At 41.9% G+C, this 72089-nt stretch overlaps 1 long non-coding RNA gene across 1 annotated transcript; it reads right to left on the reverse strand.

The window, feature by feature from the left end:
- Positions 1607–37530, reverse strand: LOC108638412. Its single transcript, XR_001919804.1, has 3 exons — positions 37199–37530; positions 9831–11251; positions 1607–3511 (listed from the first exon to the last, which is right to left on the reverse strand). It is a non-coding gene; the product is annotated as an uncharacterized LOC108638412 (long non-coding RNA).

A 72089-nucleotide genomic window follows, 5' to 3' on the forward strand; every position in this document is an offset into this window, starting at 1 on the left:
ACCACAACATTTATTGAGGAGCCATTGGTGTTTCTCATAGAACCAGGTCTCTGTGATCTGTTAGGGAACTTAAGAATGCGCTTTTGCTCTCTATTTGCCTCTCATCTTTGTTTTCTGGCCCCTACTTAATGTGAGTTTCACGAAAGCAAGAATTTTGTTTGCTCTTTTTCCTGCAGGTTCTCCTGTGCCTAGAACAGTACCTGGCATATAGTAGTTGCTCAGTCAGCACTTATTACCGTATTTTCCTGCAGAGCAGCTACCTATGTTCCTCAGAAGGCAGTCACCCCTCAGTACCCAAATTTTCATTTTTGAATTTCAGACTGAATATTCTGGATTGGTCAACTCTAGCCAGGGGATGGGATTTCCAAGCAAGCGTGATTGAGGCAGAGGTGCTTTTGCATGAAAGAGTCTCTTTAGAGTAAGGCAGACACCTTCATGTGTGTTTACAATTGGGCAGGTGGTTGTCAGATAGCCTGTTGGAAGTGGGGATGTGGTAATTTCCACGTGGGACTGTCTTTGGGTGAATAGCTTGTCAGAGAGGGGACTCCATCTACTCCCATTACATGAAACTTTCTTGCAGCTTTACTGATATTGTTGTCAGCTAGTCTCTCTTTGGCCATCTCCAAGGCCAAAGATGGCACTATTTTTCAAGAGTTGCTCACTCTGGTGTCTAAGATGGTAAAGAGTCTCTTGAAATGCAGGAGACCCGGGTTTGATCCCTGGGTTGGGAAGATCCCCTGGAGAAGGGAATGGCAACCCATTCCAGTATTCTTGCCTGGAGAATCCCATGCACAAAAGATCCTGACAGGCTATAGTCCATGGGGTCGCAAAGAGTCAGACACAACTGAGTAACTAATGCGCACCCAGTGATTAAGAAATCCACCCATACATCTGTCTGACTTCAGCCTCCATTGGTTCTGACTTTGCCTTTTGGGACTGAGAGAGAGCAAATTTCTTCTCCATATAGTAACCCTTAAAAAAGTTATCTGAAGAGAGTGATCATGTCACTTTGAAGTCTTTTCCTTGGAGTGATGAATACATGCTGTCTGTGCAGTCATTACATTTTGTCTAGGATTGCTTTTCTGTGGTTCCTGAAAATGATCAAATCAGTGACTCAATTGTGGATGGGAGACAGGCCCTCAGACATAGGACTGCATGATCTTGGTTCCCACCTGATAGATTTCATGTGTCTTTTCAGCTACCCTTACAGAGTTTTCATCATTGGCGGCATCTCCTCCTTCAAGGAACACATGTCACCTGCTAAGGGGAGATGGCTAAGGGAGCTGAAATTCATCAGCTGGTTAGTCTGGACCAGTGAAGATCTAACTGGTAACCTGGAGCTGTTCCCAATTGATATCTTTTACTAAATTTTTCAGCCCTTTATGTCTTCTTTTTTCAAGGCTAAATAGACACATTCTCCCTATCTCCTCCTTTCTGTCTCTTTCTCTCTTTTCATTTAACTGATATCATGTAACAAACATTTATAGAACGTCGACTACTGGGGAGTCTTCCCTGGTGGCTCAGATAGTAAAGAATCTGCCTGCAATGCAGGAGAGCGGGGTTCGATCCCTGGGTTGAGAAGATCCCCTGGAGAAAGGAATGGAAACCCACTCCAGTATTCTTGCTTGGGAAATCCCATGGACAGAGGAGCCTGGTGGGCTATAGTCCTTGGGGTCGCAAAAAACGGGACGCAATGGAGCAGTGAACACTAGCAACTACTGGTGAAGAACTGCACTGCTTGTTGGAATAATAGGTAAAGGATAAGACTTTCCTCACAGAATTCACACTGCAGCAAGAATGGTAGGCTGAGTAAATGCGTGATTTTAACCCAGGAGGAGTGCTGTGATACAGGTATAGATAAGGGCCGTTAGCAGCATGCTGCAGGAGGCTGGAAGGCATGTGAGGAGGGGGCTCTGGGAGCCGCCTGGCAAAGGCGGGGCCTGACAGGAGTCTCCAAGGAGGAGGAGTCCCCTGGATGAAGAAGGACGCCTGAGGGAGGAGGTGGTGGACCAGGCAGAGGTTTTGCCTTTGCAGAGCTGTGGACAAGTCAACATAGCGTTTCATTCAGAGCATGGCTGAAGCAAAGAATTATGAGCACCAGAGTAGCAAGACAAATCAAGTAGAACAGGCATGGACTGTAACAGTTGGCTATTGCTTCATGACAAACCACCTTAACACCCAATGACTTAAGATAGTAAACTTTAATGACTGCTCACGAGTCAACAGATCAGCTGGAAAGTTCTGCTGAAGTGGCCCAGGCCTGTCTGATCTCGACTGGGCTTGCTCATGAGTCAGTCGGGTGGCAGTCTTGGTCTTGGATGGCCTCACTTGCATGCTGGCAGTTTGCAGGCTGTCAGCTGGGTGTCCAGATGATGCGCTTCTCATCATACAACAGGCTAGCCGGAGCTTGTGCACACAGCGGTGGCAGAAAGTGGAAACACCCACAGCCACTTAAAACCTAGGTTTGGAATGGGCATGGCATCACTTCTACCCCATGTTATTAGCCAGAGCAAGTCACAAGACCACTTCATTCAAGGGACAGAGACACCTCTTGATGGGAGATGCAGCAAGGTCTTGTTGCAAAGAATGCAAATATACGAAGGGGTGAATAATTGCAACCATTTTTCTAGCACAAGTAACATAGATGATTAGGATTTCTCTTGAAAAAGATGGGGAAACATCAAAAAGATATATTATTATTAAACTTTTCTTATTAATATAGATTAGTTTAATAAGTAAATGTTATAAATTGTATTTCATATTTTATTATTGCATTTTTATTATATTGTATTTGTTATTTGTTTATTATATTAACATTTTTTAAAGTTAATTTTCATTTACACATGTAACATTAAAGCACATTCTGCCTTGAAAATGGGATGTCAGATAAGGCTAAAGTTTCCTGCCAACCGTGCCCTTGTGTGGTAGGATGGGACATTTCTCTGGACACCGCCCTCCGGGTCGCCCTCCAGGGTGCTGTGGACCATTCCCCTGCATCCTTTGCCTCTGGTTGTCTAGCCAATTAGGAAGCCACGTGAATGTCTTTGCCCCTAGAACACAGTCTCTACTTCTTCACAAGAATTTCGTAAGGAACCATGTCAACCGCCGCGTGACATCTAGATCCGCTGTGTCTGCAGCACTCCCTGCTGGTTCTTGGTCTAGCAAACCTGTCAGAAAACAGGCTGACGTAGGTCTAGCCCAGCGTGGCTCTCTGCGTGGCCTTCTGCCGCGCACTCATATCTCCTTTCGTGGCCCATTCTGGAAGGTGGCTCCAGTTCCACACTGAGGTGACTGGTGTGTTGTTTGGGCATCCGTGTCGAAGCACTGTTTGAAATTTGGGGTCTAGTGAGCCGCATTCTCATCGTTTCCTCCCTGGGTTCTCCCAGGTCACCGAGAGAAATTTCACCACAGCCCCCCTGCTGATCTGATTTAGACCCACCAGGTACTTAGGGGAGTTCCTCTCTCGGCTGGTCTTCAGTTGCCGCAGGTCAGTGTACTTCAGTCTTCCTGTCTGATGTGGGAAAAACATCAAGAGGGACAGGGAGAGACGGAGAGAAGAGGGGAAAGAAAGAAAGGAGGGAGGAAGGGGAAAGGAGGAGAATTAAGTGTGCATTCTGGTTCTGCCATCAGTTTTTTACGGCACCACATGCCCTATTTGACCAACTGCTAAAATTTTTGTGTTCATCCTGTTTAGCCTTTAATTAGATATAAAACTTTTTTTGAAATTTTTTTTTCTGAAAGGAAGAAGAAACTATGGTTCCACTTGGGGAGAAGAGCTGGGCCAAGCTTGTTGGGGGCTGTTTTTGTTTGGTGTTTCTCTCCATTGATTGAATTCTCTGGCATGCCAGAGAGACTCATCTAGAAAATGGAATTATGGAGCATGTTCCTGGTTTTCTTAATTTCTCTCTCTTTATTTAAAAGAGTGGAAACAACCACATTTTGTTGTTTTTACAACAGCAGCAAATATATATATTAATACATGGAGCACTTACCTTGTGACCAGCACTATGGTAATGTGTGTGCTCTATGTTTATTATCTTCTTTTTCCTACAACAACCTGCTCGGGGCGGAGAGGGGGGCTTCTTTTTTTAATTTTATATTGTAATATACTTGATTTGTGATAGTGTGTTAGTTTCAGGTGTACAGCAATATGATTTAGTTATACATAAAAATATATCTATTCTTTTCCAGACTCTTTCCTATTTAGGTTATTGCAGAGTATTGAATTCCCTGTACTATACAATATGTATGGGTTAATTATCTATTTTATATATAGTGGTATGTATATATTAATTCCAACCTACTAATTTATGACTCCCTTCTCCCTTTCTCCTTTGGTAGCCATAGTTTGTTTTCTAAGTCTGTTAGGCTGTTCCTGTTTTGTAAACAGCTCTCTCAGGCCAGTGAGGCTTAGTTTTCCTACTTTGACATAGGAATAATATCAAGCTCATTTGTATCATTTTTTTAGATTCCACATATAAGTGACATCATATGATATTTGTCTTTCTCTATCTGACTTATGTCACTACTTAATATGTCCACCCATGTTGCTGCAAATGGCAGTTTTTCATTCTTTTGAATGGCTATGCCAAAGCCTTTGACTGTGTGGATCACAATAAACTGTGGAAAATTCTGAAAGAGATGGGAATACCAGACCACCTGACCTGTCTCTTGAGAAATCTGTATGCAGGTCAGGAAGCAACAGTTAGAACTGGACATGGAACAACAGATTGGTGCCAAATAGGAAAAGAAGTATGTCAAGGCTGTATATTGTCACCCTGCTTATTTAACTTCTATGCAGAGTGAGAAATGCTGGACTGGAAGAAACACAAGCTGGAATCAAGATTGCCGGGAGAAATATCAATAACCTTATATATGCAGATGACACCACCCTTATGGCAGAAAGTGAAGAGAAACTAAAAAGCCTCTTGATGAAAGTGAAAGAGGAGAGTGAAAAAGTTGACTTAAAGCTCAACATTCAGAAAATGAAGATTGTGGCATCCAGTCCCATCACTTCATGGGGAATAGATGGGGAAACAGTGAAAACAGTGTCAGACTTTTTTTTTTTTTTGGCTCCAAAATCACTGCAGATGGTGATTGCAGCCATGAAATTAAAAGACACTTACTCCTTGGAAGGAAAGTTATGAGCAACCTAGATAGCATATTCAAAAGCAGAGGCATTTCTTTGCCGACTAAGGTCCGTCTAGTCAAGGCTATGGTTTTTCCAGTAGTCATGTATGGATGTGAGAGTTGGACTGTGAAGAAGGCTGAGCACTGAAGAATTGATGCTTTTGAACTGTGGTGTTGGAGAAGACTCTTGAGAGTCCCTTGGAAGGCAAGGAGATCCAACCAGTCCATTCTGAAGGAGATCAGCCCTGGGATTTCTTTGGAAGGAATGATGCTAAAGCTGAAACTCCAGTACTTTGGCCACCTCATGCGAAGAGTTGACTCATTGGAAAAGACTCTGATGCTGGGAGGGATTGGGGGCAGGAGGAGAAGGGGGCGACAGAGGATGAGATGGCTGGATGGCATCACGGACTCGATGGACGTGAGTCTGAGTGAACTCTAGGAGTTGGTGATAGACAGGGAGGCCTGGCATGTTGCGATTCATGGGGTCGCAAAGAGTCAGACACGACTGAGCTACTGAACTGAACTGAATAACTAGAAGAGTTGATTTCTTTGTCTCTTCTGGATGTTCACGTCTTGATGGGAGAACAGAATGTTGAGCAATCATTTATAGAAATTTCCCATGATATGCAATTTCAGCTGTCCAGATTTTAACATATAAAGCATCTCAACAGATGCTTTAACTTTTCCCTCTCTGTTATAGGGAGAGATCAGCCTCTTTCCTTATAAACTTCACATGCTCTATCTTACTTTTGCCAAGTTAACCACCCTAAAATACCAAAACCTTTATAACTTCAGTCCTCTCTTCCCTCTTGGAGAGAATTGAAAATTAAAAACCAGGGTCCAAGATGATAAGAATCTGTACAAGTGTATACTATTGTTATTGTCCATGCTTGCTATTTTTTTTTTAATATTATACCATGTTTGGGCATTTTGATTCATTCAACACATATTTATTGAGCATATATTGTTAGATGCTGGAGGTGCAAAAAAATGAATAAGAGTTTCTGCCATCAAAGAATTTACAGTCTAGTAGGGGCTTCCCTTGTAGCTCAGTTGGTAAAAATCTGCTGGCAATGCAGGAGACCTGGGTTTGATCCCTGAGTCAGGAAGATCCCCTGGAGAAGAAAATGGCAACCCACTCCAGTATTCTTGCCTGGAGAATCCCAGGAACAGAGGGGCCTGGCAGGCTACAGTCCATGGCGTCACAAGAGTCAGACATGACTTAGCGACTAAACCAGCCAACCAGGGGAGTATGGCAGGCACTCATGCTGTCCACTCAGTAGATGACCCCCATTCTTTCTTCTTAATGGAATCCCAGTTTTGTTCAGACGACAATATCTCTGGGCAGAGGGGATGATTGGTAATTTGTCTAGGAGTGAACATGTGAATGGAACTTGAGTGGAAGTCTACTGAGAATTTAGGGAAGAATTATCTTCCTGATGGAAGACACAAGCCAATCACCTACTTCCTTGCTTCTTATGGTCCTGTTTGCAGAAGACCATGGTGTGAGGAGCAGTGGCAACCATCTTGAAACTGAAGGAAAGAGCAGTCAAATCAGAGATGCATGTGGCGCAGTCACCCTGTGTTATAACATCATTGAACTGGTGATCCAGCTTTGGAACTGTGCATGTCCAGACTTAATTTTCTACAGGGTAATCAAGTTCCTTTCTTGTTTAAGCCATTATTAGTTGGACTTCCTCACTAAGACAAGGGAGAAAGCCATGCAAAGAAGTATTTGAAATACAGTTTAATATATGTGAGGGCTTCCCCGGTGACTCAGTGGTAAAGAATCCGCCTGCAGTGCAGGAGACACAGGTTCGATCCCCGGTTTGGGAAGATCTCTGGAGGAGGGCATGGCCACCCACTCTAGAATTCTTGCCTGGAGAATCCCACGGACAGAAAAGCCAGTTGGGTACAGTACATGGATGGGGTCACAAAGTGTTGGCTACAACTGAAACGACTGAGCATGCATGCATAATATATGTGATGATTGAGTTATATGTGGGAAGGTAGTATACTTAGAGGTATACAAAGAGAAATATTAGCTGTCCCTGACCCTAAGAATCACAGTCTAGGAGAAGCGTCATCAATGCATATTTATAGTGCATGCGATATATGCAATGCTGGAAATATCCGTGGAAGAGTGTAAGCATACCAAAGAGGAGAACCTGACTCAGGTGTCTGCAGTGTTTGCTCGTGACGAGAGTGAAATTATGTATTTCTGGCAGGAGCACTGCCGAGGTCACCTTGTGTTCTCAGCAAATCACATTGGTAGGTGCATAATGTCAATTTGTGCCATTACTGGCAATGGTAAGTTGGACTACGAGGATCAGGAGGTGTTTGCCAGGTTCTTCTCATTAAATTTACCATTTCCCTTTGTCATTAATAAGTATTTTGTAAGAAGATATTTTGAGACTCTGTAGATATATCATTATCAAACTTCTCAAACTTTCACTTACCAGTTTTAGCATCTATTGATGATTCTTACTGAACTGCTTTTTATAAGGCTGTTTGTGAAGTGATTTTTAAAACTCTATTCCTTTTATATTTATTTTGTGGCAATGTATAATAGAGATTAGTTTTCCCTTCTACTTCATTTACTCCAATTACTCATTAATTCATATCAGTATGAATTTATGGATTTCTATTTTATTCAGTAGATAATCTGTAAATATCATGTATTTTCATGCTCAAATTACCCTAGATTTGGCAGAGGGGGCCTCTTCAGACTTCCTTCTGTGCCTTATTCTCTGAGATTTTCTTATACAGTTTATTATACGAGAAGATATTCCATACTCATCTTGAAATTGAACTCATCTTGAACTCATCATGTCCCAGCCATGAAATCAGCCATTTCCTCAAGTGCCTCTGCTTTAGTGAAGAACGGTGTGGTATTTAGAAACTAAAATCTAGACAATAGGTGTATTCATTGCTACTGTGGGATCATTGCTTCTGGGCCTTCTCAGTGGACATAAGTAATAGATAATGTATGTACATGTACCTAGACTGTGTGGATCACAATAAACTGTGGAAAATTCTGAAAGAGATGGGAATACCAGACCACCTGACCTGCCTCTTGAGAAACCTATATGCAGGTCAGGAAGCGACAGTTAGAACTGGACATGGAACAACAGACTGGTTCCAAATAGGAAAAGAAGTACGTCAAGGCTGTATATTGTCACCCTGCTTATTTAACTTCTATGCAGAGTACATCATGAGAAACGCTGGACTGGAAGAAGCACAAGCTGGAATCAAGATTGCCGGGAGAAATATCAATAACCTCAGATATGCAGATGACACCACCCTTATGGCAGAAAGTGAAGAGAAACTAAAAAGCCTCTTGATGAAAGTGAAAGAGGAGAGTGAAAAAGTTGACTTAAAGCTCAACATTCAGAAAACTAAGATCATGGCATCTGGCCCCATCACTTCATGGGAAATAGATGTGGAAACAGTGTCAAACTTAATTTTGGGGGGCTCCAAAATCACTGCAGATGGCGATTGCAGCCATGAAATTAAAAGACGCTTACTCCTTAGAAGGAAAGTTATGAGCAACCTAGATAGCATATTCAAAAGCAGAGACATTACCTTGTCAACAAAGGTCCATCTAGTCAAGGCTATGGTTTTTCCAGTAGTCATGGATGGATGTGAGAGTTGGACTGTGAAGAAAGCTGAGTGCCAAAGAACTGATGCTTTTGAATTGTGGTGTTGGAGAAGACTCTTGAGAGTCCCTTGGATGGCAAGGAGATACAACCAGTCCATTCTAAAGGAGATCAGTCCTGGGTGTTCTTTGGCAGAAATGATGCTGAAGCTGAAACTCCAGTACTTTGGCCACCTCATGTGAAGAGTTGAGTCATTGGAAAAGACTCTGATGCTGGGAGGGATTGAGGGCAGGAGAAGGGGATGACCGAGGATGAGATGGCTGGAGGGCATCACCGACTTGATGGACGTGAGTCTGAGTGAACTCCAGGAGTTGGTGATGGACAGGGAGGCCTGGCGTGCTGCGATTCATGGGGTCGCAAAGAGTCGGACACGACTGAGCGATTGAACTGAACTGATAAATGTATAGAAGTAAAATATGTATCAGTAAAGATATAGGTATAAAATAAACCAGGAGGTCATACTGAAACCTCCAACTCTAATCTAGCACAACCTTCTCTGACCATGAGAAATCTGGTCCCTTTATCCTCATTATATTTACATTTTAATCCTATCATATACTAAGAGTAGTTTCATACTTAACCGAGCCACTCACCTGTGGCAAACAGTTCAATTAACTGGAATTCATATTTATTTACAGTTCTTATTATCTTTATTCTAAGGGTATATAATAAAGATACTGTGTTCAAAAATTGTTTAAGTTGGTTTTTCCCTCTCCTTTGGTAAGACTGTCATTGATTTAAAAATACAGGTAAGCTTGTTTTTGTTTGTATTTCATTTTTGGTTTTGTTTTCCTCATTCTTTTAAATTTTATCATTGTATACTTGATTTGAGTATAAAAATATAATTCCAAGAATGAAAACTTTTCAAAAATATTCAAAGAAGTGTCACTCCCTTATTTTTCGAGAGTTAATGGTAGGATCGAGTACTCATCCCATAGGACCTCCCTGATGGCTCAGATGGTAAAGAATCTGCCTGCAGTGCAGGAGACCTGGATTCAGTCGCTGAGTTGGGAAGATCTCCTGGAGAAGAGAATGGCTTACCATTCCAGTATTCTTGCCTGGAGAATTCCGTGGACAGAGGAGACTGGCAGGATACAGTCCTTGGGGTTGCAAAAAGTCGGACACGACTCATCCTATACAGGACATCGAAGGCTTCAAATGTTGAGCCAGGCCCTGAAGTCATGTCCAGAATCACAAGGCAGAGGACAGACTTCATGTGGGTTCTGAGTGTTTTTTTCAGCCACTCTTACTGAGGTGATAGTTTTCATCCAAGATGGGATGCAGGGATATATATATATTCAGCTCTATTAACTGCTGTATGTGGATTTGTGAACAGTGAGTAAACAGCCATGTTTGTCTTGTTATTTCTGCTTCTATCCTAATGGTTTATTTTACCCAAAATAATTCTACTTTGACCTGCTAGCTGAGCTAAAAGGTGTTTTAAACACAAACAAAATATTATTAGCCTTGGGAATAAAAGAGTCAATTCAAGCATAATTTATCAGGTTCCCAGGCATTTTGGAAATTCCCTTGTGGCTTCCAGTAAACTACCTATTGCCCATCAAGACTTTAGTAGGTTTTATCAGATGTGTTACCTTCAAAGGCCAGTCTCGCACTACAACATTTTGTAAGTTCCCAGATCGGAAGCCATCATTCCTGGGATACTTTATTGCCTTTCAGAAACCTGAAGGCAATACCAAATGTCAATTTCCTATGAGATAAACAGTCCCTTCCTCGAATTGTTTTCCCTTTTAACTTAATTCACCAAATTTCAATCCATTTTCTTTCCATTAAAAGATATGTGTTTTATGTTAACTTCTGTTTGGAAACCAGGGCTTGCTCCTCTGTTCCCTCAAATCCTTCTCTGGTTCAGCAAATCTGATCTGACCCTCAGTCCCCGCAGACTCTGCAGATCGTTAGAACAAGGTGCAAGGGGCACTGCAGGGTAGTTACCCTGCCGAGCACAGTCAGCATGTGCTGGCAAGCTGGGGATCTAGATACTACTAAGACCCGCTGAAGGTCCATTTAGGGAAGTCTGATTATTGACGGAGACCAGCCAGGGACAGAGACTAGAAATCCTCAGCCGCTGATTCTGCAGAGAGGCTTCTCTCTCCTGTAGAGGAGACTCTCACCAGCATGAACTCTCGTTGCTTCTTGCAAGGTGTGCCTTTCCCAGTCATGGCCCACGGGGCTGGAACTCAGTCAGCCCAGCAGTCTCAAACTGTACCCTGTGGTCCAGCAAATCAGCAGGGCCACAAATGATTTTCAGTTCAGCCTCACATCTTTCCACATTTTCCAGCTGGATGGACAACAAGCCCCGTGAGGTTAAACGATGCAACCCTGGGTTTCAGAGTGAGTCAGTTGCTCAGCTATGCTGTAAACCGTGGGCTCGCTCAGGCTTCCAGGACTTTTCCCTAACCAGCAGACCACAGGGTCCCTCTTCTGCAATCGGATCGGCTTGTCTGCAGAGAAATGGAATTAAGCTATTAGCAAGTGGTTTCTGACTCTTGCAGAAACACCAGCAACAATGGCCACTTCGACGTAACGTTTTAAGAGCGCTGTTTGTTTTGGCAGTGTTTCACTATATTACACATTCCTGCCACTTAATTGTCCTTGTAAAGATCAACAAAGACCTTCTGAAGCAGAGCTGGAAGCTGTAGAATTCAGCCAAGCAAGTGTTTATTAAAATGAGGAGGAAAGGGAGTTAGCTCTATATATTCAATTATACTCTGAAATGACACCATTTTCTCTACACCATCATCCATTTCCTGAACTTCTATATCTTGCCCCTACTGCCTTCAATTCTGAAAGTTCAAAAATATGTTCTAATTCTTGATCTTGTTATTATCAAACTGCTTCCTCTGACCTTCAATGCTATTTGGCGAGTTCAAAGCACATACAAGTCACAGCATCTAATATTTTTGTTCTTGCTCTTTTAAACATAATACAAGTCACATTATTATAATTATATTAATGATGATAGTGAACAAACACCTTATATATCTTAATGGACCTTGCTAAAGGGCTCTTATAAGCTGTGCAGAGTATGGACCTAAACATGATTCTCTCTCTCTCTCTCTCTCTCTCTCTCTCTCTCAGCAAAGGCAAGAAAAAGGAAAACACAGCTGTTGATACACACTTTTTCTTCATCTTCCATGTGTAGTTTCTGGCCAGAGACTCAGGGGCAGATAGCGATGGGTTTGGGGAATCAATTCCTGCCCTCAATGAGTTAACAACCCAACAGGATGGAGAGGTCATGCCAGTGTTAGAGATGGTTCAAATCTCTTAAATAGAGGCAGAAAAGTCACCCTGTGGCTTTCCTGGATCTTTGGAAATGTTGAAAATTAAGGACCAGTTTCTGAAGATCGCCTTTGGGTATTGAACCACACTTTATATTTCTGGAAACATGTCCACATATGCTCTCTCCTCTGTGTTCTATCAAGAAACTCCTGAACTGGGTAGGAAACTATTTAATGAAAATGGGCCTATATTTACTATTTAAAAAAATAATATAATAAAATTCTCTCTTTTCCTAAAAGAAGCAGCAAGAGGAAAATTTTAACAGTGTAACTGAGAGAAAAGGATGTGTTTCCTGTGGCTTCTGTAATAAACTGGGAGATGTAAAAGAACAGAAATTTGTTCTCTCACATTCTGGAGACTATAAACTTGAAATCAGTATCACTAGAAAACCGAGGTGTCAGCAGGGCTTTCCTTCCTTCAGAAGCTCTAGGGGAGACTCTTCCCTGCTTTCCCAGCTTCTGGAGATTGTTAGCATTCTTTGGCTTGTGACTGTATCGCTCTCGTCTTCGAGGCCTGCATCTTCAAATCTCCATCTGCTGACTTCACGTTGCCTTCTCCTCCCTCTGGGTGTCAAATCTGCCTCTGCTTCTCTCTTCAGGATACATGTGATTACATTCAAGGCCCACCCAAATGATCCAGGGCTTCCCTGGTGGCTCAAACAGTAAGGAAACTGGCTACAGGACAGAAGACTTGGGTTGGATCCCTGGGTCAGGAAGATCAGGAAATGGCAACCCACTCCAGTGTTCTTGCCTGGATAATCCCATGGACAAAGGAGCCTGGCAGGCTATACAGGATAACCTTCCCATCTGAAGATTCTTAATCATATCTACAAAGAGTTTGCCATATAAAATAATTTCCTCAAGTTCCAGGGGTTAGAACATGGATATCTTTTGAGGGACCATTTTTCAGTCTTCCACAGGAGGCTTAGAAAGTATTTTTTTTTTTCCATGAAAAAAGAGTTAAGAAGTAATTTATGAAGGATAATATGTCATAGAATGAACAAAACCTTTGAAAATGAGGGAGTAGATAAAGAGGAAATACAAGGAGAGTTATTATAAAATAGGAACTAAAATATTTAATTTGGCAATCTAGGGAGACCGATTTCATAGTCCAGTAGTTAAGAGCACAGATGTTGGAATTCGACTGCCTGGTTAGAATCTGGCTCCATCATTTACTGGCTGTGTGACCTGGAATAAGTTACTTAACTTGCCTCTGCCTCAATGCCTTCATCTATACAATGGTGATAATAGTACAGACTTCATAAGGTCGTGGTAAAATGATTAAAAGACTATGTAATTTAGAGCATTTGGAAATGTTTACCACTATTATTTTAAGAAAACCAGAAATCTGCAAGAGGAAGTATAAATTTAAAACAGAACAAAAAGGAGAAATGGATGGAAGATAAGAACAGAGAACTTTGAAAATAGTTGACCAAGAAGAAAGAGTAAAAAGAAATGCTGCATAAATGATGTAAGATGAAAGATATTTTTTAAAAAGTAAATTAAAAACATTTGCTACCACAAATTTGAGGGGGAAATAGAGTAAATATGTTGCATATCAGAAAAAAAGACCAAGACTATAATTGAGGACACCAGGAAAATTGCAGAAAGCAGGAAAGAATGTTCCAAGGCTAACAACTCTTCTTTCCTTTATATATTTATGTGGTTGGTAGTGTATTTTTCAGATCTTCTATGTCTTTGCTGATTTTTTGGTCTGTTGTTCCAGTAATTGCTGAAAGAGGATTGATAAAATATCTAAGGTTGTGGAATTTTCAATTTTTCCTTTTAATTCTATCTGTTCTTATCTCATGAATTCTGTGATTGTTTTTAGTTTCATATGCATTTATGATTGTTTACACCTTCCTCATGAATTGACCTGTTGTTATAATGAAACAGCCCACTTTATTTTTAATAATGCTTTTTGTCTTATGTATCAGTTTCCTGGGGTTAACTAAAAGTACCACAAATTGGGTGGGTTAAAACAGCAGAAATTACATGCTCAGTTCTGGATGCTAGAAGTCCAAGGTATCAGCCGGGCCATGCTCCCTCTGAAGGCTCCAGGCAAGAATGCCTCCTTTCCTCTTCCGGTTTCTTATGGTTGCCCGCACTCCTTGGGATTCTCTGGCCTGTAGATCTGTCAATCCAATCTCTGCCTCTGTCATTACGCAGTCTTTTTGACCCTGTCTTCATGTCTCTATGTCCAAATTTTCCTCTCCTTATAAGGACACTTCCCTGATAGCTCAGTTGGTAAAGAATCCACCTGCAATGCAAAAGACCTCAGTTCGATTCCTGGGTCAGGAAGATCCACTGGAGAAGGAATAGGCTACCCACTCCAGTATTCTTGCGCTTCCCTTGTGGCTCAGCTGGTAAAGAATCTGCCTGCAATTTGGCAGACCTGGGTTTGATCCCTGGGTTGGGAAGATCCCTTGGAGAAGGGAAGGGCTACCAACTCCAGTGTTCTGGCCTGGAGAATTCCATGGACTGTATAGTCCATGGGGTCACAAAGAGTCAGACACAACTGAGTGACTTTCACTTTTACAGGGATACTGGTCATTGGTTTAAGTGAAGGTGTTAGTCACTCAGTGGTGTCTGACTCTTTGTGATCCCATGGACTGTAGCCCACAAGGCTCCTCTGTCCATGGAATTCTCCAGCCAAAAATACCATTCCCTTCTCCAGGGGATCTTCCCAACCCAGGGATTGAACCCAGGTCTCCTGCAATACAGGCAGATTCTTTACCATCTGAGCCAACAGAGAAGCCCAGTAATGAGATTAGGGTCCATCCTAATCCACTGTGATCTCATCTCAACTTGATTATATAAGCAAAGACCCTATTTCCCAATAAGATCACATTCAGAGGCACCAGGGGTGGTTAGGACTTCAATATATCTTTTTGGGAAACAATTCAACCCACAACATTTTGGAATCTGTATTCACATAGCCACTGCAGTCTTCTTAGGCTTTCTATTTGCATAGTACGTATGTTTTTTCCCATTCATTTACTATAAGCCTTTTTATGTCTTCAGATTTAAAGTGTGTCTCTTATAGGCGGTAGTTCTTAACTTCTTTCTGACAATCTCTTTCTATTGATTAAATTGTTTAATCTGTTAATATTCAATGTGATTACTGATCTGTTTGGGTAGGCTAACCAAATGTTACCTTTTGCTTTTTGCCTGTCTTCTCTATATTTTATTGCCTTTAAAAATTATTTGAATGTTTCAAATTTATTTAGATTTTATTGGCTTTTTAGTTGTGGCTTATTTGCATTTTTTCTTAGTGGTTGACTATTAATCACTAGTCAACAATATATACTCTTTTTATAATTAACATGGTAACATAATAACATTTTGTGTAAAATATTGAAAACCTGCAAATATATAGAGCCATAGCCACCTCTGCTCTGTCCTTTTTCTTATAGTTATGTGTATTACATATACCTGTATTATAAATCCCACAAGTCAGTGTCATACTTTTTGCATTTAACAGATTTATTTTTTAAGTTGAGAGAAAAATACTCTCCATCCTTTTCTGAGGATCTAGATTTCCATCTAGAATCTTTTCCCTTCAGCTAAGGAACTTCCCTTAGCATTCTCACAGAGTAGAGCTGCCAGCAATGAATTCTTAGTTTTCTTTTATCTGAAATAGTTTTTATTTTGCCATTATCTTTGAAGAATATTTTTGCTGGATAAGATAGTCTGTGTTGATAGTTTTTTTTTTTTTTCTTACAGCACTTTAATGAAGTCTCATTCTCTTCTGGCCTCCGTGGTTTCTGATGAAAATTCATTTCTTAATTGGATTCTAATCCAATATGTAATGCATCATTTTTCTTTTGCTGCTTTCCAGTTTTGTCCTTCATTAGGACAATAGCTCAATAGCTTAACTGTGATGTATTTCAATGCTAGTATGTTTGTGTCTATCCTAATTGGTGTTGACAAGGCATGTTGAATCTAAGTTAAGTTTTTGTTTTTCAACAAATTTGGGAAACTTTTGACCATTAATCAAATATTATTTTCTGCCCTATTTATTCTCTCTTCTTCTTCTGAAACTACTGTATGTTAATCATTTGATATTATTTGAGAGACTCCTTGTTCATTTTTTCAGTCTTTTTTCTCCTTTGTTCATCTACATAGATAATATCATTGAGTTATTTCCAAGTTCGCTTATTCTTTTTCTACATCTCCATTTGGTTATTAAATTCATTCAGTAAGTTTAAAATTTTGGCTATTTTTTAGTTCTAGAATTTTCACTCTTTTATTGTTTAACTATCTCTGCTAGTTTTCCTGTGTTTTCATGCTTTGGGAGCATATTTTGCTTTTGTTTTATCAAGAATAGTTAAAATAGCTGCTTTAATATTCTTATCTGTTAGTTTCAACATCTGCTTCATCTCAGGGTCAGATGTAGTTCACTCTCTTTCCTCTTGAGAATGTGCTTCATTTTCTTGATTCTTTGTATGTCAAGTTATTTGTGAATGTATCACATAGTATGAAAATAAAGTTATGAAGTTTCTGGTTTCTATTCTTTTTCTCTAGTGTGTGTTGTTGCTTTACTTTAGCAGGCAATTTCCTTGACTAGGCTTGGACTGCAAATTATGTTTCTTTGGGCGGCAGCTCTAGTCTTGATTCAGATCATTTGCTGTAGCTGAGCTGCTTTATTCTTTTCTATGTGTACTTGGTTCAGAGGTCAGACTGAGATATGGCTAGACAGGATGCAGGGATCCTTTCCCAGGTTCCTTTCTCTTCCCTCCCAGGATTCCTATACTCACTTTAGTAACAGCTTCCCAGCTTCACTTTTCTGATTCTGCAAGCCAGGAAGACTGTGGCTTTTTCCATTAGTGCCCTCACCACTAGGCTGCCAGATGCCAAATGGACTGCATCAATCTTGGGCTAAAAGCTGCAGAAATGGGGAACTGACCTCTTGGCATTTCTTTCCTCTAAGCATTCACTCCCCACTATAGTCTTTCTGCTTCTGTTCCCTCTCCAGTGGCTTCAAGTAGTAGATTTTTTATTATATCCAGATTTTATCATTGTTTCTAGAGGGGAAAGGGCATCCTTTGGGAGGGACTTATTCCATCACTATCCAAAACTGGAAATCCATTTGATCTGTAGGATTGTTTCTAACAGTAAAGAGTTAAAAACAACTTGAATGCTCATCAACAGAGAAAGATTAAAGAAACTGTGGTCCATCATCCTTTGGAATACTATGCAACCATTGAAAAGAATGAAATTAACCTAACTACTAAAAAGGAGAGATTACCAGGAAATACCCTTAGGTTTAAAAGCAAGTTTTGGAACTATTCATAGAGTCTGTATAGTGGGGACTGTGTGGTATAGCCTCCTGGGTCCTCACTTCAGGATCAATGCACTTATTTCTCCAACCACTAGGAGCATTGGCTGTTGAAGGATCACAGTGGAGTTTCACTAAAGGAACTGCCTTTAGAGGAAAGGAGTCATGATTTCTTAAGTACATCCTCTCCTTAGGGGTAGCTGTCACTCAGTGACTGATTAATGCAAAGGTGCAGTGGCTCAGTCCCTTTACCTTAAAGGTTGACTCCGAAGGTGTGTCTGCAGTGCCCCCATGAGATTCGCTGAGACATCAGCTAGATTTGCATCATAGTTCACTTGTTCCTCTGCCAACCCCACTTCCTCACTCCCTTACAGGCCTTGTTCTATCAATTCATTCCCTGCCATTAAATCTCTTGCATGCAAGTCACCATCTTAGAGTCTAATTCTTGGGGACACTGATCTAAGGCAGCCTAATCGTTGCCAATGGTGCCTGCAGCCATGAAATTAGAAGACACTTGCTCCTCGGAAGAAAAACTGTGGCAAACATAGACAGCATATTAAAAAGGAGAGACATGACTTTGCCAGCAAAGGTCTGTATAGTAAATACTATGATTTTTCCAGTAGTCATGTACGGGTGTGAGTTGGACCATAAAGAAGGCCAAGCGCCGATGAATTGATGCTTTCAAACTGTGGTGCTGGAGAAGATTTTCCCTTGGACAACATAGAGATCAAACCAGTCAATCCTAAAGGAAGTCAACCCTGAATGTTTATTGGAAATACTGTTGCTGAAGCTGAAGCTGCAATATTTTGGCCACCTGATGCAAAGAACCAATTCATTGGAAAAGAACCTGATGGTGGGAAAGATTGAAAGCAGGAAGAGAAGGGGATGATAGAGGATGAGATGGTTGAATGGCATCACTGACTCAATGGACCTGAGTTTGAGAAAACTCTGGGAGATGGTGAAGTACAGGGAAGCCTGGCATACTGCACTCCATGGGTTCCCAGGCATACTGCAGTCCATGGGTTCATAGAGTCAGACATGACTGAATGACTGAACAACAACAAAACACAGTTCTATAAATTCATATATGTGTATAAAGGCAGAGGAAGCATTCTGGATTAATATATGTGAAAACAACAGTAATAGATACCTTTAAGGAAGTATCTGGGATATGGAGAGAGATAGCTCAATTCACATGTGTTGTTTAATTTCTTACAAATCATTATATTTATGTATATTTGTGGAATTAAAAACAAATAAAATCACAAAAGGGCTTCCCTAGTGGCTCAGATGTTGAAGAATACACCTGCAATTCAGGAGACCTGGATTTGATCCCTGGGACAGAGAGATCCCCTGGAGAAGGAAATGGCAACCCACTCTAGTATTCTTGCCTGGGAAGTCCCATGGACAGAGGAACCTGGTGGGCTACAGTCCATGGGGTCACAAAGAGTCTGACATAACTGAGTGACTAAGCACACACACTCATAATCACAAAAGCTAAAAATGACTCTCCATCTCTGTCTGCAGCCCAGATCCTTCAGAACCTGAGCTCTATGACTGTATACCCAGTTGCTGTTGTATGCCTCTACCTGGATATCCCTCAGAATCTTTACATTAAAGTCTCCCCCAAATAAACTCAGCATCTCCTCCCTCCACTGTTTGCCCAAATTTTCTCTCTCAGTAAGTGAGAACATCACCACTTACTTGGTTTCACCAACAGAGAGTATGGATGTCATTTTTGGCTTTTATTTCTACCTCACTGCTCCACTTCCCATTCATATTTAAGTTCTGCTGATTCCATCTCCTTAACATTCTCAGACCCTTCAGTTCATTCCATCTGTTACTATTATCTTATTCAGGTTATTATCCACTTTACCTGGATCATTGTTTTAGAATCCTGACTCTTCTCTTTGGCTCCAGTCTTGCTCCTCTTTAATCCATTCTCTGCATTCTGGCAAGGGCAATCTTTCTGAAACATTAAACTGTTCAAATTCAACAGGTAGGAGCCTGCATAGAATCCTTCATGGTCTTCCAGTTGCCATCTAACCGTGTTATGACCATTTCCACTTTGGGCCTGAGAGTCAGCCTGTACCCTGGAAAGAATAAAATGCCCCACCTCGAACTGGGAGACACAGAGAGCACCATTTGGGCTAACTGGTCATGTCCAGTTATAGCCTTTGTTTGTGATTCTACTAAACCCTGTGGATTACAGTATGTCCTTGGACTAACTGGAGAAAATTAAAAAAGGGGGCAGGAATGATGAGAGGGAGAGAAAAGATATATGGAGAAAAGTTAAAGGAATATCTATCTATCACCTATCTATCTGTCTATCTATCATCTGTCTATCTTTAGGTCATATCCTTAGATGGAGATAGAGACTGAGAACTCGCTTTGTCTTAAAGCAGAAAATTGACTATAGATAGAGAAAGGGTGAGGATGGTTAAAACAAAACTCTCAGTGTACTGAGGAGGCCAGTGACCCCTGGGATGTGAGATTCTTAATAAACCACATCTTGAAAATGCTGTTTGAAATTGCTTGAAAATGCTGTTGAAAAAACAGAAAATTTGGGTTTTTTGGGGGATGACATAATTGTAGCTAGACTTTAATTTTTTAAAATTTTCATTAAGGTTATTTCGATGTTTTCCATAAAATGATAATAATATGAACAGTTTAAGTTTCCTTTGTTTTATTGAAGTATAATTGATTTACAATGTGGTGTAAACTGCGTATACACAGTTTCTGGTGTACAGCAAAGTGATTCAATTATACATGTATATAATAGCTTGCATTTGCTAATCCCAGACTCCAAATCCATGTCTTCCCCTCTCCCCTCTGTCTTGGCAACAACAACTCTGTTCTTCATGTCTGTGAGTCTGCTTAAAAGAAGGTTTTTTCAAAGTGAAACTTCCAGCTCCTTTTTTTCATTATATTATTTATATTATAGAAAAATTTTGAATATATACAGAAGTGTAGAGAACAATATGTCAACCCTCACGGATGCACCACTGAGTCTCAATGATTAGTCTCTGTTTGCCTGTCTCCTTTGAGGCATCTCCCTCATGCTAGCTGTTAGGCTATTACCTCAGCTCCAGGCCCACCTTTTAAGTCCTCGTTAAGAATCTGGGACTCTTCAAACCTCATCTCGGCTTTACCAGTTGGCTCCCTGTTGGCCACAGTGTTGAGGTTGGAGGAGGAAGGGACTTGCCTCTTCCTGTTGGCTTCCTGTCAACACCACCGCTGTTTCCTGAGCAGTAGCCCCTTTCCAGACTGACAGTAGTATTTAGTTGCAGTTTCTCCAACATTCACACAACAAGCCTTGTTGCCCTCTTCAAAGGCGTCAGCCCCAGTTGCCAGAGTACTTGGAGATGGGGAGTGACTTTAGCACCCCTTCTTGAGCTCAGACACTAGAGATCCTCTCAGAGGTCTGTGTTCCAGCTGAGTAGGGACCTTTTGTCAAGCCTTTAGGTTGCCAGTGCAACCACTTCCCTTTATTCCCCAGCCGTAGGGCAGTAACTACTTCCTTCAATTGCTACTTTAGTGATATCTTAGGTTCTCTTTTTGCCTTCCAGTGACCTGGTTAATACTTCTTTCTGTTAAATTCTCTGTTAACAATATGTGGAATGGATTCTGTCTCCAAATAGGATCCTAACTGACCTACCCCTTCCTCCTTTATTTTAAAAGCAAATTCAGACATTATGCCATTTCATCTCTAAGTGTATGTCCAACTTGCATACATTAAAAAAAATTAGATAACCACCATGGCATTAACAAGCAAAGTTAACAGTAATTCCTAAATGGCATTTAATAATTAGTTTGCATGCAAATGTCTTTGATTTTCTCAGTGACCTCTGAGATCTTCATAAGCATTGTTCACAGATGGCCTTGGAATCCAGGGAGGGAACAGGATCAAGGGGCATGGAAGGTTGGGTACTGCTCCAGGTGGGAATTCCTAAAGAACAAGAAAACCCCTTTCAGTTTCATTTGTCTTAAGGCTATAACTGGGGTACAAAGGAGTCCTGGGAGAAGACAGGCAGTACTTTTATTGGGCTGTGCCAGGTCTTAGCTGTGGCATGCAGAACCTTTCGTTGAGGCATATGGGATCTAGTTCCCTGATCAGGGATTAAACCGGGTGGCCTGCATGGGGACCATGAAGTCTTAACCACTGGGCTACCAGGGAATACAGTCACTTTAAGGGCAGACAGGGTAGTGGAGGCCCTGGGGATCAAACAGCAGGGTTTGAGTATGTTGGCCAAAGCATTATCAATTGAAAGCCTTTGGCCACTGCTTCCTCACCACCATCCAGTACTGATTACATAAGTGAAGGAAGTATCTTTAGGTCACAACTTAACTAAGAAAGAAAAAAAAAAACTGCCAAGGGAGAGATCGGTCAGAGAAGACAGAGAACAGGGGCCTGCCTGGAGTTCAGCTGAATGCTTCAGTCAGTGCAGTCCACAGTGGGAGTCAGCTCCTGGCAGGGACTGCTTTCCTGGCTGTCCCCTGCATCCTGCCATAAATCTCCACCGCTTTCCCAGGAGAAGCACCACCATGGTCAAGTGGTGGTTTTCATAATGAAAGTTTCAGTGATTTATTTATCTTCCCAACATTCTCCAAACACGAGAAACTTAGTTGGTCAGTCATCCGTAGCCTTGAAGACCTCCTTACTCTGTGTTTAGAACATAAATGAAATTAATGACACAATAAAGATGCCAAAACTCTGGTCTCTGATAAAGGCAGGGGGAAAAGTAGTGAAAAACAACTGCACATTCTTATATTTCAGTTTCGAGGAGGAGGTCTCGTTAGTTTCGAGGGGACACACAGAAAGGAAACACTTTGGCCATTTTCTTAGGAACACTCTCTTGAGCCCCCAGGCCACTCTCATACCAGACTGGGAAAACTTGGTTTACAAAGAAGTTTTTGTTAATAATCAATGCTAATAATCAAACTGCAGTATGATATTTGCATATCACCATGTTCTCAGCAACTCAAATTAGCTGTCAAACAACTTGGTTAAAACAGCACTGAATATTTCTCTTGACCTTGAAATCCCAGGCTATCCCAGAATGTGTTTTCTTGGTTATTTTCCATGAACTTTGCAGGCACAGTAACTGTGCAAGCCAAGTAGTTGTGCAAGCCCCAGCTTTGGAAGATCAAGCTACATTGTGCTTCATCTCAACCACAGAATCCACCAGAAGAGCAGGAGAGAAAAAACAAAAATTCTACTTTTGCTCTGCTGCTCTCAGTGATAGGAACTGGTTAAGTCAAACTCCCTAGTATCTGAGTTTCCTCATCTGTAAAATGGAAGTGACTTGCCTTGTTTTCCTTCCAGGGTTGTCACAAGCATGAAATAGGAGAGTACTTTAAAAACTGTAGATGACTTATGTATCGGGGAGGTCATCTCCAAATTATTTAGCAATTCATGGAAGTCTTAAGATTGCTTCTGCTTAGGACGTTGAAAAATTCTTCAGCCTTGCCTTGTCACGATTTAGCCCAAGGAGAAATGAGATCATTAATTCCTTTTCCTCTCTGGGAAGAAAGTTGTGGAAGAGAGATATTAACTGGGAAGACTTTGTAAATTCTGGATCTCTTTTGGAAATTGTCACTAGTTACAGTAGCTGAAAAATCTTGTATTAGTCAGAAATCACTTACACACTTTACAAGTAAGCGCAATCCCTCAGCTTCATGCACCAATCACTGTCTGCTGAATTTAGTACCGTCTCAGCTGTCTGTGGGAGTACTTGGAGGCCCCGCAGAAGCCAGCCTGAGTCTGTCTGCTCTTTTCTCACTAGTCTATCTGTTCTTTAGCATCTTCACAGCCCAAAGCCCTGTTGAACATCATTGGAGCTGGTTTCTGCAGGCTCGCCCTTCAAACGTTCCTTCTCCCCACTTTGCTTCTCCATATTTAGCTCTCTTTGCAGAAAGAGTAGATTCATGCAAACTGATGTGTTTCACGACTTAACTGAGTCTGATTACTTGGACTGAATACAGATGATGCTCCAGAGCCTCTTCATGTGGCATGTGGCATCGGAAAGCCTGAGGATGAGGACTCAGTGTGTGGACTTTCAATTTGGTACCATTTGTTGTTACATTAAATCCATACTGTTTTTTAATTTTTATCTATTCATTTATTGGCTATATCTCACAGCTTGTAGGATCTTAATTCTCTTACTAGGGGTTGGACCCGGGCCACAAAAGTGAAAGCACCAAATCCTAACAATTAAACCACCAAGGAACTTCCTCCATACTTTTTTTTTTTTTTTTAAAGAAGAAAGACTTTTTCCAAAAAGTACATGCTTAAGTTAATTTCTTGATTTGGCTGAGTCAGCTCTTAGCTGCGGCACTCAGGATCTGTAATTGCGGTACACGGGCTTCTTCTCTAGCTGTGGCACTGGCTCTGTGGTTGTGGGGTGTGGGCTTAGTCGTCCCAAGGCACGTGAGATCTTACCTCCCGACCAGAGATTGAACCTGGGCCTCCTGCATGGGGAGTGTGCATCTTAGTCCCTGGATGAGCAGGGACATCCCTACACCTTCTTGCTTGAAGTCCCCTTCCAGTGTCTGTGGTACAGAACTCTCCTGGGTTTCCACCTACCCTTCTGTACCTCCGTTCCTCATCTCTTTTCAGTTGTTCTTTCCCTGCCCTTTTCTTAAATAATTCTGTTCCTCATATTTATGCCCAGGACCACTTGCTTTTCTCATCCTATATGCTTTTATAAAAAGATACTCCCAGTTGTGTTCATGTTTTCAGTTACCGTCTATTTGCTGTTGACTCCCAAATTTATATTTCCAGCTTATATCTCTCTTTTGAGTTTCAAACCTATATAGCCAACCCCCTACTAAAATAATGAGTCCCAAAGGCAAGGCATATTCAACACGCTTGGTAATGAATGCATCCAATTTTCTCCCAAAATGTATTCCTTCTCTGTGTTTTCATTATCTATGCAAGAATTCAATCAGAACCTTGATGTTTCAAAGGATTGTGCTTTTTATATGGTGGCTGGCTTCCAACAGGCAGGAAACAGAAGCTGCCAAGCCAGTTAAGGGTTATGTCTGTAGCTGGTCATAAGGTTCACACAGATTCAATAGAGTGGAGACATTGGCTACCTCATTATGAGGGAGTGTCAAGTTCATATTGCAAAAGACTATGTGGAGTGGGACGTATTATTGTGACCATCTTTGGAAAATGCAATTTGCAACTATGGCAAAATCAGAAATCAAACTCAGACTCGACAAACTGCAAAGCCAAAGCACTTAATCATGAAGTTACATTGCTTCACATGTTCAGAAGTTAGGTTGCTTCACTGAAAAATAACTGAAATAAAGAAATATTAGGACTCCTCAATCATTAGTTAATTATTCATTCATGTAGTCATCCAATATTGTTAACAACAAACTCAGGCCTTGTTTGGTTGCACACAGTATTGTATAGAGCAGACAAGTCACTGGTCCCCTGAAGCCTAGAGTCTATTCTTCCAACATTGCATAAGTAGTTTCATTTTAAATCAATGAATTCGAATCAGTTGTTTTTAAGGGGCAGGAACAATCCATTTTTGATCCTTATGCAATGTTGGAATGAAGCCCTACAGGGAACAAAGACCTACAAAGAGTTTAAAATGGGAGCTTGACCCAGTCAAAGTTTATAGCATTGTACAATGTTTAGACCTTTTGGTGTGGTGTGTATACAGGGGAGATTGTACATTTTAAATATTTACAGCTGATAAATATTTTTCAGTATATGACAGTACTTGACACATAGCAGCTTAAAGGAAAAAAATGCTTGAATTCAACATTCAAGTGAATTAATTACACATCCTGTCCCAGGATCAATCAGTGGTGCTGGCTACAGGACCAACATTTGGCAGGCCAATTGCCAAAACAAATCAGTTGGATCACTATGCAATCCAATTCCCTCCTTTAAGACAACTGGAACAATAACAATGAAATCAGATTGACTCTATGGAAATCTAATCAATTGCTCCACAATCAGATATAACGGCTCTCCAATCAAATTAATTTAATTTTATTTGGTTTAGTTAAGTGACATAGCCACAACATTCATGGGGTGCCTGTTCTCTCCTCATACACAGCTAATATCAGCATTTGAAGGGATCCTAAAGGCTCTGATTGTATGCTTTTCACGTGGGAAAAAAGTGGAGACAGCCCACAAAGTCACTAAATCAAGGTGGTGTGTCTCTCTGTAGTACTCGGTGTATCTTCAGATTTGGAGGGGGGTTATTTACAAATTTAAATGAATACAGATGCATCATGGAATATATATTACTCAAGATAGATCAGATTATGCTGTGATAACAAACAATTTCCAATCTTTGTGACTTAAAGCAAAGAAGCTTATTTTTCATTCACGGAACACATCCATGACAGTCAGCTGGGGCCTGTGTTTCATGTTTTCATTATAGGATCTCTGTAGAACTTTGCCTGTTGTCTTAGGAGAGGAAAAGACAACTATAGCAAATCGTGATTAGGTATTAACACAGTCATCTAGAGGGCTTTCCCTGTGGCTCAGTGGTAAAGAATCGGTCTGCAATGCAGGAGATGCTCAGGAGCTGTGGGTTCGATCCCTGGGTTGGGAAGATCCCCTGGAGAAGGGAAAGACAACCCACTCCATTATTCTTGCCTGGAGAATTCCATGGACGGAGGAGCCTGGCAAGCTACAGTCCATGGGGTCACAAAGAATCGGACATGAGTGAGAACCCCCTCCAACACACACACAGCCATCTGGAATGGCCCCTGTCATGCCCACACACACCTCACTGGCCAAAGGATGTTAGAGAGCCCCACTTATCTTCAAAGAGGGGCAGGGTAGTGCAATCCTACTATGTGTCCAGAAGAACTGGAAATGTTTTGTGAGCAGTATTAATATCTACCACAGAATGGGGTGCAAATTTCATGTACACTTCAGGATGAAACACAAGATTTTGAAGCAAGATTTTCTTGCAATCCATGTGCACCTACTCAAATGTTGATTGAATAGGGGAATCCTAGAGAATGATACATACATGCCTAAAGTTGTTAGTGAACCAGGCAAACCAAAAGCTGACAGGACCAGGGTTGTAACCAAGAGTTTATCCTCAAGGCAGTCAGGCTAGAAGGCAGGAGGGAAAGACTCAGGTCCGCCTCCCCAGAGGTGAGGGGTTTGATATGCTTATGGGATAAATGAGCCAGGAGGTCTTAGGCAAGAAAGCAGATTGGAGGTGAGGAAAAGGTGAACCATTGTTCTGCATGCCTTCATGGAATGCATGTTCAAAAATGGAGGTGCTCAGCGTGACCTGAAGGTGGAGTTTTTATCCCTTTGACATCAAAAGGTCACCCATCAACCACTGGTGCAATCCCAGCTTTGGAGTTGGTGGACACAACCAGTTTTGACCTGTTTGAACTGGGCAGGAGCTGACTTCAGTTTCTGAAAAACAACTTAAGCCCCTGCCCACTGCATACCCCTATTACTGTAGAGACCCATATGTGGAAGACTTTATCTATAGGGGTGGTTAAGATATCTGGTTATAGATTACCTAGGTTACATGAAGCTTGGAGGATATGCAATTAAAGAAAGAAGAAGGAAAAAAAAACCAACTTGCTCAATTAGCAAAGGTACGTTAAAATCAGAGGGGTTTTAAACTATAAGCAATGTGAAAAGACAGCCTTCAGAATGGGAGAAAATCATAGCAAATGAAGCAACTGGCAAAGAATTAATCTCAAAAATATACAAGCAATTCTTACAGCTCAATTCCAGAAAAATAAGCGACCCAATCAAAAAATGGGCCAAAAAACTAAATAGACATTTCCCCAAAGAAGACATACAGATGGCTAACAAACACATGAAAAGATGCTCAACATCACTCATTATCAGAGAAATGCGAATCAAGACCACATTGAGGTACAATCTCACGCCGGTCAGAATAGCTGCTATCCAAAAGTCTACAAGCAATAAATGCTGGAGAGGGTGTAGAGAAAAAGGAACCCTCTTACACTGTTGATGGGAATGCAAACTAGTATAGCCACTATGGAGAACAGCGTGGAGATTCCTTAAAAAAGTGGAAATACAACTGCCATATTACCCAGCAATCCCACTGCTGGGCATACACACCGAGGAAACCAGAACTGAAAGAAACACGTGCACCCCAATGTTCATTGCAGCACTGTTTATAATAGCCAGGATGTGGAAGCAAATGTCCATCAGCAGACAAATGGATAAGAAAGCTGTGGTACTTATACACAGTGGAGCATTACTCAGCCATTAAAAAGAATACATTTGAATCAGTTCTAATGAGGTGGATGAAACTGGAGTCTATTATACAGAGTGAAGTAAGCCAAAAATAAAAGCACCAATACAGTATACTAGTGCATATATATGGAATTTAGAAAGATGGTAATGATAACCCTATATGCGAGACAGCAAAAGAGACACAGATGTAAAGAACAGTCTGTTGGACTCTGTGGGAGAAGGTGAGGGTGGGATGATTTGAGAGAATAGCATTGAAACGTGTATATTATCATATGTGAAACAGACCACCAGTCCAGGTGCAGTGCATGAGACAGGGTGCTCAGGGGTGGTGCACTGGGATGACCCAGAGGGATGGGATAGGGAAGGGAGATGGGAGAGGCGTTCAGGATGGGGAACACATGTACACCCATGGCTGATCATGTCAATGTATGGCAAAAACCACTACAATATTGTAAAGTAATTAGCCTCCAATTAAAATAAATAAATTTTAAAAAATAAGAAAGCTAGAATACAGGGAAAAAAAGAGGGGTTTTTAATAAGCCATTCCCTTATCTGCTGTTCTGTAAGGTACACTCAAGGACTTCTATGAAGGCACAAGCTTCTATTAACCCTATGGGATACATTTCAAAGTGCTTCATTTTATCTTAAAATGTATAGATGCTCATTCAGTCCCTTACCTTTTAATGTCAGTGTAAATGGATATCTAGGAAAATGGGTTTCTTGACTGAGATTCCTTACAGTCTAATGTCCCTGAGTGCTTTCTCTATGTGAGAATCTAAAGCCATAGACTTTCTTGGGTTTCAAAATCACTGCAGATGATGACTGCAGCCATGAAATTAAAAGATGCTTGCTCCTTGGAAGAAAAGCAATGACAAACCTAGACAGCATATTAAAAACCAGAGACATTACTTTACTGAAAAGGTCCTTCTAATCAAATCTATATATGATTTTTCCAGTAGTCATGAATGGATGTGAGAGTTGGACCATAAAGAAAGCTCAGTGCTGAAGAATTGATGCTTTGAACTGTGGTGTTGGAGAAGACTCTTGAGAGTCCCTTGGACAGCAAGAAGATCAAACCAGTTATTCCTAAAGAAAATCAGTCCTGAATATTCATTGGAAGGACTGATACTGAAGCTGAAGCTCCAAAACTTTGGCCACCCGATGTGAAGGTCTGACTCATTGGAAAAGACCCTGATGCTGGGAAAGATTGAAGGCAGGAGGAGAAGGGGACAACAGAGGATGAGATGGTTGGATGGCATCACCAACTTGATAATTTTTAATTCAATTATGTACTTAGAGTAAGTACAAAAGGCACAAACATGTTTGGGAATGACACAACTCAAGTGGAGGGAACAGAAACGCAAAAGCATAGCAGAGAGCACACAGGCCACTAGTCTCAGGACATAAGTTTGGACAAGCTCTGCGAGTTGCTGATGGACAGGGAAGCCTGGCATGCTGCAGTCCATGGGGTCGCAAACAGTCAGACTTGACTGAGCCGCTGAATTGAACTGAATTGAAAGCCACAGGCAAAGGGATCTGAGTGAAAAGTCCTTCAGGATGTTTTACAATTCTTATACCATCTTCATTGTCTCTTCCACGCATTATTTGGAAGCAACTTTCAAATGAAACTTCTTGCATTTAAGAAAGCTGTGGTACATATACACAATGGAGTATTACTCAGCCGTTAAAAAGAATTCATTTGAATCAGTTCTGATGAGATGGATGAAACTGGAGCCGACTATACAGAGTGAAGTAAGCCAGAAAGAAAAACACCAATACAGTATACTAACACATATATATGGAATTTAGGAAGATGGCAATGACGACCCTGTATGCAAGACAGGGAAAGAGACACAGATGTGTATAATGGACTTTTGGACTCAGAGGGAGAGGGAGAGGGTGGGGTGATTTGGGAGAATGACATTCTAACATGTATACTATCATGTAAGAATTGAATCACCAGTCTATGTCTGATGCAGGATACAGCATGCTTGGAGCTGATGCATGGGGATGACCCAGAGAGATGTTATGGGGAGGGAGGTGGGAGGGGGGTTCATGTTTGGGAACGCATGCAAGAATTAAAGATTTTAAAATTAAAAAAAAAAATAACTTGCAAAAGCAAAAAAAAATAAATAAATAAAAATAAAAAATATTTCCAAAGCTTTTAACTTGCCTTTTCAGCATTAAAATAAAATGCTGAAATAGTGAAAATAAATTCACTGTTTATTTTTAAAAATTGACATATGATAGGACTCATCCTTGCATATCTACATCAGGATAGTTTTCATAGAAACAATAGCTTTACTTCTTTTTCCAGTTATATTCTATGCATTTACTTAATTTTTAATTCAATTATGTGCTTAGAATAAGTACAAAAGGCACAAACAGGTTTGGGAACGATACAACTCAAGTGGAGGGAACAGAAATGCATGCAAAAGCATAGCAGAGAGCACACAGGCCACTGCTGCTGCTGCTGCTAAGTCGCTTCAGTCGTGTCCGACTCTGGGCGACCCCAGAGACGGCAGCCCACCAGGCTCCCCCATCCCTGGGATTCTCCAGGCAAGAACACTGGAGTGGGTTGCCATTTCCTTCTCCAATGCATGAAAGTGAAAAGTGAAAGTGAAGTCGCTCAGTCGTGTCTGACTCTTAGTGACCCCATGGACTGCGGCCCACCAGGCTCCTCTGTCCATGGGATTTTCCAGGCAAGAGTGCTGGAGTGGGGTGCCGTTCTCAGGCATTCCTGAACAGCAGATAGCACATTTTCAATAACAAATGGAGGCTGCCTGATGATAATCTGATAACTGCTAAAAGAACTTGTATTAAACTTTGGGTGGAATAGTCCAACATCTTTATATCACAATTAGTGATCCTATAGTCCAGAGCCTGTAAACTACTTAAATCCATTTATTCACTTGTGAATTCATTTATTCACTGATACATTCATAGACAATAGAGGATAGTGGATAAGCAGACAGATTCTAGCACCAGACAACTGCCTGGATTTGAATTTCAGTTATGCTTTGTGACCTGTGGCAAGTCTCTTCACTTCTCTTTTTCTCAGTTTCCCCAGCTGTAAAGTGGGGAGAAGAGGACCTACCTCACAGGGTTGTTTTCAAGATTAAATGAAATAATGGATTTAAGTGCTGTTTAAATGTTAACTTATGATAAATGCATAGACTGGATGACTATTTGCTGAGTAGATGTTGTTTAGTCACTAAAGTAGTGTCTGACTCTTTTGCGGCCCCTTGGACTGTAGTTCTCCAGGCTTCTCTGTCCCTGGGATCTCCTGGCAAGAATACTGGAGTGGGTTGCCATTTCCTTCTCCAGGGGATCGTCATGACCCAGGGATCAAACACAAATGTCCTGCATTTGCAGATGAGTTCTTTACCACTGAGCCACTAGAGAAGCCCAGTGAGTAAATACCGTGTGTCAAGTTTTGGGTTAGTGACGGAAGAGAGAAAGGTGAGTGATAGCACAGTCATTTCTCTTGTAAGGTTACTAGTTCAATGTGAAGAGACCGATATCACATAAGGAAGTGCTGAAATAATTAGGTACGGTTAGTTACATTTTATGAAGAAGTACGGATGACTTCATAAGGAAGTCGTCTGGTGGTGCAGTGGGGAAGAATCAGCCTGCCAATGCAGGGGACACACATTAGATCCCTGGTCCAAGAAGATTTCATGTGCTGCTGAGCAGCTAAGCCCATGCGTCACGACTACTGACCCCACGCGGCCTGGAGCCGGAGCTCTGCAACAAGAGAAGCTCCAGCATCTCAACGAAGGGCAGCCCCCACCCACAACTAGAGAAAGCCTGAGCGCAGTAAAGACCTAGCGTAGGGTAGCCAAAAAATTAATTATTTTTTTAAAAAATAAATACATGAAATAAATACCAATATCCATCGATTATCTCTCATCATTTCTGTGCATCAGTTATGGAAGTATGGAATGAGCCTTTCCTCACCACATCTTCAAATATTAGTAGACTCTGGCACATACTAAGTTCAACAAAATATTTCTGGAATAAATAATGAATAAATAAATATAGGAATTATCCAAAAAACAATACTCATTCAGTGGATGAGGAAGTACTGAAACTAAAGGCATGTAATTTCTAGTGTTTCTAGTTCACTTAAGATGCCTTCTTTAAACAGATTTTCTAAGATTTAAACTTAGATAACTAGATTCAGAATTTTATTTTTTATATGATATCAGCACTATACTTATACATGTAGGAAAAATGCAAGTAGAGTATCACTATACATTTGAACCATTATTTTTATGTGCTTCAAAATGAATTTCTTTATTGGTAGAATTTTAACTTTCTGAACTGTAGGAGTCTTTTAACTAGCAAGGGACATTATTGAATGGTAAATGAATGCTAAAATGTAAAATGTTTTATTGCCCCCAAAACAACCAAGCAGACCCACCATTTAGCAGATCTCTGAGGCCTTCTGTAACTTTGAAAACAAACTCATGCAAGAACAGTTGGGTCCTGTAGAATTCATGGAGGAGAAGGGGAGGGATGCACCATTCTGGGGAGCTCAGTTTCAACAGAGAGTTTACTCCCTACTGGGGCTTCCCTGGTAGCTCAGCTGGCAAAGAATCCACCTCCTGTGCAGGAGAACCTGGTTTGATTCCTGGGTCGGGAAGATACCCTGGAGAAGGGAAAGGCTACCCACTCCAGTATTCTGGCCTGGAGAATTCCAAGGACTGCATAGTCCATGGGGTCGCAAAGAGTCGGACACAAGCTACTTTCACTTTCACTTACTCCCTATAGGGCTTCCCTGGTGCCTCCGACAGTAAAGAATCTGCCCATAATGTGGCAGACCGGGGTTTGATCTCTGGGTCAGGAAGATTCCCTGGAGAAGGGAATGGCTACTCACTCCAGTATCCTTGCTGCGAAAATTTCACGGACAGAGGAACTTAGGGGGCCACAGTCCATGGGACTGCAAAGAGTTGGACATAACTAAGCAAATAGCACTTTACTCCCAATAAATATGACACAAAAATTTTAAATGGATTAGACAGAAATTTTTTCAAGATGCATTGCATTCTTCCCAGATTCCTTTAATGGAATGTTCTGGAAATGCAGCATGTTCAGTTGTAGCATGGGTGGTTAGAGCTGAAGAAATCTCTCCAACTGAATTTGTAAAGAAGAGAGTGCACAGCCCTACTGTTTCTATTTGCCTCTCTCTCTCCCATCTTTTATAATCTCTCAGCTATGAAATGGCAACCCACTCCAGTGTTCTTGCCTGGAGAATCTTCGGGATGGGGGAGCCTGGTAGGCTGCCGTCTATGGGCACAGAGTCGGACATGACTGAAGTGACTTAGCAGCAGCAGCAGCAGCAGCTATGTAAAATGGGATGTGACTGACAAGGGCCAAATGTATTTCCTGATCCATCTACATAATGACCCCATTATCTGTTAAGTGTGAGTGCATTTAGGGACATCACAGGGCAGAATATTTAATATTTGCCATGTTTGGCATCTAGTTTTCTATAAGCATCCATTGACTTAGATGCCTGGTAGTGTTCAGCTACTCAGGTATTGTAAACAATTAACAACAATAACAAGAGGAGTCTTGTTACAGACTCCTCTCCTATCTTTCGAAAGTCTGAACTACATCTGCCATCTCCCTCCTCCACTCATTCTCAATATTTCCCTTCCTGCCTCCCCCTCCACCCCTTCTCACGATCGCCTTCATCCTTCTCCCTCTCACACTCTTTATTTCATTCTTCTCCCTTTTCCCTCTCCCCCTCTCCTACCACTCTTCATTCTCCTTTCCGCCACCTTGCCTTCCCTCTTTCTTCAGCCTTCCATCCTTTTGTGAAATTTCATTCCTCATTTTCCATCAGCAAAAACCTACATATACAGCTCTTTATCTTCAATTGCCCTGCAGTTTAAGTTACCAGGTTTCCCTGAGGTGTGTCTTCTAATGCCTGCCAACTATTTAGGACTTCAGATCTGGAGATAGGGTGATGCATCGTTAAAGAACTGATAAGAATAATCAAATACAAGCTGCCGGTCAACACTTGACAGCTGGCAGAAGAGCTGTCTCATATAGGATGCTATCAGGGCTGTGCAGAAGCCCGAGGAGGTTATACAGTTCCAAACTAGCACCCTGATCTGTAGGGCAGTCAGAAAGACAATAGGAGGGAGAAGCTGGATTTAAACACGGCAAAGTGAAAACACAGCCTTGGATCTGGGAAGAGTTGATGATAGCTAAACTAAGAATTATAAAGTGGGCTTGAAACTTCCTGTGGGAGCCCCGCGTTGGCCTGTCTTCCTGCCCCGTGGACACTGTGCCAGCAAACACATCTCGCTTTCACTTGTCAGCATTCTGTTTCTTGTTAGAGACTGGGATTCCCGGCAGTGGGAGAAGCCAGCGCTGCTTGATATGCAGGACCTGCACTCCTGCGACAGTCTCTGCACGCTTAGGTCCTCATGCCCTGGAGATGCTGTCCCAGCCGACCAGGCAGCGGGTGTGCTGCGGGGGCCACGGGTACCTGGGGACAAGCCCTCACCTCTCCCCAGGGACAGCTCCCTCCTGCTACCCCAGTACCCTGCCCCCTCCCCATATTCTTGTTTTCGGATTGTTTCCTTCCGTATGAGTGTGCCTGGGCCACCACCTCCCTTCACATAGCCAAATAGGTAGATTTTCAGGTTCTGAGTCCTTTGCAGAGGAGGGGAGCTGAAGGACTGACTAGGAGGGGATGCCTGGGAAGACCCAGGTGTCCCTCTGGGTGAGAGGACACCCAGGAGAAGAGCCTCCCAGGGAGCTGGAAATGTCCTCTGTCTCAGTCTGAGTGATGGTTGTAGAAGAGCGTGCTTGTGGAAACAGGTACCCAGCTGTGCGTGGAGACTGTGCACTGCGCTGTGTGTCAGTTCTATCCTGAGAGAGAGAGAGAGAGAACATCTAGAATCTGGTTTTGACTCCACTTAGGCTTGTATGACCTCTGGCTCTTGCCAAGCCTATAAACAGGGCTAAATATAGTACTTGTCACAGAGGGGGTTGTGTGGATGAAAATAAAAAGCATTCAGCATGTGTAAAGGGCTTGGGACAGGATCAGTGCTCATAATAGATGGCAAATACCATCATCATTGTTGGAGAAAATTACTCTTCCAAAGTGGTAATGAATGTAATGAATACAAATATTTTGATTTAAAATCCCTCTTTGCATATTGGAGCATCTGGACTCCATCTTTCAGGGCCTTAACTCAAAGGTGAGACCGATCGTGGGGATTTAGGCCCTGAAGCAGGCTAACCCAGCAAGAGGCCCAGGAGGGCTCTTTGAATTCTAGCAGCCGGGCAGCCCCAGCCGCCTGGCCGGTCTGTACAGGATGGCCTCACCTGTATATCACACCCATTCCAGCCACATGTCTAGAGCCTGGAGGCAAATTTCTGATGAATTCATTTTTAACCAATAAACTTCACTCATATGCAGAGTGTAAACTCTAGATCGACGTGCTCTAACACCAAGGCTGAGAAACACAGTTGTGGCTAATGGCATTATCTCAGCTCAGCAGTGGAAAACCAGAGCCTTCTTGATTCTTTTTCTGCCATCATTAAAATCTGTTCTACTCTGCCCAGGAAATGGATGAGACCCTGGTATTTATTGCTGACCTCCACTTTGCCTGTAAGTACTTAGAAATCCATAGAACTACAGGATGTCTGAGCTCTACAACATCTTAAAGAGTAGCTAAATGAAAACCCCTCGCTTTATAGATGAAGTGGGAGGAAAAGTAACTAGCACGAGGTTCATTCATCTTGAACAAGTATTTATTCAGCAACTGTGTGCCAGGATTTGTGGTAGACCCTGGATTACATAACTTGGCATGGAAAATTCCTTCCAGCTCTCTTCTGGAGTTCTCCCAAGCCAGGCCATGACTTGAGTCGGCACTGCTTGATAGGCATTGATGTCTTTGATAGAACGGTAATCTAGACAGTGTACAGCAGCTGGAGTACTGAGTTATATAGTCAAGGGGGAAGCAGGGGCTCTGTCAGCTGGCATTGTAAACCATGTGGGCTTATCGACAGGTACGACCCGAAGGCCGGCGCCCTGAGCTGGGTGGAGGAACGCGGGCTCCCCTGCAGCCTTCTCATAATCTCTTCTGCTGCATGCAGCTCTTTGGGGCATCACCTTTCTTTTCTGACTTTCTGATTTTTAGCCTACTCTACCTAATCATCCTGTTCTGAACTCAACCACCTACATGTGCTGGAAAGAGAAATAGAATATGCAGAGGCCTGGCCCTGGTTCTCAAAGCCCCTCCCCCATGGGACCCGACAGCTTGTGCTTTGTTGTCGTTCAGTCTGTCAATCATGTCCGACTCTGCGACCCCACGGACTGCAGCATGCCAGGCTTCCCCGTCCTCCATTATCTCCCAGAGTTTGCTGAAGCTCATGTCCATTGAGTCGGTGAAGCTATCTAACTATCTCATCCTCTGCCGCCCCCTTCTCCTTCTGTCCTCCATCTTTGCCAGCATAGTTTTTTCCAAGGAGCTGGCTCTTCGCATCAGGTGGCCAAAGTGTTGAAGCTCTGCAGCATGTGTTGTGGGGCAGGAAACCACATCTTGTCACCCTCCAGGCAAGTAACTGAAACTTTTGAAATGGACCAGACACAAGGCACCAAAGAGTATTGAGGGCTGTGGCAAAGTGGAGATGCACTTCTGCATAAAGGGACAGTCACTCCTCAGTCTGATGGGTTTTTCCACAGACATTACAGAGCCAGCACCGCCACAGCTTTAGACTTCTTCAAAATAAACAAGAAATTTTGTTTTTTTAAGATCATGTGTCCCAGTTTTTTTTAATCATTCTGTGGGTCAAAAAAAAAAAAAAAAAAGATAGAAACATTTGTGAGCTCCTGGACTGCTTAAAAAAAAAACAAAAGACCTGCTACCTCTAAGGAATGGTCCAGAGATATTCTTTCAGAGTCAAGGTCAGCAGACACAGAGAATGAGAATGGGCAGAATGATGTTTGGGTATGAGAGTTTGTTACTTCTTGGTTCAGGAAAGACAGATATTGTGAGCAGATATTGTGAGAGGGAGCTATAATCACGAGGAAGCTGAATTCCAACCACGTTACTCACCTCTGCCTCTGGGAAAGTCATTTCAGTAATCTGAGCCTCCTTTTCTCTGCTGGTAATATGGGCTCATGCCATCTTCTCAAGAATTTGTCATTCGATCAAGAGACTTTGTGCCGCTGAAGTAGTCCAACTACTCATTCATTCATTTAAATATTTTCTAAGAACCTACCACTTATGTGTGGAGTCTGAAATGTGATACGAATCAATATATCTACAAAACAGAAACAGACTCACAGACATAGAGAACAGGCTTGTGGCTGCCAAGTGAGGGGGTGGGGGAGGGAAGGATTACGAGTTTGGGATTAGCAGATGCAACCTAAGGTATATATAGGATGGATAAACAGTAAGGTTCTGCCATATAGCACAGGGAACTATATTAATTATCCTGTGATAAACCATAATGGAAAAAGCTTTATCTATGTATAACTGAGTCACTTTGCTGCATAGAAGAAATTAACACAACATTGTAAACCAACTATATTTCAAAAAAATTAAAAAAAAGAAGAACCTACCATGCAGGAGTCACAGTGTAAAAGCTTGCAGCAGAGCAAACACCATCTCTGGCCTCAAAGAGCGCACATGTGAGAGGAGAAGGCAACTTCAGAGGGAGTAACAATGCAGTGTGGCAGATGCTTTGATGGGGTGGAGGGTGTTATGCAAACACCTCGAGATGCAGCCTCATCTTCCTTGCCTCTTCCCTACCTTTGTAGGTTCCCATCAAGGGTCTCCAGGCTGCTCCCCAAACATGTCAGCCTCTCATGCCAACCTCTTTTCTGTCTTCAGTTCAGTTCAGCCGCTCAGTCGTGTCCGACTCTTCACGACCCCATGAACCGCAGCATGCCAGGCCTCCCTGTCCATCACCAACTGCCAGAGTCTACCCAAACCCATGTGCATTGAGTTGGTGATGCCATCCAACCATCTCATCCTCTGTTGTGTCCCCTTTTCCTCCTGCCCTCAATCTTTCCCAGCATCAGGGTCTTTTCAAATGAGTCAGCTCTTTGCATCAGGTGGCCAAAATATTGGAGTTTCAGCTTCAACATCAGTCCTTCCAATGAACACCCAGGACTGATCTCCTTTAGGATGGACTGGTTGGATCTCCTTGCAGTCCAAGGGACTCTCAAAAGTCTTCTCCAACGCCACAGTTCAAAAGCATCAATTCTTCAGTGCTCAGCTCTCTCTATAGTCCAATGCTCACATTCATACATGACTACTGGAAAAACCATAGCCTTGACTAGAGAGACCTTTGTTGACAAAGTAATGTCTCTGCTTAACTTAAAAAAATTTTTTTTTCTTTTCCTTGCTATGTCTTGGAGCTCTCAGGATCTTAGTTCCCAGACCAGGAATGGAACCCATGCCCCCTGCATTGGGAGCATGGAGTCTTAACCACTGGACCACCAGGGAAGTCCCTATCTTAACATCTTGGTCCTTGCTGGTTACTCTGCCTGGAATGATCTTCCCCAGCTATTTGCAGAGCTCCTTCTTTATTTCACTCACACTTTTTCTCCCAGAGATGTCCGCTGCTCAGAGGTGTCCTCCGATTGTCCTGTCTAAAATAGCAACCCCACGTGTTCTGCTCTAGGTTTTTATAGCGCTGGCTGTCACCCAATGTTCTAATCTCCCAGCTCCATGGGAGTCTGGACTTAAATTTATTTTATCCACTGATTTCTCCCCTGTGCCTGGAACAGAACTTAGATCCTGGTTATTATTCATCAAACCTTTGTTGAGTGAGTGAATGAGGGAAATATCCATACATGGGGGATCCTAATGGAGATTCAGGGAAAGCTTTCTGGCAGAGGTGATGTTTAAACCAGCAAGTTTGTCAAATTAAAAAGTTCTTCAGGTAAAGATGGATGCACAGTTATCTTGGGCAAAAGACTGAGCATATAGGAAGTCCTGGAGATTAGTAAGAGTTTATCACAATAATGAAAGAAGTCTGAGTGAGATTGGGTGATAAAGCATGGAAAGGGGGGCTGTAATAGAGAGAGTTGTGGATGGAGAGGCAGGCAGGAGCTAGGGGTAGAGGACTCTGAAAACCTAATGTGGAGTCTGGACTTTATCCCACCAGCATAGGGATGCAAGTGGTGCAGCCACTTTGAAGAATAGCTTCACAGTTACTTATGAAGATAAATATACATTTACCATACAATCCAGAAACACCACATCCAAGTGAAATGAAAACTTATTTTCACACAGAAGACTCTATGTGAGTTTTTATAACAGTTTTATTCATAATTACTCAAAAGAACTATTCTATATTTTGAATGCTGTGGTGGTTATACCACTCCGTGTTTGTGAAAATCTCCATAATCATATACTCCATGGAGTGATTTTTACTGCATGGAAATTTCTCTTTGATTAAAAGAAATGTGGGGAAACATTAGCGGGTTCTTGGTAGAAGAGGAACACTGTCAGATTTGTGTTTTCAAAGGATTGCTGAGGCTGGGGGATGACAAGAATGGAAATGGGACGCCAGTGAGGGGTCGATAGCAGTGGGCCAGGTAACAGATGACTGTAGCTTGGACAAACTGGGGATGGAAAAAAAGTGGAGGGCTGAGATATATTTAGAAAGCAGCATCAGCAAGACTTGGTAATTAGATTTGGGGAGTGAGGATAGGGGAGTGTTCAAGAATGATGCTGAGGAATTTGGACTGAGAACAACTGAGTAAACAGTGGTGCCATTCGCTATATCCACAAGGATGTGCAGGAGAAGGGGCAGGCCTTGAGGAGCCTGGGAATAACAGGAGACAACAGTGGGTTGGTACACATCGGGAGTGTAATTAAGGTTTTCATCAGTTTGATTGGTTCTGTTTTATTTTAGCAAGCTAGCACATACTTGAGTGCTTGCTCCTAGGGGCCTCTGTGCAACCATAATAAAAAATCCACCTGTCTTGTAAGTTCCCATTGAGACTTCCTGTTCTGTAGCATCAAACACTTTCCTCTTCCAATCTCAGTGCTTCCAGTTGACTGGTTAAGCCACTGTGTCGACTCAATCCTTGTCGGCACAGCCATATCCCTAAGAAAAATGTAAGTCAGACGCTGCACTGTTCCCCATACTGATGACTATTTTCAAGGCAATTTTGAGAGATAGCAACAAAATAAGAAAATTTCAGAAAAAAAGTCAATATAAATGCCCTGGAGAAGAGAGCTGTCTCCCTCCCGAAGTCTTTAGCACCTGCACAGGGACGTGACTTGGACGGTTTTGACTGCCCGAGGAACAGTGATCTTGCACATCCTGCTCTGCTTTGTCAACTCCTTCTAGTCCCTGGCTCAGATAAAGCCAGAGGGTGATCTCCAGCCAAACCACCTTATTCTGTTTTCATATGGCCCCAGTTCTGTGTGGCCTGGCCTGGCAGGAGGACCTCCAACTGAATGAGTGTGGCTCATGGCCTGGAGAGTGTAGATTTCTTTCAGAACACTCAACATTCTCAACCAATGTTTTAATATTGATCCTGAAGATATTCTTGTGAAGTTAATTGGAAACTCTTATATATACAAGCAAGGAGACTGAAATGCAGAGGCATTCATTCTAGACAAATCAGCCTCATTTCTAAATCAGGATAATGGCAAAGTATTAGCTCCTTCATTTCCCTGAAAACATCTTACACTTGCCTTAGGGGCATGTTGCAAGGTTATGGGCTTTCTAAATGTCAGATTCAATGAAGTTGCTTTTTAATGGTTACTTCTTGGTGGGTGGGATTACGGGATGGTTTTGATGTTCTTTATGATTGTGATTTTTGGTTTTTCTATTATCAGCATGTATTACCTTTATAATTGGGAAGAAAATGAAAGAAACTTCCTAAGAAACCAGTATGCACAATATGAAACCATTTTTAAAGGAAAATGGACATATGAGATTACACAAACAACCAAATGTTAAAAGCAGCCATCGTGTCTGACAGGGAAATGAGTGATTTTTCTTTGTTTCCTGGTGCTTCCTAGTGTTTTTCCAATTTTCTTTCTTTTTTTTTTTTCCTTACTTTTTGTAGTTTTCTTTGGATGAATATAAAGTACTTATGTAATCAGAAAAAAATTAACCATTCTTTCAAAAGTGCTATGAAGTGTTCCTCTCAATTAAGGTGGTAGAATTCTAAGGGTAAGGAAACTGACTTTGTTGTGACACTGAGAATAATTAGCTGTGTGACTGGAAGAAAGTCACAACCAGTGGAGTGACTCATGGCTTAAAAGAGGGCTCAGAATATTAGTGCCATCTACTCCTGGGAGAGGGGAACTTCTCTGATGGGTCAGTGGTAGAGAATCCACCTGCCAATGCAGGAGATGGGGGTTCGATCCCTGGGTCAGGAAGATCCCCTGGAAAAGAAAATGGCAGCCCACTCCAGTATTCTTGCCTGGGAAATCCCATGGACAGAGGAACCTGGCGGGCTAGAGTTCATGGGGTCACAAAGAGCTGGACACAGCTTAGTGACTAAACAACAACAATCCCCTGGGTGTCAGGTCCCAATGAGCTAATGCACGTGAGATGTTTGGTGGGAAGGTGCCTCAGCTGGAACCACTGTTCCAGAAATAATCTGTGCAGTATTGTTAAGGGAACATGTTGTAATTTGAAGGCATGTTATTTTTATTTTGAAGGAAGAGACTAAATCCCAGTTATTAAGCCAATCTCCTGTACATTGGCACTTTTTGTGCCAACTTGATGTCCTGTGAGAGTGGAAAAGGGGAAAGTTTGTTCCTATATTACTTGGCCTCCTGCCACCATCCAGGCTCAGGCCCAGGGATCTGGCTGTGGAAGGTGGAGAGCCAGGGGCAATGCGGGGGCCTGGGGCACTGCCAGCCCTGGGAAAGGGCTGATCCCCTTGGTTGGGACCAGGATTCAGGGAAATATGCAGCTGCTGCCCTTCAGAGTCTCATTGGTCACTGAGCCTGAACCTTCCACCAAATCCGACAATCAGACCCTCTGACCAAGGAAGCGTGACTCTTGGCTGCACATTGAGAGAAAATCTATGGCAGGGTAAGATGGTTCCATCAGGGAACTAAAGCCACTGTTCCCTTCCAGTTAAAAGTCATGTAATCATCCATATTCACTCATACAGTTTTATGATTCACCCAGAGTGTGATGATTCACACACAGACTTTGTAAGAAGGAAAAAAGAATGACATGGAAAGAACAGCTTATAGATCAACCTGTCAAAATAGAGATCATCTAGCTATCAATCTCCCTGTAATGTGACATTTATATTTTTCTGTTGCTTTGAATTTGAAGTTTCACTAGGCATTTAATAGTACATTCTCATACTTCTCTTCCTCTCCAGAAGTAGAGATGGAATTTATTTATTCAAGTTCTTCTGTGGCTCAGCATTAGTGCAGGGGGTGGAGACTGCTTTTAGAAGCTCACATTCTGCTCACACTTTTGCTAAGACCTCTTTATTTTTATGTGATTGGTATATTTGTAGAACTAAGGGTCCTTCATTGCCTTTTCTATATTACACCTACCTTACTTTTCCATATGCCTAAAAGAAAGAAAAAAATTTCCCCTACTTTTTAAGAAATTTAAGGAGTCATTCTATGGTTAGAAAAATCAGCAAGCACAGTTTCAGCTTATAAATATTAAAATTGAATGTTGGAAGTCATCTTGAGGTGTTAATTTGCTTACTCTTAGGGTGATTAACAGAGAAGGCAATGGCAACCCACTCCAGTACTCTTGCCTGGAAAATCCCATGGACGGAGGAGCCTGGTAGGCTGCAGTCCATGGGGTCACAATGAGTCAGACATGACTGAGCGACTTCACTTTTACTTTTCACTTTCATGCATTGGAGAAGGAAATGGCAACCCACTCCAGTGTTCTTGCCTGGAGAATCCCAGGGATGGTGAAGCCTGGTGGGCTGCCGTCTCTGGGGTTGCACAGAGTCAGACACGACTGAAGCGACTTAGCAGCAGCAGCAGCAGCAGCAGAGTGATCAAAATACCTCTAAGCACGTTATGGAAGTGGCTAGCTCTCTTGCTTCTGCAACAGGATGTGACATAGGATGGACCTGATTGCCAGGCTTCAAAGCTGAGGGCAATAGATGTAAGGTCATCAGCACAACTTTCTACGAGGTTGGAACCAGTTTTGCAATCCACATCACCACTTTCACCTACACATAAAAAGTCAACAGCAGTGCTGAAAGGTTAGTAAGAGAGGATTTCTCTGAGCCCAAAATATTTCTTCCCCTCCCCCTACTCAAATTAAATGTAGGAGACAGTGTAGAAGATACCAGGGTTTTGGCCAGGAGGAGAGAATTAATCTTGCCCATTCACCCCCAAACTAGCTGCTTGCATTACTATAGAAACTCAAAACTGCCATAGATTTAAAAGAATTTGGGGCAGAGTTTGACAAGTGTTCTCCAGGGTCAGCAGGTCACAGGGCCTATGAAAGTCCAAAGGGGAAAAATTGATGGAATTGTACCCAATGGTTTGGGGGAAGAGGGAGGGCTGGTGGGACAATAAATAACACTGAATTCTGTGGTGGGAGAGGGTGAACGTCATCCTGTCATCTATGGGTCAGGGGGCCACCTCAGGTGGAAGCCAGGCTATGTTTGCCTTGAAAGAACCCCACTCAATGTGAGGGCTAGACAACTCAGAAGAAGACTGAAGGGTCAGCTGTCGCACAGGAGCTGAAGAGGTCATGCACGGCCAGCTAGGAGATAATAGTCTCCTTTGGGCTGTCTCCAGCAAGGAGGTCTCCAAAGACCTAGCGGAAAGGATGAGTGAAAAAAAAGCCAAGATTTGCCATGTAGAGGGCTCGCAAGCACAATGCTACAGTACTGGTCAGTAGGGCTCTGCCCCCTGCCCTTACCTGGTCCTGCGGGGTTAAGTGAAGTGAAAGTTGCTCAGTCGTGTCTGACTCTTAGCGACTCCATGGAGCCTGCCAGACTCCTCTGTCCATGGAATTTTCCAGGCCAGAATACTGGATTGGGTTGCTGTTCCTTTCTCCAAAGGATCTTCCCAATCCAGGGACCGGACCCAGGTCTCCCACATTGCAGGTGGATTCTTTACCATCTGAGCCACCACGGAAGCCCTCTGAGAAGTTAACAGCAGCAGTATCAGCAGGGCAGAGAGTATGACAGGGTGAACAAGAAATGGTCCATACTCTCCTCCCTTCCTTAATGCAGGTATTTGAGCCCCAGGACAGGCCTGCAATAAGACAGGAGGGGCAATTCGAAATGCATGAGAGATTGAAGTGCTGGGTTAGACCAGTTGGACTGTTTACCGGAAACCTTGTTCACCCTTGAAACCTGACTGACTGGAAAAGGAAGGGGTCAGCCTGAGTTCCCATCAAGATGTGAGGAAGAAAAACCCCAACAGAGAAGGTTAGAAGTCAGTGGGTGGGAGAAAAGTGAATGTATTCCATGATGGTCCAGATCCTCTGTATTCCAGTTATCTGTGTACAGATTCCTCAGAGGTGTCTTTGCATACTGTGATTTATGAGCACTTTTTAGACACACAGTCTCTATATTTGACTTATAAAAAGATTGCTTTCCTCTGTTCACTACCTGCCTTGGCAGACCTATATCCTTGATCAACTGATCTAGTCTAGTTCTGGATTTGAAGAGCTCCTCTATTCTGCTTCCTCTGCTGAGATTTTCATGTTAAGAGCTGTGTAGATAGTCCAGAATAAAAAATTGAAACCTCAAAAGGCAAGTTTTCTGTTGAAATAGAAGATATAGTATTTTTAAAGCATGACTGGGAAGTCTTTCTCTGAAGAAAAGTTTCATTTTTAATAAAATCCTAGCATTCAGTATGGGTTTCCCTAGTGGCTCAGATGGTAAAGAATCTTGTCTGCAATGCAGGAGACCTGTGTTCAATCACTGGGTCAGTAAGAAACCCTGGAGAAGGGAATGGCTACCCACTCCAGTATTCTTGCCTGGAGAATCCCAAGGACAGAGGAGCCTGTGGGCTACACTCCATGGGATAGCAACAGTTGGAACACAACTGAGTGAGTTTCCCATGCGGCACTAGTGGTAAAGAACCCGCCTCCAATGCAGGAGACATAAGACACGTGGGTTTGATTTCTGAATCGGGAAGATCCCCTGGAGGAGGGCATGGCAACCCACTCCAGTATTTTTGCCTGGAGAATCCCATGGACAGAGGAGCCTCACTGGCTACAGTCCATGGGGTCACAAAAAGTCAGACACGACAGAGCGACTAACACTTTAACTAGGAGCACATTGATTAAGACACCAAACTCAGAGGCTGATTTTTTCTCTTCCTAGTTGTGTGGCCTTGAGCAAACTACATGAACTCTCTATTCTTCATTTATTTTCCTTTTAAAAATGGAGGTAGTAATAGATACCTCTCTTATAGAGTTTTAAAGATTAAGTGGATTAATATATGTCAAATGCTTAGAACAGGGTCTGGTACCATGTAAGCACTTCAGGACACTCATCACTGTTGCAGACTCTGTCAGAGCCCGAGTCATATCTTCTGGCCTCGAGAATTTTCACACCCATGCTTAGCTATGTCTCTTTCTCAACTATCTCTTAATGGATGGTAATTTTCTTATTCAACCTTTAAGGAACATTTTTGGGTTAGTTGTCCTATGCCAGAGACTGGATACACAGAGTCTCAGCATCACTTGCTACTTGAGACAGGAGTGGGGTAAAGAGAAAGGAGAAAGATCTGACCCAACCAGAGGCTGGCTCCCACCTACTAATCTGGTGCATGTTCTTCTTGGTTTCCAGAGAGAGTGCAGTAGTAAAAGCCTTAGCTTGCCAGTAACAAGTAATGAGAATCCAATGCCAGTGTTTTTACTAGAATGTCTCTGCTTTCACTTGGTTGGTTGGTTTCTCATCTATGGTGTGCCTGAGTAGTATAATTTCCTCTTGACTCAACTGAATAACCTGAGAATTTAGAATCCAGAGATGTATCCTTGAATGGAGGCTATGCATTTTCTAGTCATTGAGTGAGTCGCTTAACCTTTTGATGTGTCGGTTTCCAACTCAGTGAAATAAGCACAGTGATACCGGACCATGTATGCTATCGAACTGCTAAGAGGAACACATAGAGAGTGGGCAAGTTAGATTTACCAGACTCTGGGATGAGTTCCTGAAATGACCCCAATTTAGGGAGCTGCAGAAGCTTTGACTTTGACTAAAATGTCCCGGAGGGTATCCCCTAATAAATTCTTCTTCTTCCCTTCATTGAATATCTCAATATAAAGTCTGGGAGAATATAGCTCAAAATACAAGTTGTGATTAATTAGCTTAAATAAATGTCTATGTGACATATTGGTTAGTATGATAATTATCCCTAGGGGTTTGTTTGTTTTTATAGCTATGCACACAGTTTCATTCTTGAGAACCCCAAGGAACAAAATGTTATTGGCATCCTCTCCAGAAACAAAGAGCAGCTGCATTTATTTGGGACATTTCCCAGGCTGCTCCTTCCTGCATGTGTGAAGGATGCTGTTGGTCTGTCAATGCACCATTGAAGGAGACTGAGCTCTCACCACCGTCCTTCACCAGCACTTACATGGCCACTGGGTATGCCAAGTGGGTACTGTGCTATGTCTTATAACCCCATGGCTATGGCCTGAGACAAAGGGATTTCTGCCCACACTGGCCCCCCCTTAACGTACACTGTTGTGACTATGGAACCCCAATCCCATAGAAAGTCCTGAAATGTCCTAGCTTCATCAGGCTGATCTCATCCTAAAAATTGCTGCCTTATATAGGACTTACCTGATGCCTTAGATGGTAAAGGTTCTGCCTGCAAAGCTGGAGACCCGGGAAGATCCCCTGGAGAAGGAAATGGCAACCCACTACAGTATTCTTGCCTGGAGAATTACATGAACAGAGGAGCCTGATGGGCTACAGTCAGTGGGGTCACAAAGAGTTAGACATGACCCAGCGACTAACATTTTCATATTCTTTCACATAGAAGGATCAGACTGTCAAGGCTGGAAGACTATTGAGAGAGTTGTTCAGTTCAGTCACTCAGTCGTGAGTGACTCACTCACTCTTTGCGACCCCATGAAACACAGCACGCCAGGCTTCCTTGTCCATCACCAACTCCTGGAGTTCACTCAAACTCATGTCCATCGAGTCGATAATGCCATCCAGCCATCTCATCCTCTGTCATCCCCTTCTCCTGACTCTAATCCCTCCCAACATCAGGGTCTTTTGCAATGAGTCAACTCTTTGCATGAGGTGGCCAAAGTATTGGAGTTTCAGCTTCAGCATCAGTCCTTCCAATGAACACCCAGGACTGATCTCCTTTAGGATGGACTGGTTGGATCTCCTTGCAGTCCAAGGGACTCTCAAGAGTCTTCTCCAACACCACAGTTCAAAAGCATCATTTCTTCAGCACTCAGCCTTCTTCACAGTCCAATTCTCATATCCATACATGACCACTCGAAAAACCATAGCCTTGACTAGATGGACCTTTGTTGGCAAAGTAATGTCTCTGCTTTTGAATAAGCTATCTAGATTGGTCATAACTTTTCTTCCAAGGAGTAAGTGTCTTTTAATTTCATGGCTGCAATCACCATCTGCCGTGATTTTGGAGCCCAAGAAATAAAGTCTGACACTGTTTCCATCTTTTTCCCATCTGCCATGAAGTGATGGGACCAGATGCCATGATCTTAGTTTTCTGAATGTTGAGCTTTAAGCCAACTTTTTCACTCTCCTCTTTCACTTTCATCAAGAGGCTTTTTAGTTCCTCTTTACTTTCTGCTATAAGGGTGGTGTCATCTGCATATCTGAGGTTATTGAGATTTCTCCCAGCAATCTTGATTCCAGCTTGTGCTTCTTCCAGTCCAGCGTTTCTCATGATGTACTCTGCATAGAAGTTAAATAAGCAGGGTGACAATACACAGCCTTGACGTACTCCTTTTCTTATTTGGAATCAGTCTGTTGTTCCATGTCCAGTTCTAGCTGTTGCTTCCTGACATGCATACAGGTTTCTCAAGAGGCAGGTCAGGTGGTCTGGTATTCCCATCTCTTTCAGAATTTTCCACAGTTTATGGTGATCTACACAGTCAAAGGCTTTGGCATAGTCAGTAAAACAGAAATAGATGTTTTTCTAGAACTCCCTTGCTTTTTCGATGATCCAGCGGATGTTGGCAATTTGATCTCTGGTTCCTCTGCCTTTCCTAAACCAGCTTGAACATCTGGAAGTTCATGGTTTGCGTATTGCTGAAGCCTGGCTTGGAGAATTTGAGCATTACTTTACTAGTGTGTTAGATGAGTGCAATTGTTCGGTAGTTTGAGGATTCTTTGGCATTGCCTTTCTTTGGAATAGGAATGAAAACTGACATTTTCCAGTCCTGTGGCCACTGCTGAGTTTTCCAAATATGCTGGCATATTGAGTGCAGCACATTCACAGCATCATCTTCCAGGATTTGAAATAGCTCAGCTGGAATTCCATCAACTCCACTAGCTTTGTTCATAATGATGCTTTCTAAGGCCCACTTGACTTCACATTCCAGGATGTCTGGCTCTAGATGAGTGATCACACCATCGTGATTATCTTGGCCGTGAAGCTCTTTTTATACAGTTCTTCTGTGTATTCTTGCCACCTTTTCATAATATCTTCTGCTTCTGTTAGGTCCATACCATTTCTGTCTTTTATTGAGCCCATCTTTGCATGAAATGTTCCCTTGGTATCTCTAATATTCTTGAAGAGATCTCTAGTCGTTCCCATTTTGTTGTTTTCCTCTATTTCTTTGTACTGATCGCTGAGGAAGGCTTTTTTATCTCTCCTTGCTATTCTTTGGAACTCTGCATTCAGATGCTTATATCTTTCCTTTTCTCCTTTGCTTTTTGCTTCTCTTCTTTTCACAGGTATTTGTAAGGCCTCCTCAGACAGCTATTTTGCTTTTTTGCATTTCTTTTTCTTGGGGATGGTGTTGATCCCTGTCTCCTGTACAGTGTCACGAGCCTCCGTCCATAGTTCATCAGGCACTCTGTCTATCAAATCTAGTCCCTTAAATCTATTTTTCACTTCTACTGTATAATCATAAGGGATTTGATTTAGGTCATACCTGAATGGTCTAGTGGTTTTCCCCACTTTCTTCAATTTAAGTCGGAATTTGGCAATAAGGAGTTCATTATCTGAGCCACAGTCAGCTCCTGGTCTTGTTTTTGTTGACTGTATAGAGCTTCTCCATCTTTGGCTGCAAAGAATATAATCAGGAGTAGGGCTCAATTCTGGTTAGCCATTAGAATCTGCTTGGGAGATTTTGAAAAAAATTGATGCCTAATCAGCCTTTATCCTAATATTCTGATTTAACTGAATTGCAACAGAGTCCTGGCATGTGTGTGTGCTAAGTTGCTTCAGTTGTGACCCCATGGACTGTAACCCTCCATGCTCCACTGTCTGTGGGGTTTTCCAGGAAAGATTACTGGAGTGGATTACCGTGCCCTCCTCCAGCGACTCTTCCTGACCCAGGGATTGAACCCACATCTCTTATGTCTCCTGTGTTGGCAGATGGATTCTTTACCCCTAGGGTCACATGGGAAGCCCAGAGTCCTGGCATTTGGTGCTTTACAAAAGCTCTTCAAGGTTGAGAACCACCGGACAGAAATCAGGGCTAGAAGTACTGCCTCTCAATATCTCATCCAGACAATCAGAGAGAACAGCTTTAGAGGCAGGCATCTTTGAGTTTTGACATCAGCCTCATTCGCTTATTAATTGAGGCCTTGAACCAATTATTGAAATTCTCAATTTTCTTGCTTATAAAATGGGAAAAATAACACTAATGTCAGATCATTTGGGTGAAATTAAGTGTAAAGACGTATATGTCTGTTTTCTTCATTCATCATGAGTAACTTGAAGATAGGGATCATCTGGTGATTTAGAATAACATTTAATTGAGCAACTACTATGTGTCAGACAGCAAATATAGCATTTATATTATCTCACTCAAGCCTCACAACTCTGTGAGTCAAAGAACAATTTCATGCAATGAAGCATATTAAAGACACAGATAAGGTAATCAAGATATGTTCAAGATCTCACAGGTCACAGCAGAACCAAGTGCCAAACTCAGATGTTTCTGACTCCAGAGTTTGTTACCTTAATTGATGGACTACAGTGTTTCCCTAGACTGTGCTAACTGTTGTCTCTCTCTCCCTTAGCATGACACCTGCCACATGGAAGGTACTATATAAATATTCAATAAAAGCATGAGAATGGAAAGATGTGAATGAATGAGTGAAGGGATGATGAATGAATGAAGTACCTAGTTCATAGTAAACAGTCAGTTACTATTGATTCTTTGCTCTGTTGATCAGACTACTCTATCGGATAAAAAGCATTTATCTTCAACAGAGGCAACATGCAGTAAACAAAATTATAACGTGCCTTATAGGAAACTGCCATAGGAAAATGAGATCAATCCCATTCTTTCATATGGCATTAGGCAGGATATGATTTCACTTAGAGCATGTTGGTAGTTAATATCAGAAAAATAAAGATCAATTCATGCCAGCTTTAAACTCCTCTTAATCTTTGAAATTACTATGTGGACATTGGCTGTCATGATATTTTATGTATTTCCTATATGTCTTCTGAACACAGCTGTGCTAAGACTCTGAGGGCTTATTTTAGCACACAAGAGCAGCTTGGGATAGTCAGAAATGCACGATATGTGGGATCAGCAAGCTGGAGTTAAGGTTTTGGCTAGTCACTTAGCAGCTGTGAAGCTTTAATCCCAAGCATTTCAAGTGAAGTATGCCTACCCTAGAGGTTTGGGACATTATGCTGTAAAGTCTCAGAGATGCAGGATAAATGCAATGCCTTCATTCATTCATTAAGCAAATATTTACTGAAAGCCAGCCATTGAATTATAAGTGAAATGAACAAGATGGATAAGGTCACTGTTCTCATGGAGACCGAGATTCTTCAAAGAGAGACATGTAATAAATACGATAATTTTAAAACAGATTAATGCTATCTTTGGAAAAAAAGATAACATGAAGTTATTTTTAAAAGGCTTAGTAGAAAGTTTAAGAGGGCTGGTGATGGAATATTATTAGTTGTCTACCCAGAATCCTCTTTCCCCTTTCTAATAGTCTGTTGTTTTCAATTTGATGTCCGTTATTACCACATACCACCCATGGGATGGGTACTGATTGACTTAAGCCAAACATATTCAATTCCCCAGTGGTTTAAGGGAGCTACATAACCTAAATAGTCCAGTTGGGATTCTGGCAAGCAATCTTGGTATCAAAGTTGCTTTCTCTGCTTTTCCTCTCAGAATCAGAGGATAAAGATATAAAGACAGGGATTGTTGGTGCCATCTTGCCCCTAAAATGGAAAGAACTTGAGGATGCAGACAAGAAGAGAGAGCACAATGGGTGAATCCCACTGGGAGGTAAGCTAACTCTGAGGTTGGCCTTATCTCTGAACCTTGTTACAAAAGCAAATAAATTCCTTTATTGCTTAAGCAAATTTGAACCAGCTTTTCTGTTTATTCCACCAGAGAATTCATAACGGATACAGAATTTGATTCCAGGAGTGGGGTGCAGCAACGTGCACTTGTCTGAGCAGAGGTGATGAGGTGAAGAGCAACGGCCTGTTGGGACTCAGGCTTGTGCCTACAAAGTGCATCAGGAAAAATGGCAGGAAAAATTCAGGACTTGGGATTCTAGTAAGGTCCTACAATGAAGCAACAATCTTCAGATGAAATGTCCCATCTGACAACAGAAGAAAGTATGGTTTTACTTAGAAGGCTCTCTCTGGATATGCATAACAAGAAAAATGCCTGGAATCCGGCAATGTTACAAAGACCAAATACTTGACTCCAAGTTAAGGTTCATACAAGTAAAGATAGGAGGTAAAGTTGGGGCAAAAGACAAGCCTATCCCCTTAGGTCACTCCTAAATACTTCCTATGAAATCATTCCCACCTGACAAAGCAAACAAGTGCAGCTGTGATGGAACCAAGGACAGGGAACAAATCATTCCACTCCAAGTTATTATCAGAAACTGTCCAGTAGCAGAAGCCAAGACGAAAGTAGCATCCATGACATTAAGGTCTAAGGGGATGGTAACATTATTAATACAACAGAGGTCTGATCTTAGACAATAGAACTTCCTAGACTCAAATACAACTGGAGACAGCCTCTCTGTCTATGGTTCCCAGCCTGCGGAAGTGACTAGTCAAATGTCTTGATGATACCTAAGCCTATAAAGGAACAGTGTCACCAAAGACATCCCAAGCCCGGACGACCACAGTCTTGACACTGAAATGCTGTGGCAGTCTCAGGTTCTTCGAGGTCACACGCACAGAATCAAGGATGCTAAAATTATGTATCCCTTGGAAAGAAAAACTTCTTTAGATATGTCAATGAATGAAGAGCCTCCAAGAGAAGAAAACCAGAGGCTGCCAGATTAGTTGACTAAGCTACTCCTCCACTGACACAGCACTATCAGATCATGATGCTGGAAAGAAGGAAGAAAATTCTTAGTACTGCCATTTCCAAGCCAGCGTCCTCAGATTCCCCCTGATTAGATAAGTTATGTTCTCACCCTCAAGTCTCATACCCACCCCAGGGGAATTATGTCTTTTATGTAAAATTTGCCAGTGGATGTCTATGTTCATGAGGGTGTGTGTTTTCCCAATTCTCCTCTTTTTATAATTGAGACTTCTTTCACTGAAGCTATCTATATTCTTTGTCTACTGTCATATACTTAATGTCTTGGTGATTGATAAATTAGTCTTAACCAAGTGTGAAGAGCTACACTGACTGAAAAAAGTTCTGTATCACTCAGAAGTCCTGACTTGGAACTAGATGTAGTAATTGGATAATACTTTAGTTGGCTATTTTGGGGGACAGAATGAGTGTACTTTATGTAGGTATGAATGAACATTCAAAAATATGCATGTATGGGAAGATGGGTGTATGTAGGTGTTGCATACTCAAAGATGTCGGCTGTCTAAAACCACTTAATGTTTATCCTAAGACTGAGCAAATAAGTTAATAAATTGTGGAAAAGGAGAGCCAAATTTCTCATGGCCAGGAAAAGGAGTTATAATTAAGGAAAGGAGAAAAACTAGAGTGAATGTAGCATTGGATTCATATTGGAGGTTACCCCACATGGGACTCATGGCTTTTGATATTTAGATGCATATAGAAATATACATAAATATAAGACTGTATGTTCACACATTTATTTTCTAGCTCCATTTTCAGAGAGCCCTAGACACAATACCAGTAACAGTAAATATACCAATTGCTCAGATTTTGGTTTCTGAACACTATTATCCAATGAGAGTTACTATGGTTCCTTGGAGAAGTAGCTGAGTCTAGGCAGAGAAAGTATAAGATGGGTAGGAAATGTCTCATGATGCCAGATATAAGGAAATAGTAAAAACAAATGATGAGAATCTGTCAAAAGGACATAGGAGTCTACTTTAAAAAGCTCTCTTTATCAAATCTGGGACAACATAAACAGCAAAATAAATAATATTAGTGATGAATTATAACCCATAGAATAAAATAAGAATACACAAACTGTACTGATGTAAAGTGAAAGTGAAAGTCCTTCAGTTGTGTCTGACTTTTTGTGACCCCATGGACTATACAGTCCTTGGAATTCTGCAAGCCAGAACACTGGAGTGGATAGCCTTTAAATGACAGAGAAGAAAAAGTATAGTAGGATTCCAACTAATAAATGTAGAAGGATTAAGGTCAAACATTTGTCAAACACCACAGTGAGAACTGTTTCAGGCAAGATTCATCAATACATGCTAAGACAGTAGCAAAAAGAATGATGAGAAATAGGATATTTAGGTAATCTCAAAGTATATTCCCCAAAGCTTCTAACTAATTACAAAGGGGAAAACAGTAATATGAGTATAAAGATGGTAGGCACTGCCTAAATTCAGTGATTAAAATTTTCATCACTATAATGGTCCAAGTCATCATCCTATGTCTTTTGTTGTGATGCAGTCAGATGAATATAGTATCACTCTGCAGTATTTGTTCCAAAAATGTATAACCTTAATTTAAATTATGAGCAAACATTATGCAAACACAAATTGAGGGCCATTCTACAAAATAACTGACCAACGCACTTCAAAATGTCAAGATAATGAAAGACAAAGGGAAGCTATTGGAATAAGATAGCAGTATCTATTAGAGAAAATTTTCTGATTTTACTCTTTGTGCAGATGTTAAGTTAGATATTAACTTTTGGAGAATCTGGGTGAAGAGTACACAGGAAGTCTGCCCTATGTTTGTAACATGCTTGCAAGCGAAATCATTTCAAGATGAAAAGTTTAACATTTTTAGAATTAAAATATGAAAAAAAATCCTCAGCCTTTCAATTGTTTCCATGGTCACCCCTCCTTTAAAACCTTTACAGACCCCTTAATTATTGTAATTCCATGCTTATGTTTATTTCCATATTATAACAGTTTATTATGACTCAAAGGTCCATAGACTGGCAGCCTGTAGGCTTAAGGGACCTTTAATCTTTTTATGTTTGGCTGTGACAAAAGTCTGCCCATTCCCACAAATTTGATTTGTCATGGCTCCCAACTACTCTTTATTATCTCAAACATCAGGCTAGCTCTACTCATTTATAAAACCAGTATTTTTTTTAGTAATTTAAACATTTCTACCAAAATCTTGAAATCCTGTATAACAATATATCAAAATATGTTTTCATAGATAACTTAACTTTAGGCTCTGTTCAGATAATTGCATTCACTGATTCATGGTCTGAGTAAACTGTTCACTTGACTTTTATTATGTCATGAAAATATGTGCTTTTTCATTTTTGACTCAGAATAGCCATTAGTCACCGTATTTCTGACACTGCTCTTTGAGTTTAATCGCAGTTTAGATCAATCACAAAAGATATGAAAATGAGGATATTCAGTGAGATTCTGCATTTGTTATTCATTTCTCAGAAACCTGAGGGGTTCTTGGTTTAGGGATTACATCATCTCTTCCAGAGTCTTCCTCCACCCCATAATCACCTGGAAAGGTTTTAATTTAAATATTGGTGCCTAGATGCTTGTCTTGACGATTGAGATTGAATTCCTATGCAGTAGGGCTTCCTGGTGGCTCAGAGGGTAAAGCGTCTGCCTGCAATGTGGGAGACCTGGGTTCGATCCCTGGGTTGGGAAGATCCCCTGGAGAAGGAAATGGCAACCCACTCTAGTATTCTTGTCTGGAAAATCCCATGGACAGAGGAGCCTGGTAGGCTACAGTCCATGGGGTCACAAAGAGTCAGACATGACTGAGCAACTTCACTCACTCAGGGCCTAGACATTCATGTATACGTGCATGCATGCTTAGTCCCTCAGTCGTATCCGACTCTTTGTAACCCCCATGGACGGTAGCCTGTCAGGCTCCTCTGTCCATGGGATTCTCCAGGCAAGAATACTAGAGTGGGTTGCCATTTTCCTCTCCAGGAGATCTTCTCCACCCACAGATCGAACCTGCATCTCGTGTGTCTCCTGCACTGTGGGCAGATTCCATACCTGCTGAGCCACTGGGGAAGCCCCATATATATGAATAATAAAATATATATAGTAGAAATATGTATTTTTAGGTTTCCCAGATGATTCTAATGTGCACCTAGATTGGAGAATCATTGATCTTCCTTGGTTACAGAGCATCCGTTGTCCTGGGGCAGGGTATAACAGGAACTTGACAAAGTTTACCCCTTCCAATACTCCTTAACATATAGGGTGGGTCACTAAGAAGAAATTATACATTAAAAATTCCTGGGGAGCTTGTAAAGCATGGTGATTCCTGGGTCACACCCTCATAAATTCTTTTATTGTTTTGGCCACACCATGCAGCATGTGGGATCTTAGTTCCCAGACCAGGGATCAAACCTGTGCCCCCTGCAGTGGAAGCACTGAAATGTGGAGTCTTGACAACTGGACTGCCAGGGAAGTCCCACCATCATAGATTCTGATTCTGTATTTCTACTGCACACTATGCTAATCACCAGTTAGCTACTTCCTAGAAAGAAGATCTGCAGTTCACCCTTGTTCAAGGCTTTATTTCTGAATCACTCATCCTGACCCATTCATTCCTCCCACTACTTTGCCTCTTGATCTCACAAATTTCCAAATCATCACTTCTCGATCTTCAGCTTTCCCACTGGACTTTTCTTCTGGCATTTTCTTCTTCTTGGCTCCCCATGCACCACAGTATGATGTCCCTCAGTGAACCTGCTTTTGTTTGTCTTGGGAGACTGCCCACACATTACATCTATTTTTCCCAGAGATTTCTCCTCTTCAAATTTACCTTCCCCATCTTTCATATGCTGGATATATCCCAGCTTGAATCTTCTTGGGTTAGTTGATTTAACAGAGAGATGTTGTGGGGAGGGAGGTGGGAGGGGGGTTCATTTTTGGGAACCCATGTAAGAATTAAAGATTTTAAAATTTTAAAAAAAAAAAAAAGAAAGAAAAAAAAAATAAAATAAAAATGCCTAAAAAGCAAAAAAAAATAAAAAAAAAAAATAAAAGCCATCTTAAAACTTTATAGCTTAACACAACAAATATGATTCTACGGGGTAACTCGATGTTTCTTCTGCTCTGGATCAGCTGGGCTGGAGTGGGGTTCACTCACATCTTTGAGACCTCAGTTGAGATGGCTGGGACAGCTTGGGGCCTCTTTCCATGTGATCTCTCCTCCTCCGTAGATTAGCCTGGGCTTCTTCAAATGGTGGTAGAAGGACTCTATAAGAGCAGCGAGAGAGGGAAAGCCCCACTAAGAAGTGTTTCTTCAAGTCTCTGCTTGCACTAAGTTTGCTGATGTCTCATTGACCAAAGCAAGTCACTGGCCAAGACTGAAGTCAAGGTGGGAAGTGACTACCCGGAGGCATGAATCCTTGGTGCCCATTACTACGAAAGCAGACAATAGCTTTCCCCCAAATTCCAATTATTTATGCCCCTTTGTGGTGCTGGAGAAGACTCTTAAGAGTCCCTTGGACTGCAAGGAAATCAAACCAGTGAATCCTAAAAAGAAAAAAATCAACCCTCAATATGCATTGGAAGAACTGATGGTGAAACTGAAGCTCCAATATTTTGGCCTCCTGATGTGAAGAGCTGACTCACTGGAAAAGACCCCGATGCTGTGAAAGATTAAAGGCAAAAGAAGGGGGCAGCAGAAGATAAGATGCTTAGATAGTGTCACTGACTCAAATGGACATGAATCTGAGCAAACTTCAGGAGATGGTGAAGGTCAGGGAAGCCTGGCGTGCTAGAGTCCATGAGATCACAAAGAATCGGACACAACTTAGCAACTGAACAAACAAAACAAAAACATGTGCAAAATATACTTTCTCCCTCTGAAGGTCCCCCAAAGTCTCGTTTAACTATAGTGTTAGGCTCAGAGTCTAGAATCTTGTGATTTCTAGTTCAAATGGGGATGAGGCAGTTCTTGGCTGTGACTCTTTTGGATCTAGAAACCTGTAAATGAAAGAGAGAAGTTATATGCTGTGCACACACGCAACAAACAGTGAAATCCAGGGACAGGACAGTTGCAGTAAGTACATCCATTGAAAAAGAGAATTAAAGGGAAAGCACACAGTGACACTGACGCCTAAGAATTCTGGGATCCTGCCAGGCATGTGTCGCCAGGTTGCCCTGCTCTGATTTCTCTGGAAGTAATTTCCTAATCCATTGTTCTCCACTGCCCCTGGCGCCTCTGTCCAGCTCTTGGCTCTGTCTTCTGAGGCAGCATTCCTTTTCCGTAAGAATTAGGCTGTATTGGCCCCCGAATAGCTTTTTGAGCCTAATTCCTACTCAAACAAAAAGTTGGGTGCCCAAGGGCTATATTGCAATTTATGAAATCTCAGACCCTTTTACTCCAAGCTGGTTATAGTTTTATTTGTTTTTTATTAAGATTTTATTTCACCAAAGCAGTTTTCAGCTCATAGCAAAATTAAGGGACCGGAACAGAGATTTCCTATATATCCCCACTCCCACACATGCATAATCCTGGTATAGTCCCCCATTATCAGCATAATCCCCCATTATCAGGTGGCATATCTTCTAAGAATCTTAAGGGTATTGTTCCATGGCAGCCAATCATGCTCAAAACAGAGAGATGACAGTCTTTAAAAGAACTGTGGATAGTCTCTCATACATCAGTTCAGTTCAGTTCAATTCAGTCGCTCAGTCGTGTCTGACTCTTTGCGACCCCATGGATTGCAGCATGCCAGGCCTCCCTGTCCATCACCAACTCCCAGAGTTTACTCAAACTCATGTCCATTGAGCCAGTGATGCCATCCAATCATCTCATCCTCTGTCATCCCCTTCTCCTCTCGCCTTCAATCTTTCCCAGCATCAGGGTCTTTTCAAATGAGTCAACTCTTTGCATCAGGTGGCCAAAGTATTAGAGTTTCAGCTTCAGCAACAGTCCTTCCAATGAATATTTAGGACTGATTTCCTTTAGGATTGACTGGTTTGATCTCCTTGCAGTCCAAGGGACTCTCAAGAGTCTTCTCCAACACCACAGTTCAAAAGCGCTCAGCTTTCTTTATAGTCCAACTCTCACATCCATACATGACTACTGGAAAAACCATAGCCTGTACTAGATGGACTTTGTTGGCAAAGTGATATCTCTGCTTTTTAATATGCTGTCTAGGTTGGTCAGAACTTTTCTTCCAAGGAGTAAGTGTCTTTTTATTTCATGGCTGCAGTCACCATCTGCAGTGATTTTTGGAGCCCCCCAAAATAAAGTCTGCCACTGTTTCCACTGTTTCTCCATTTACTTGCCATAAAGTGATGGGGCTGGCTGCCACGATCTTTGTTTTCGGATCCACCTCCAGATGGTACGTTTGTCACAACCACTGAACCAGCACTGACGCATCTTCATCACCCAGAGTCCATAGTTACATAGGGTTCACTCATGGGGTTGTACGTTCTGTGGTTTTGAACAAATGTATTAAGATGGTTAGATAGAATCACCAGCTCAATGGATGTGAATCTGAATGGGATTCAGGAAGATAGTGAAGGATTCAGAAGCTGGTGAAGGATTCCAGAGAAGGTGAAGGAAAGGGAAACCTGGTGCGCTGCAGCCTATGGGGTTGCAAAGAGTCGGACACAACTTAGTGACTGAATGACAACAACATAATGATATCAGTACACTTCATGATGGCGTCATGCAGAGTATTTTCGGTGCTCTAAAAGTCCTCTGTGCTCTGCCTGTTCATCCCCATCAAATGCTGGCAGCCACCATAGTTTTGTCTTGTCCAGAATGTTACTATAGTTTTCGTTTTTTAGTACAACTCTCTTTAAAATGTCATAGGTGTTCTATTATTGTCATTCATGTCTGCTATGCTTCAAACCACATCCATGATTCTCTCTATTTTGAACATGTTTGGCTACCATGGAACAATACCCTTAAGATTCTTAGAAGATACGCCACCTGAGATATTCCACTGGAAACTACCTTATAAAGGCCCCAATTCGAGAACAAGGCAGCTTCAAAAAAAATGAAGAGGAAGGAATCATTTCTGCAAGAACAGGAAGGGTAGCAGCACAGAGCGAGACCAGGAATCTGCACGGAGCAGATCTGGGACACTCAGTTCTTGCTGGATGTTGTGTGGATGGGTTGAACTTGATTGAAAGCCCAAGACTGGGCAAACAGCCATAATTTGACAGCTGCCATCCCAAGGCCTATTCAGTTTTCTGAAGTATTTTGAAAATGTAACATTATTTTAAATATACCCTTGCAAGTTATTTTATGATATTTGTTATATTTCTTTTAAATGATTCTCCATCAAATTAATATGTTATCATTTACCAGTCCCCTGTAGTACCTTATGTAGGCAATTTTGGTTTTCTGCTATCATCATCTTTATAAATTTTTACTCTTGAATTCATTGATTTTCCAATATTTCCCAATATTTAAAAAATTAGATCACTGGTTAATAGTACTGAAACCTACTTGAGGCAAGTGAGCTAAGTCTAGTAATTTCCAGAAGGATTGTAGCAATTTATAACACTGTCACCAGGCTACCTATTTCCCTGAAGCCTTATCATCATTGAATTTGATCATTTTTCTTTTTTTAGAATTTAGCAGACGAAATGGGCTCTTCTGGTTTTAATTTCCATTTCTAACTTCTAAGTAGAGTAATAATTCTTCCTTTTGTTAAATTACCCAGTCATTTTTCTTGTGTGGCATCTGCGCCAATTGTAGAGTGTAAAATTAATGTTAGATTTGGCTTCAAATGACAAAAACAAGAAAATCCAAAGGACAAAAAAATTTAACAGTGGCTTTTTTCTTTCTCACATAAAAGACATCTGGGGAGAGTCCAGGGCTGCCAAGCACTCAGGTTGTCAGGGACCCGGGCTCTATAACCCTCAGCAACAGCGTCTGTGTTCCAGTTGGCAGGAAGGAGACAAGGGGGTGGGTGAGGGGGATAAGCCACTTCCCTTTAAGGACATTTTCCAGAAGGTGCACACCACTTCTGTTTATATCCTCTTGGCCAGCACTAAGTTTTATTTCCAGAAAAAAAGGGAGGGTGGATAGCATGTTGACTAGCAGTCTCTGCTGTACACAGCCAACCTCCATCTCCCATCAGAGCTGAGAAAGGAGCCGCAGTGGCAGGAAACGGTGGTGCAGTTAAAGGAGAGAAGGGCTATGACTCAGGCCGGCACAGAGATGGGTGTGTGGGGGAGGGACAGTCTTGCCCATGGGAATCAGGCTGTCTTTGATCCTGCACTCTATCTGGTGCTTCACCCTTAGCCCTCGCTAATAGACCTTCTACCTCCTCCCCAGATTCTCAACATTTTCAAGGCCCAGCTCAGATCTCAACTCCTGCAGCCTTCCCTTTGCAGCCCAAGCATTTATCTTGGTATCTTCGAAACTAGATACCAAGATAGGTCTTGTTATCATTACTCTATGTGTAGTTGACCCAAAGAAATTACAAATTTATGAAAAGCAGGCATAGTAACTTACATTGTTTGGTGGATGTCAACTCCCCATATTCTCTTTTTTAGGAATCTCAATTTAGGAATCCCTTCTTACGCATAAATATCCTATTTGGGGGAATCCAAGGTTTAAAAAATCCAGTGAATGTAACTTTCTCAAGAACTGAAATGCGTGGACGGTGGGTTTGGCATGAATGTCAAGGTCAAGAGGACAGTATGAATCTAAGTGGGATGGCAGGTACCCTCAGAATAGGAATGGAAGTTGATAGGCATGCAGGGCTGAAATTTGAGCCTTTCCAGCTATCTATTGTTAGATGGTGTCTGCCTTGTTGATTATTATACATTTTGCCTCTTACCTTGAGTATACCCTGGGTATAGGAAGGGATGTAAGGCTTCCCAGGTGGTGTAGTGATAAAGAATCTGCTTGCCAATGCAGGAGACTCGGGTTCGATCCTTGAGTTGGGAAGATCCCCTGGAGGAGGAAATGGCAACTCACTCCAGTATTGTTGCCTGGGAAATCCCATGGACAGAGGAGCCTGGTGGGCTACAGTCCATAGGGTCACAAAGAGTCAGACACGACTGAGTGACAGTACCACCCCAAGCCACTAAGTGTGAAACTATGTAAGGGAAAGAAGATATGAAGGGCAGGAGAGGGACAGATTGTTAAGGGCCCCGAAAGCCAGGCTAGGAAGCTGAGAGGCAGTGGGGAACCATAGACAAGCGTGGCTTTGGAATCAGGTAAAAGAAACACCCAAGCTCACATTTCCTCTTTATCAGATATTTGCTGTGTGAATTAGGCCAACATCTCATTTCTCATGTGTAAAATGAGGATAATGATACTGACATACCACTCAATACATAAGAATGTCTTTGTTGCCCCAGGAAGTCGTTATATATTTTGTTCAGCATAACATGCAGTAATATGGTTAATGGCCTTGCTAAGCAGTCTATAAACTACAATTTGATAAGATTATAAGTGAATTAATTCTTTTATAGCTATAAAATTATTCAAGAGATCAACCACCCAGATCTAACAGCTCCACTTCCAGGGACTTCTCAACACTTCTTGAGCTGTCAGGCTGGGACTTGAAGAAGAAGGAACCCCTGGGTTTCTGAGTCAAGGACACCCCAGGGAATCCAGGTGCTTGGGTGTTGCTTTTCTCTGCTTGCCAGCAAGGGAGGCCCCTGAACCTAAAAATACCTGCCTGGGAGAGATTTGGGGAGGGTAAGGGAGGATGCAGTGTGGAGGCAAGATGGGAGGAGTTTGCAAGAGAAAATGAGAGGATGCCAAGGAAACATGTTTTACTGAGTGGCATCCCCTTTCCTAAGTCACCACTTCCAGAAGCTGGGCTCCGGAGAGCCTTTTGAGGGATCCAGAGGTAAAAAAATAGGTGGTATTCAGGAGGCATTTCTGGTTGGTACCTCTGGGATCTGCAGCTTATAGTGTCTTGAAACTCTGAGGCCCCAGGAGGCCCCAGGAGATGGGAAAGAATGAAGAAAGATCATAGGAGGTAAGACAACAGGAGTGTCCTCACCTACTTCACCAACCAGAGCAAGTCCTTTAGAAATGGTTTCCCTTTCCATTGTTAACTGAGTATCTGGACCATCTCAGTTTACCAACCTGCGCATCTTACTGTGCAACAATCAGAAAGCAAGATCTGAGGTCCTTGAGAACAAGGATTGAGCCTGGATGATTGAGGATGGGGAAAGAGGAGGAAGGAGAAGAACTGAGCAACTGGAACTTGGAAGATGACTCTGGATGCTCTGTTGAAATGGGGGCTTGAGATCTTTGGCTTGAAGGAAATGGACATTGGGATGTGTGCACAGTAGGGACAGATGATGCACAGAGGGTGCCCCGAACACACAAGTCCCTTGGACTACACAGACATGGGTAATTTCAAGAGAATTTCCAGATCCTCATTTCCCTCTGTGTTATTTCTCAAAACTGATGCCTCTGAGGGCAGATCCTGGATGTCCTGCTAGTTCTTATTTCCCACCTCACCTTTGACCTTTGTTGTTTTCAGTCGCTAAGTCGTGTCTGACTCTTTGCAACCTCAATGGACTACAGATCACCAGCCTTCCCTGTCCTTCACTATAGTATAGTACAACAACTATACTTCAGTTGAAAAAAAGCTGTGAGCTGGTTCTTGAATACATTTCTCTGTGTGTGTGTGTGTGTGTGTGTGTCTGTCTGTCTGTCTGTCTCTCTGCATGCTTAGTTGCTCAGTCATGTCCGACTCTTTCCAACCCACTGGACTGTAGCCCACCAGATTCCTCTGTCCATTCTATTTTTTTCTGGCAAGAATACTGAAATGAGTTGCCATTTCTTTCTCCAGGGATCTTCCCATCCCAGGGATCCAAGTTGAGTCACCTGTGTCTCCTGCTGTGCAGGAGGATTCTTTACCCACTGAGTGTGTCTATTGTTGTTCAGTCACTAAGTGGTATCCAATTCTTTGCAACCCCATGGACTGCAGCACACCAGGTTTCCCTGTCTTTCACTATCTTCCAGAGTTTGCTCAGACTCATGTCTATTGAATCTGTGATGCCATCTAACCATCCCATCTTCTGTCAGCACCTTCTCTTCTGCCCCCAATCTGTCCCAACAGTAGGGTCTTTTCCAATGAGTCACCTCTTTGAATCAGGTGGCCAAAGTACTGGAGCTTCAACTTTTGCATCAGTCCTTCCAATGAATATTTCAGTTCAGTTCAGTTCAGTTGCTCAGTCATGTCCAACTCTTTGTGCCCCCATGAATTGCAGCACGCCAGGCCTCCCTGTCCATCACCAACTCCCAGAGTTCACTCAAACTCATGTCCATTGAGTCAGTGATGCCATCCAGCCATCTCATCCTCTGTCGTCCCCTTCTCCTCCTGCCTCCAATCCCTCCCAGTATCAAAGTCTTTTCCAATGAGCCAACTCTTCTCATGAGGTGGCCAAAGTACTGGAGTTTCAGCTTTAGCATCAGTCCTTCCAAAGAACTGTTTGGATCTGGTTGGATGCAACTGAATGGACTGGTTGGATCTCCTTGCAGTCCAAGGGACTCCCAAGAGTCTTTCCCAACACCACAGTTCAAAAGCATCAATTCTTCAGCACTCAGCTTTCTTCACAGTCCAACTCTCACATCCATACATGACCACTGGAGAAACCGTAGCCTTGACTAGATGGACCTTTGTTGGCAAAGTAATGTCTCTGCTTTTGAGTATGCTATCTACGTTGGTCATAACTTTCCTTCCAAGGAGTAAGTAATGAATTTTTAGGGTTGGTTACTTTAGGATTGACTGGTTTGATCTCCTTACTGTCCGAAGGACTCTCAAGAGTCTTCTCTAGCACCACAGTTTGAAAGCATCAGTTCTTTAGCACTTAGTCTTCTTTATGGTCCAACTCTCGCATCCATACATGACTACTGGAAAAACCATAGCTTTGACAAGATGGACCTTTGTTGGCAAAGTGATGTCTCTGCTTTTAATACGCTGTCTAGGTTTGTCATAAGTTTTCTTCCAAGGATCATGTGTCTTTTAATTTCATAGCTGCAGTCGCCTTTGACTGTGGCCCTGGGTACTTTTCAAAAGGAAGTTCTACCTGTTGCTTCCCAGGTGGGAACAATTTTTCTGCTTGCTTCAACTTGCTTCAACTTTTCCACACCTTTTTTGACCCAATGGCTTCTCTTCTTTTTGCCAGTAATTTCCACAAACTATGGTCTTATTCTGGCAATGAGCAAAATTCATCTATAATATATAAATTGATCTTATAAAAAAGATAGTTTCCTTTTTATGTTTAATTATTATTTTAAAATTTTATCTTAGAATCATAATCATTTATTTCACTCAACTATATACCAGTATAAATTGTAATGATAAATCAATCTAGAATATTGATTAACATGTAGAGTCTTACGGGTGCAGGGAATTTTATCTTTTTTCAGTATTGAAGTAATAATAGCATAAGGATTGAATCTAGAAAATTTAATATGTAAAACTTTAAATTATGTGTATATTTATTGCCAAGAATGATGATACAGTAATCAATGAAATATTTCTAAGCTTAAAAGTATATTGTACTAAAGCAAGATTCTGCGGGTAACATAGATGGAAATTTGAGTGCAAGGAACATAAGTGATGGAAAATTTCTGACTGTTAAAAAAGAGCTTGTTCATGTGTTTTTCAAATAGATGAAGGTAGATATTTCATGCATTTAATTGAGTGATTTAACAATTTTAAAAGTCAGTGTGCCAGAAGTTATACATTTCTCAATTATATAAACTTGCCATAAAAATGTTATATTGTTAACTTAAAAATGTGTGAGGATATATAATTTTTCCAATATGTTAAGAGTTCCCAGAACAAAGTATTTCATAGATCTCTGGCCTGAGAGGTGGGAGAAAAAAGCAGATAGGGAAGGGGGTGGCGGAGAGGTGCCAGTCCATGCTGCCATTTTGCCAGGAGATGGGGTTGCAGCCCGTGACACCTCTGAGCTGACTCTGCTTTGCTCTCAGGATGTCTTGTCTGCTTTCTGAGAGGATATGAAACTGATGGACCTGAGCTGGAACAGTTCATTCTCCAGAGTGCTTGCTCAGATGAGACTGGGCGTGACAATGGACTCTGCTTGTGGATTCTGACTGTAAGTGTGCCCCCGCCCCCAGTCATCCCGTACTGCTCACAATCCTACAGAAGAATGGGAGTGAGGGGGGCGGGTAATAGACTTACTGGGATGCTGCCATCTCGGTGAAGCTGCCATTTAGCTGAAAAGATGTGGGTGATGGAATGGTTGGGAGAACATGGGTTATTCTGTTAGCCGTCAGGGCCTTGGGCCTTGACTCTGAGAACTTGGGCTCCTCCAAGCTTGGGCTCCCAGGCGCAGATGGACCCCTCAGCATTCCTGTCGGTGGTGATGGCTTACTCCTCTCCTGGCCTCATCTACACTCTGTTGGTGCTGCCTGATCTGCATGTTTCATCCTACTCTCCTGTACCTCCCTGGAATCTTGCCGCTCGTGTAGGATGTTCGCCATAAAGGCTGTTTCGGCAGAAGGATTCCCTGGGTCTAAGGAAAAGCCAGTCCCGTAGAAGTCTGTTTCCCAGTGGCTCCGGAAGTTTCTTTCTCTGGGGCACCCCGTTGTCCTAAGGACTGGCCGTGTCTGGGAGTGTGGACCCTGATCCTGGTCTGGCAGGAACAGGGTGGTTGGGAGGGATGGTCTGAGGCCAGCTAGGATGCCCTGGAGGTTCTTCAGGCAGCCCGAGCCATGGGGTTCCCACAGCTCTGAAAGCCACAGAGAAAGCAGGAGAGTGTGAAGCGGCATCTCCGGGTTGAAGTTAAAATACTAACCTTCCCAATCTGCCCTTTGCTTAATGAAATGCAAAGTTGCCTTTATGATGAAAGGGTCTCACTGCACTAGGGCTTTTAGGTCAGTGGGACCTCAGGGTGGGCTGTGAGGTTCATGCTGCTGCTGCTGCTAAGTCACTTCAGTTGTGTCCAACTCTGTGCGACCCCATAGATAGCAGCCCACCAGGCTCCCCTGTCCCTGGGGTTCTCCAGGCAAGAACACTGGAGTGGATTGCCATTTCCTTCTCCAATGCATGAAAGTGAAAAGGGAAGGGGAAGTCGCTCAGTCGTGTTCAACTCTTTGTGATGATCCATGAGGTCAAAACTATTCCCATAATGATATTTTTTAAAATCTTCATTCTCTCATGAGTGTGTAATGGAGGCAAATGTTTTCCTCAACCCTCTTAAGGTCCCTGGTTGGATCTGAAAATTAAACTGACAAAGACAGATTAAGAGGGGGAAAGCATACACAATCCCTTGAATTTTTACATGTACATGGGAGCCTTCACAAGAGACTAAAGACCTGAAGTGCCAGAGCAGAAAGCTTTTATCCCTTTCAGACAAAGAAACAGGACATCTGTGAAGAATTGACAAGACTGAGAAGTTTGGGCTAAATATAAGATTAGTAAAGAAATGACTAGAAAGATAAGGGTTAGTTTAATAAGGTTTATTTGTAGATTCCTCTGGTCCCATTACTGGACTGATAAGAGTCTATCTCCAGTAAAAGAAGAAACTGTTTCCTGCCTTTAGGCTGATGGCAGTGGGTGGAAGCTTTTTCTATGTTTACTGCTTCTTAATTGCCTTCAGCTCAAGATAAATATTATGTCAAAGAGGCATGTTTTAGAATGACACTCTGGTTTCCTTCAAGTGTACCAAGGAATTATCCAGAGGCTCCATGACACATCATGACATCTTTGCCTGACGAAAAGTAGAATGTGTGCTTTTGTGTTCTTATGTTTTAAAGGTTTCCCAGTTTTAATTTCTATTATAGTAAATAGTAATAGATATAATCTAACAGTTGTTACAAAAGCTTTGACATTTCTAATAATTTTTTAGAGCACTAAAAGGTCCTGAGACTAAAAGAATTAGATCTTGTATTTCAGCACTTATTATGTAGAGTTGGAGAGAAGAGAAGAGAAGTCGCTCAGTCGTGTCTGACTCTTTGCAACCCCATGGACTGTAGCCCACCAGGCTCCTTGGTCCATGGGATTTTCCAGGCATGAATACTGGAGTGGGTTGCCATTTCCTTCTCCAGGGGGGTCTTCTCGACCCAGGGATCGAACCCGGGTCTCCCACATTGTAGGCAGACGCTTTACCGTCCAAGCTAGCAGGGAAGCCCAGGTCCCAAAGAGAGGAGATCATATGCTGAGAACTCTATGTTTCTGGTCCTCTGGGGGATACAGCAGCAATAGGTGATCCAGTATACACCACAAATGAGCTTATTAGAGAGCTGAGACATACACCCAAGTAGTTTTACAACGATTTAGAAGGCAAAGGCAAGATGAATATAAGATAATTGTTTAATTGCTTTAATGACTTTACAGCAGTTCCTGTGGGAAAGATATTATTTAGGGGGTTAGCTTTTTGTGTTTTTATTTCTTTAAGGTTTAATGCTGGCTTCCCTGGTGGCTCAGCCAGTAAGAATCTGCCTGCAGTGCAGGAGACCTGGTTTCAATCCCTGGGTCAGGAAGATCCCCTAAAGAAGGGAATGGCTACCTACTCCAGTATTCTTGCCTGGGGAGTTCCATGTATAGAGGAACCTGGTGGGCTACAGTCCATGGGGTCGCAAAGAGTCAGACACGACTGAGCAACTAACACTTTCAATTTCACTAAAGTTTAACTTATCAAGCTACACACTTGAAACCCAAGTACATCTCTCAAATTCTGCTTATAAATAGATTAGGATTTATATATCTCAAAGATTTGAAAAATCACTTTTGAAGGTCTTAGATTAAATGTTGTATCATTAACAAATTCGGCTAAACTACTTTAAATGTGTTCAACTGCACATACAAATTGAATAAATTTGGTTTCCTTTTTAAGTAATTCAGTTGCCTGATTTACCAAAACATCCCAAGTACACAAATAACCTCTTAAAGAATTAATAAGTCACAGTCTTATAAGTGTGATGAAGCTTAAGGTTTCTTGGATATTTCAATACTATATAAAACAGTACAATAACTACCTAAAATAAAAAATGTGAATTAGTTACACTGTCAACATTTTAAACTGACATTTCAGCACTGGCTTATTTATAACTCAGATCAGCCAAATTACCCCAAATGTTAACATATCTAAAATACCAAATAAAATATCATACCCTAACACACACTGTTAATACCGTTGTTTGATATTTTTAGTATTCTTACACCAATTTTCACTCTTCCTAAATTAAAATAGGGAATAATTTAGACCATCCTGCCGTGTTCTAGGAATTTTCTTCTTCTGGAATTTTGGGGTTGTGTCTCAGCTTGCTGGAGGTTACACAGTCATCAGCAGTTTTGGCCCAGATACTGACCAGACACTTCTCTGTTGTCCTCATGTCCCCAGGCATGGCTGTTCCATTCAAGCCAGATAGTAACTAATTCTGCAGCTACCCAAGGAAAATGTTAACTTACACTTAAACCTGTCATTTGATTGGGTTTTGTTTTTGGGGGGCAGGGATCTTAAACTACTGTAGAAAGTAGTTTTGTGTCAAACATAAAACACCCTGGGATTGAGAGAATACTGCACTATTTGATCTCTTCTTCTATTTTGGGAACCTCACAGTTCTTAGGACTGTGAAGACTGATGTGTGTTCTCCTGGGGACAGTGAGTCATTTCCATGAGTGACATATGAACAGTACTACTTCTACTTTAGAATCCCATTTTGGGAGGAGATCCTGGCCTTGAAGGCATTTAGAGCTGTGCTTTTTTTTTCCTCTTAACTCTATCATGAGCTTCTTAAGGGGTTAGATTTTGTCAAATAAACCTCTTGAAACCCTTCCTAGCACCCAGCACAGGATGCGATTGTTATGAGATAAACAAATGTTTGAGGAATTAAATAAGAAATGTGATGGAAAGGTAGGATTAGGTGGAAAATTGATGTAGATGTTAAATTGATTGACTGGAGACAGAATAAAGGTTAGCTTTTGAAAAAGTTTAGAAGCAAAGGATATGCATAAATGGGATGGTGAGATGGAAGCAAGAGTACTGTGGTTGATGGGAATAAGTGAGTTTCAAGAAGTGTAGGAATAGCAAGCATATTTATGGAGTATTTACTATGTTCCAGGCTCTATCTTAAATGTTTTCTGTGTATTAAATAATGCATTTGATCCTCCAATATCGCTCTGAGGTAGATATCATAATTGTTGTCATTTTCCAGAATGAGGAAACAGAGGCAGAGAGCTGAAGTCATTTACTCTGATCCGGTATGTGTGATCATTTACTTTAACATATTTCAGCGCAACCGTCAGTATGTTGTTTGTATGTGCAATTTGGGCTTCCCTAGTGGCTCAGACAGTAAAGAATCTGCCTGCAATGCAGGAGACCTGGGTTTGATCCTTGGATCGGGAAGATCCCCTGGAGAAGGGAATGGCTACCCACTCCAGTATTCTTGCCTGGAGAACCTCAGTCCATGGACAGAGGAGCCTGGCAGGCGGCAGTCTTTGGAGTCACAAAGAGTTGAAGTCTGCTAATCAGTAATTCATGACCCAGAGGTGGTCATGTTCCCAAAACCCCTCTCCCCAGTCTTTGCCGGGTGGTTAGGCTGTCCCTCAGAGTAGAAAATGGCAATCTGCTCCAGTATTATCACCTGGATAATTCCATGGACTGAGGAACCTGATGGGCTACAGTTGATGGGGTCACAAAGAGTCTGACACAACTGAGCACATAAAACATATGCTGTCCAAGTATTATTGTTCCACCTAACTTGAAAAATTGGAGTATCGTTGAATTACAATGTTGTGTTAGTTTCTGGTGTACAACTACTATATGTGTGTGTGTATATATATTCTTTTCTATTATGCTTCATGGATCAAGGTAAATTAGAAGTGGTCAAACAGGAGATGATAAGAGTGAACATTGGCATTTTAGGGATAAGTGAACTAACGGACAGAAGTGGGCAAATTTAACTCAGATGACCATTATATCTACTATTGTTGGCAAGAATCCCTTAGAAAAAAAATGGAGTAGCCCTCACAGTCAACAAAAGAGTCTGAAATGCAGTACTTGGGTGCAATCTCAAAAATGACAGAATGATTTTGGTTCATTTCTAAGGCAAACTATTCAATATCACAGTAATCCAAGTCTATGCCCCAACCAGAAATGCTGAAGTTGAATGATTCTATGAAGACCTATAAGATCTTCTAGAACTAACACCCAAAAAAGATGTCATTTTCATCATAGGGGACTGGAATGCAAAAGTAGGAAGTCAAGAGATATCTCAAGTAACAGGCAAGTTTGGCCTTGGAGTACAAAATGAAGCAGGGAAAAGGCTATCAGAGTTTTGCCAAAAGAACATACTGGTCATAGCAAACACCCTCTTCCAACAATACAAGAAACAACTAGACATATGGACATCACCAGATGGTCAACACTGAAATCAGATTGATTATAGTCTTTGCAGCCAAAGATGGAGAAGCTCTATACAGTGAGCAAAAGCAAGACCGGAATTGACTGTGGCTCACATCATGAACTCCTTATTGCAAAATTCAGACCTAAATTGAAGAACGTAGAGAAAACCACTAGGCTATTCAGGTATGACCTAAATAAAATCTCCTACAATTATACAGTGTAAGTCACAAATAGATTCAAGGGATTAACTGTGATAGAGTGCCTGAAGAACTATGGACAGAGATTCGTAACCTTGTACAGGAGGCAGTGATCAACACCATCCCCAAGAAAAAGAAATACAAAAAGGTAAAATGGTTCTCTAAGGAGGACTTACAAATAGCTATGAAAAGAAGAGATGTGGAAGAGAAAGGAGAAAAGGAAAGATATAGCCATCTAAATGCAGAGTTCCAAAGAATAGCAAGGAGAGATAAGAAAGCCTTCCTAAGTAAACAATGCAAAGAAATAGAGGAAAACCATAGAATGGGAGGAACTAGAAATCTCTTCAAGAAAATTAGAGATACCAAGGGAACATTTCATGCAAAGATAGCAAAATAAAGGACAGAAACGGTATAGACCTAACAGAAGCAGAAGAAGAGGTTGCAAGAATACACAGAACTATACAAAAAAGATCATAATGACCTGAATAACCATGATGGTGTGATCACTCACCTAGAGCCAGACATCCTGGAGTGTGAAGTCAAATGGGCCTTAGAAAGTATCCTTATGATCAAAGCTAGTGGAGGTGATGGAATTCCAGCTGAGCTACTTCAAATCTTAAAAGATGATGCTATTAAAGTGCTGTACTCAATTTGCCAACAAATTTGGAAAACTTCAGCAGTGGCCACAGGACTGGAAAAGGTCAGTTTTCATTCCAGTCCCAAAGAGGAGCAATGCCAAAGAATATTCAAACTACCGCATAATTGAACTCATTTCACATGCTAGCAAGGTAATGCTCAAAATCCTCCAAGGTAGGCTTGAACAGTATGTGAAATGTGAACTTCCAGATGTTCAAGCTGGGTTTATAAAAGGCAGAGGAACCAGAGGTCAAATTGCCAACATCCGTTGAATTATAGAAAAAGCAAGAGAATCCCAGAAAAACATCTACTTCTGCTTCATTGACTGCGCTAAAGCCTTTGACAGTGTGGATCACAACAAACTGCGGAAAATTCTTAAAGAGATGGAAAACCAGACCGCCTTACCTTACTCCTAAGAAATCTGTATGCATGTCAGGAAGGAGTGTGGAGTATTGGAAAAGGAGTATGTCAAGGATGTATATTGTCACCCTGCTTATTTAACTTCTATGCAGAGTACATCATGGGAGATGCCAGGCTGGATGAAGCACAAACTGAAATCAAGATTGCTGGGAGAAATATCAATATCCTCAGATATGCAGATGAGACCACCCTTATGGCAGAAAGTTAAGTGGAACTAAACAGCCTCTTGATGAAAGCAAAAGAGGAGAGTGAAAAAGCTGGCTTAAAATTCAACATTCAGAAAACTAAGATCATGGCATCTGGCCCCATCACATCATGGCAAATAGATGGGGAAACAATGGAAACAGTGAGAGACTTTATTTTCTTGTGCTCCAGAATCACTGTGGCTGGTGACTACAGCCATGAAATTAAAAGATACTTGCTCCTTGGAAGA

The sequence above is a fragment of the Capra hircus genome, chromosome 20 (genome assembly GCF_001704415.2).
Source record: "Capra hircus breed San Clemente chromosome 20, ASM170441v1, whole genome shotgun sequence".
Classification (NCBI taxonomy): domain Eukaryota; kingdom Metazoa; phylum Chordata; class Mammalia; order Artiodactyla; family Bovidae; genus Capra; species Capra hircus.